At 33.2% G+C, this 72089-nt stretch overlaps 5 protein-coding genes across 8 annotated transcripts; 3 read left to right on the top strand and 2 right to left on the bottom strand.

The window, feature by feature from the left end:
• The first annotated feature begins 10416 nt into the window (after window positions 1-10416).
• On the top strand, window positions 10417-12408 carry LOC107875625 (agmatine coumaroyltransferase-2-like). Its single transcript, XM_016722411.2, has one exon. It carries the CDS (start codon window positions 10583-10585, stop codon window positions 11924-11926), a length of 1344 nt encoding a protein of 447 aa, XP_016577897.2. The 5' UTR covers window positions 10417-10582; the 3' UTR covers window positions 11927-12408.
• Window positions 12409-22299: 9891 nt separating this feature from the next.
• On the top strand, window positions 22300-27964 carry LOC107875627 (SRSF protein kinase 2). Of its 4 annotated transcripts, none has more exons than XM_047414066.1 (6): window positions 22300-22778; window positions 23853-24821; window positions 26354-26401; window positions 26485-26914; window positions 27370-27445; window positions 27539-27964. In XM_047414066.1, exons 1-4 carry the CDS (start codon window positions 22569-22571, stop codon window positions 26899-26901), a joined length of 1644 nt encoding a protein of 547 aa, XP_047270022.1. In that variant the 5' UTR covers window positions 22300-22568; the 3' UTR covers window positions 26902-26914; window positions 27370-27445; window positions 27539-27964. The 4 variants fall into 4 exon arrangements, with proteins under 4 accessions (XP_047270022.1, XP_047270021.1, XP_016577900.2 ...); XM_047414065.1 differs by having other exon boundaries at window positions 27531-27964; XM_016722414.2 differs by having other exon boundaries at window positions 27360-27445.
• Window positions 27965-29347: 1383 nt separating this feature from the next.
• On the top strand, window positions 29348-40447 carry LOC107875628 (protein saal1). Its single transcript, XM_016722416.2, has 11 exons — window positions 29348-29605; window positions 30002-30274; window positions 36291-36356; window positions 36498-36637; window positions 37068-37194; window positions 37870-38021; window positions 38358-38493; window positions 38756-38840; window positions 38940-39202; window positions 39481-39617; window positions 39854-40447. Exons 1-11 carry the CDS (start codon window positions 29540-29542, stop codon window positions 39876-39878), a joined length of 1470 nt encoding a protein of 489 aa, XP_016577902.1. The 5' UTR covers window positions 29348-29539; the 3' UTR covers window positions 39879-40447.
• A 446-nt stretch (window positions 40448-40893) lies between these two features.
• Window positions 40894-46101, bottom strand: LOC107875629 (putative phospholipid:diacylglycerol acyltransferase 2). Its single transcript, XM_016722417.2, has 6 exons — window positions 45275-46101; window positions 44299-44521; window positions 43288-43571; window positions 42505-42844; window positions 41831-42093; window positions 40894-41701 (listed from the first exon to the last, which is right to left on the bottom strand). The coding sequence occupies exons 1-6, from the start codon at window positions 45799-45801 to the stop codon at window positions 41218-41220; spliced, it is 2121 nt and encodes a 706-aa protein (XP_016577903.2). The 5' UTR covers window positions 45802-46101; the 3' UTR covers window positions 40894-41217.
• Window positions 46102-47476: 1375 nt separating this feature from the next.
• Window positions 47477-50875, bottom strand: LOC107875630 (non-structural maintenance of chromosomes element 3 homolog). Its single transcript, XM_047414063.1, has 7 exons — window positions 50570-50875; window positions 50436-50484; window positions 49358-49607; window positions 48605-48757; window positions 48382-48487; window positions 48185-48299; window positions 47477-47728 (listed from the first exon to the last, which is right to left on the bottom strand). The coding sequence occupies exons 2-7, from the start codon at window positions 50481-50483 to the stop codon at window positions 47690-47692; spliced, it is 711 nt and encodes a 236-aa protein (XP_047270019.1). The 5' UTR covers window position 50484; window positions 50570-50875; the 3' UTR covers window positions 47477-47689.
• Window positions 50876-72089: the final 21214 nt, after the last annotated feature.

The following is a 72089-nucleotide window of genomic DNA, read 5'->3' as shown; positions in this document are numbered from 1 at the left end:
ATTTTAATCTTTCACAAAAATAAAATTTTACTATATAATGTTCTTTATTTCTTTTTAACTTGATACATATTGACCCAACACATATTCTAAGAAAATATTCATTAGAAATTTATTTTATTAAATTAAAATTATTAATTTTGTACTTTAAAAATTTAAAGTTAAGTTTAAATATTAGTATTTCTATATTTGAAAAAATAATTTTAAATAAATAAAAAGTTTAATTTTCTATATATAAGTCAATTAAAATAATAAAATTGATTTACTTTAAATATTTAGTTGCAATAAATTAAGATAATTTTTTATTTTATCATGATTTATGATGCACCGATAAAAATTTGAGAGTTGAATAAAACTTTTATCTAATTTTTAAAAAGTATTTTAACTTGTTAATTATTGTAATTTATAATAATTTTTACGTAATTATCAAATAATATATTGCTCCTAGTGTCCCAATTTATATGGTTTCGATATAATTTTGAGAATCAACTAAATTTTTTATATATCTTTTAAATATTTTAAGTTGTTAATTATTATGATTTACAGTACTTTTTTTTTATCTCAATTTATGTGGCATTGCTAAAATAATGAGAGACAATAAAATTTTTATGTGTCTTTTAAATATTTTAAGTTATTAATTATTGTGATTCGTAGTAACAAATTAGTTTTAAATGTGATAGTCAATTAAATAAATAATTTTTTTTTACTTCCTATATGTAGTTATAGTTAATTAATATAAATTAATAGAATATATGAAATATTTAAACTATTATGATGTAACAATGGAATTATTATATATTGGGGCATCATATGTAATTAAGTGGAAGTGAAATTTTTTTTGGGTAATTCCATGAGAGGTGTTCGAAACCACCTCTTCTATATAATAAAAATTTATAATTTTTTCTGCTCCGATTATTGTATCAGGGGCAGCTTTTACCTAAAGCTGGTGAAGCAACAGCTTTAGGCCCCCAAATTAGGGGGGCCCATATTTTTATCATGGCTTATAGATATGAATTTAATACTTTAATAAAATATTGATTTTTTCATAATAAAAAGATAAATATAAAATCACAAGGTAAAAGATATTTTAGATTTAGCCGGTTGATTAGGAAGATGAAAAGTTGATTGGACATTTAATACGATTTTACTTTTTATCTTTTTTCTTTCTTGAAAAATGTTGGGAAGATCGAACACTTGTTTTTCTTTAGGCTGAAATACTTCCTTGTTCCTTATATATAGAACAATTTTTTTTGACCTTTTTCATTAAGAATTTCATTTATTTACTTCATAGTTTTAATTGCTCAAAAAGTATAAAATTTTATTATTTCTAACAAGAGTTGAAAAATATTGTTATGTCCTGATTTTTAAAAATATCATTTGTTATTCTTTCTCAAATTTTAAGTTCCCAATGAAGTATTTCAAAGCAGTCACAATATATCGTGGAGTTTATTCTTCAAATTTCTAACCAGGTTTCATCACTTCATATTCTAGTTTTTATTTTTAAATTTTATTTTATATTTGTTATTTTTGCTATTTGTATTGTAGGTAATTTTAATTATTCTGTTTAAAATTTAAATATGTCAACTAGAAAATATGAATCCGATCATTCAAAACTCAAAAGGAAGAGAAAATCGAAAATCTAATAGCATCTCAAAAAGGAGCTCTTGATAAATTCTTTACAAACAATAAAAAAAAAAAAAACGAAAAATATAGAAGAGGATTCTCTAAATGAACAAGTCACCAACTTTGGTGAGTTAGATGATAATAAAGTTCAAGAAGAAGAAATTGTTGAGAAATTCGATTCCGATGAAGATTCTCAAGATTTTTGTTTTTAAAAAATGAGTTAAATAGTTGCACTCCCAAAAATATTTAAAAAACTTTCAAATCGAGAAAGAATTATTAGAAGAAATTGATTACAAAATCGTCATTCATAATTTTGCATCTCAAAAAGTTAGAAAAATAGACCTCAAATAAAGAAAAATTCTTAAATAAAACATTATTTAAGGTCTCTTATTGAAGTCTCGCTTTAGGCCCCGTCAGCGTTGAGCCGCCCCTGATTACTATTATCATTTATTTAGACTCTTTTTTCAAATTGTATTGAAATGTTTTACTTAAGTCATAAGTTTATTGGGAATGACCTCTTTTATTTTGTGATGTCTACGAGATAAGAGGGTAAAATCTGTTAGTATATCATTGTATTTTAGAAGAGTTAATTACTCATATTATCATTAAACTATTGATAATATTTCACAAAAGTCATTTTTATATTTTTTATAACAAAAATGTCATCGAACTATTACTCTTTCTCTCATATTATCATTCTAACATATTAATCTACTAAACTCACTTAATTTTCGTAAGTGACATTTTAAATTCAATTTTAATGACACGTTCATTGAAATATACAACTCAATATAAAACAAAAAATGATTTTAGTATAAAGGCAATAAGCAAATTTTATTATAAAAACAATAAAATTCCCCAAAATTAAATATATTTTAAATAAAGACAAATTATACACGGTGAAAATAATTTTAATTTTTTTTTTTAAAATGAGATTTTATAGCACCCATTTTAAAAAAATTTTAAGGAGTCACTCTCTCTATTTCATATTATTTATTCACCTTTCTCTACACATCCCATAAAAAATTATAAACAAGAAAGATAATTTACTAATTTACCTTGTAATTTTTTAATACATTCTATTAGTGTCTTCATAAATACCAAAATTAATAATATAATTTTTTTTTTGGAAATCTTATTATACTATACTTTCAAATGAATTAATACAACGATGAGTAATAATTTAATTTTAGTCCTATAAATCGATAAGTAACTTAGAATATATGGGACCAAAAGATTAGTTAATACTCTCATTCTTAAATAAGTGAATAAAAGCAAAATATAAATTAAGATAATTTAATCTATATGTTTTAAAATTTTTATATTTATTTTAAAAAATTATTGAATGCATACACATTATAAAAAATTTAGAATTCATAAACTTTAAATTCCGATTCCATAAGTGAAACATGTAAAGAGAAAAGTCTATAAATAATATGAAATGGAGAGAGTATACTCTTCTTTTAAATGGTCCTATAAGATTTCAAGTATTTTTTTATTTTTTTTTAAAAACATCTCAATATGTCTAATTTTTGTTTATTTAAAAATGCATATTTTATTTTGGTGGGTTTTATTGCTTTTTATATTAGATCCATTTTTTGTTATGTACTTGGGGTGGTATAATCTAATGAATTTTCATTAAATTTAAACTTAATTAAGTGAGTTTATTAGGTTAAAATGTTAGGATGACAATATGAAAGACATAAAGTAATAGTTCAGTGACATTTTTGTCATAAAGAAAAATAAAAATGACTATTATGAGATATTGTCAATAGTTCAATGACAATATAAGAAATTAACTCTATTTTAGAAATTGCACTTAATATGATACTTTGTTATATAGGGCAAGCACATGGGACATTATATCTTCGTGTTGGTTAAGATATCTCACTAATTCATCCTTTTGGCTAGTTATGTCATATCCAATTCAAAATTGATCAATTTCCTTTTTAATACTGTAAGATAAGATTCATTTAAGATGCATGCTAAGCTTGTCCTTATGGGTTACACTTGCACCAAAAAAGAATTAGCTACATTATAAAAGAAAATATTGAAGGCATTCTGCCATCTTTTTCAAATCAAATATCTGACGGTCCAGACAATTCCAGAACATATCTATAACACGTCCTGCATCAAATTAAATTCTGTGACACGTCCCATTTATTTAAGGGGCCAGCAGCAGTGCATGAGATTCATTCGAACTCCATTAATTGAAAAATTATATTATTTTTATATAATAATTTTATTTTTTTATATATAAATATTAGAGACTGAACTCCTTCAATTAGTTTATATATGTACTACTAATTCTCTAACTGAAAATTCTAAATCCGGCCCTGACCAGCAGGAACATTAATACTAATAATCTGGTCACATTTTCATACACCTTTTTTTGGGGTAGGACACATTTTCAATTTCCAGACACAAAGACCTATAAGTATCAATTATGCATTAAATTCAAGAGAGTGTATAGTGCCACGTCTCCACTCTGTCTGTCACATCACCCTATCGATTATTTGTGCCATTTACTTCCTCCTTAAATAAAACAACGAAATTTTAACACCTACTTTAAATAAAGCAATGACTATTTTAAAATGATAGAAGTATAATTTAGGGGTGGGCAAGATCAAACTTGGCTAACCACCCATTTTTCTAAAAATGTTAGGTGCGTTTTCTTGGCAGTCTTCCCACACATTAAAGCACGTAAAACAATGACATCTAGGCTCTAGCTACCAGTTCATTTTTCTTTTCAGCTAACCAAATAGGAATTATTAAGAAAATTATATATATATATTTTTTCAAAGTTCACAGTGTCTTCTAAGATAATAACTATCAGTGAAGAGAGCATCTAAAAAATCAACTCTCTAAATCTTATACTATATGACACTTCAGAACTATTTTTCTTTTTTGATTCCCGTCGAATTCAATATTTATTTTGACATTTCGATTAATTTGAATTTCGCAAATAAAATCCACTAAAAACAATGCTCTCTCAAGATTCGAACTTGAAAGTAATTGATTAAGTGTGAAATTATCCTATTTGTTTGACATCAGAGGCGGAACCAGAATTTTAATGAAGGAGGTTTCATATTCAAAGAAAACTTAGGATTTCAACTAAGGGAGTTTCATATTCAAAGAAAATTTAGTCTAAGAGAATTCAACATCTACTATAACCACATAAAAAATAATTTTAATTATGTATAAATAATATATTTTTCGTCGAAGGGGGTTCGACCAAATCCTCGAACAGAAGGCTGGCTCCGCCCCTGTTTGTCATAACTCTAGTCGATACGCCCAACTACTATAATGTGAATATTACTAACATATAGTATAATTTTATCTAATGTATATATTACAAATAATAAACAGATTTCAGCATATATATAGAGTAAATTATGTTCCTTATTATTATTTTAGGGGATTCAAAAGAAAAAGACTTTATTTTATATCAAATAAAGTATATATTTCAACTTAATTATAATCCTGCTTATATAAATTAAACAAAATCCTCAACTTATTAGGACCTCAGTCTTACCACTTCTATGGTGCTACTAATTTCCACATATTGTTTCTGGGATTTTTAACTTTCTTTATTTACATTGAAAACACTTTGGATTATAAATCGAAGACGTGTTTATTTTTAATTTAATTATTATTTGAAATCAATTTATAACATTTCTTGTCCATTATCCAAATATTCCAATTTAACACAAGTCTTATTCCAGGCAGTACACATCTCTTTCCCTCATCTACCAAAAGTCTAATAAGTCCATCCTAAAGTGACAATTTTTTTTTGCCAAATACTGCATTATTTTCTACCCTAAATTGACAATTTTGTTTTGCCAAATACTGCATTATTTTCGTACTTAGGTAGAATCATATTTATTCTTCACTTAATTCAGCAGCTTTAATGGGTAATGTTGACACGAATTGAGCGATTTCTGTTCTCAAAGATCATTCTAGAATTCAAAGTGCATGTGGACAGTGACAGAACTAGCTCGAGACTAGGGGTTTATTCGAATTTTATTTGACGAAAAATTATATATATATATATATATATTTCAATCAATACTAACTATATATTCCGACGTAACAATATGACTTTATTATTTTTATCACATTATTAAATAATGCTTATCAAGAAATTTAGCTATGATTGTATGACAAATAATCCAAATAACGATGTAAATATTTTTGTTATCATCAATATTTTGTTTCCACAAGTATTTTTATATAGTAATTTTGTTATATTATTTCTAATTAGTTATTGTAAGTCATCTAAGACATGTCTGCTTTGTTGTTGCAATCGTGATTTTACTATGTCACTCGTAATTAATTATTATGATCATTTAATTATTGTGTCACTTGAATTGAGACTTGAGTAATTATTTTATTATTTAAAAAGAAAAAAAGAAAAAGAAAATCTTTTTGAAATGAATAAATAAATAAATTTTATCACGTCTAATTAGTTATTATAAGTCATTTAAGATATGTCTGTTTCATTGTTTCAATCGTGATTTTACTATGTCAGTCCTAATTACTCACTATTATGACCATTTAAATATTGTGTCGCTTAAATTGAGAATTGAATAATTATTTTCTAAAAAAAAAAAAATCATTTTAAAATAAATAAATAAATATTATAATTTAATTATTATTATAATATTAATTTAATATAAATATTGAGCCGGTGAATTGAACGGACTACTCATACCTAGTACTATATAGAAGTTAAAATTCACGAGACAATAAAAATTTATATGACGACGACTTTACATCGCGAAGTGATATTATTCACCGGTTAAAGTAATTAATAAAAGACCAATTTTCAGAATGGCAACAAAAAATATATAGTTTTATGATCTTTTTTTTTTTTTTTTAATTTGACAAAATGTACAATACAAATTAAAACAACTCTAATTAGTGTGAACATGTTAACTTTGTCAATATAGTTTATCTTAGATCTTAATTAATTTTCTCTACAAATTTGATGGGGTAAAAAACTACTTTCTCCGTTCCATTTTACTCGTCCCAAATTGGGATGACACAGCTATTAAGAAAAATAATAAATAACATGGTTAGTTTACCATAATACCCCTATTAAATGATATTTATATTTTAATTTAAAGAAAAAATAATTAATGCAAAGAATAAAATATGGAAAAAAAATTGTCTTGTCTTGATAAGTAAAAAAAAAAAAGTAAAATGAGACATCAAATTATAAAATTTGAGACGGATAAAATGGGATGGAGTGAGTATTAATATGTAGTCATTTTCATGAGATTTTGTAAATATTTGTGAAATTTCGTCATAACCAGAGAAAGTGCATATGCAAAATGGTCGAAAAAATCTTTAGTGTCCTTTTGCATAGTTATTTATAAACTATCGAACAGATGAAGTAAAATCTTAGTTTTCTTAATTAAATATTCTAATCTTTTAGTTTACCATAATAGCCGCCATTAAAAAAACAAATAAAGAGTTGAAAGAGTTGTTTGAGGCCATAAGTCAAGCTTTTCATCAATTATATAGAGCCCGTTTGAATATTATTGAAATTTGATCAAATTAGTTTTTTTTTTTTTGTTTTTTTTTTTAAAGGTATTTGGTAAAATAAAAACATGTTTAAAAAGGCTAAAAATTGATTAAAAAAATAAAAAAGTGAGAAGTCAATATCCCCAGATTTTTACTTTTTAGATAAAAATTCTTTTAGATTTGACCAGAATATTTATCTTTTTATCCCTTATGTTTTCCTACAATTCCAATAATATCCTAAATTTGTTAGCCTTAATATATATATTTTTTTCTTTTTTCTTTGCCGCTTCGCTTCACCTCTTTCCTCCAATTTCCTCTTCATCTTTCTTCTTTGTTTTCATCGAATCCTTCATTACATCATAGGTTTGTTCAAAAATTTTATTTTAGATTTAATAATTATAAATAATTCAACTTATTTATGGTGTTAACAATTTTAAGGACATTTAAGTCATTTTAACAATAAAAAAGTGTTGAACATCTTTTGTTTACCAAACACATCAACAATTATTTTTCAGTTTAACACTTTTATCCAAATACTTATCTACTTAATTTATGAGCACTTACTTTAAACTTTTAATCACTTAAGTTAAAAACTATTTTTTTAAGGATAAATTACTTATAACCACACCTTAAGTTTCTATTATTACTTAAAATCTCATCCAACTAAACTAATTACAAAAATCCCCTTTTACTCAAAATTGCTGCCTCTTTTCTGATACATCTAAAAAATCCACCCAAATCCTCTTATTGTGCCGCAAATCAAACCCAAAAATCAGAAAATATATCCCACGATTTTCTCAATTCAATCATTTTGAATTTCCCCTATGTTCTCGTCTTTATCTTCTATTTCAACATTCAAGTTACAACTTCTATTAACTTTCTTTTGAATTTCCACCATGTTCACATCTACTACTCAATTAGATCTAACAACTCTATTTTTCCACCATTAACTCTCTTTTTTAATTTCCACCATTTCATTATGATATGAACGACATTGATTTTCGTGAAAATAGACCGAAATATCAAAACTTTCCGAACAAAATGGCTATGATATTTAAGCAAAACTTTTAATTGTTTTCATTACAACTTTTATAAATTAATTTTCGTCCATCTGTTAAACTATTATGCATCAAAATATATTTTACTCTTCATCAATATATCAAATAAGCTAATTGTAGTTTTATATCTTAATGTAATTATATAATGCATCAGATATTTTAAAAAATAAGTTAAGTATAATGCAAACTTAATTACAGTGATGTATCTCAACCAAAATAGTTTAGTGTATCAAAAACTTAAATTAACAATACAATAGTAGATATAATATTGTTGTATTTGCATATAAAGTAATGTATCATATATTTAGCATTTAATACAATGTATCAGATAATTTTTACACATATAAAGTATTAAACAAAAAATATAATAATGTATTGGTAAACACAAATAAAGCTAATGTGTCATGAATTGTAGTTTATCATGAACTCAATGTTATTAAATGACATATTTGTTTTCATAAGTTTTTACATAATAGGAAAACTTATGATATTTGTTATCATAAGTTATTAAATGATGTATATTAGGTAATTTAAACAGTAATTTATTTAATTAAACACATTAATTGCTTAATTGTAGGGTTAATTACCGTTTCTTTCTGTTTTTAATCATAATTAAAGATTTATTAATGTATTATAAACTAATGTATCATGACGTTAACTAATGTATCATATCTGGGATTTTATGTAATTATTATAAAAATAAGGGGAGAGAGTAATTAGGTAGTACTCATAGTAATTTTGATTGTTTAGAAAAGAGAATTTACTGTATATTCATAACAATGCTAAATTAACAAAAGAAAAAATAACAGATGCTTACCTCTTAGAATACAAGCTGTAGTTATCGAGGATATCCCATCACATACGTTTAGATGTCCATCAAATATATATATATATAACAGTACGATAACATATATATCTGATATAACATATATATCTTTTCTGTACATAATTTCTGAGCTATTACACAAAATTAAATTAAGTGTACATTCAAAAGTAGCGATCGATTTTTTCCCGGAAAGGTCAAAAATACCTTACTACACATTTTTGTTCCCTTTTACAATTTATACCTTACTTCCCTTCAAATCAAGCACCAAAGAGAAGTTCCATATTATAACGGTTAGTTAATAAATAAAAGATGTTTTCCCAAGTAAAATATAAAATAAAAAGAACTTACCAAAATGTGAGGATACTAATCTTAAATTATTTTTACTCCAAGGGCACCTCATCACCTAACATTTTAAAGATGAATATTTTTTTCCAATGCCTTAAGAACCAGAATGAACTTAGTCAAGATTGAGGATTAATTCACAACATCTTGTTGATATTGTCAAGGTCTAATCTTTTTGTCCCAAGTACAGTTTTATTCAGAGAAGCATAATAATTTAGAGGTGATTTTTTCTAGAAGGAAAAAAAGGATCAAAATACGTACAAATTCATTGTCATTTAAAAATTGTGAAGTTGTCAATGACTTGTACAAGTGGCAAGAAGGTTGTTGGTGTCACATGACTATCACCTATGTTATAGTCACACAATGTTGGCAAGAGGTGATTGTATAGTTCAATAATTAAAAATTAATACTACCACTTAGATGAAAGTCAGCCCTAATTGATATAAAAGTTAATTAGCTGTGAAGCATCTTCAAGAGCTACTAATTAACTAGCTAATTAAAACAACTAATTAATCACCTCCACACTAGTTGAATGGCAGGACCACCGTACATTTCATCTATTTTCTGTTTAGAATTTTAATACATCCTAGTGTCCTACTACTTGATCCTATTGCTGATCACATTCTTAAGAAAATTTTAATTAGAGATATATTTTATTAAATTAATCTTATTCATGATGCTTTGAAACTTTAAAGTTTAAATTTGACTACTAGTACTACTACTTTATGGATTTAACTGTTGATGGACAAAAAGTAGTAGCATAATTCTCTTGATGAGCTAAAATGAACAAATAAAATGAAATATTTATATTTAATGTAGGGGAAAGTAACAGACACTAGATGTTTTCTTTTCATTTGTTCTATCCTTGAAATATTTATATTTAATACAAGGGAAAGTAATCTGGTACCTGTTGTTGATGGAAGGTGGCAGATATCTCGTAGATTTAATTGAGGTGTAAGCTGATCCGAACACCATGATTATAAAAAAAAAAAAGAGGGTCAAGTAAAATAAAATGGAAAGAGTATGTTCTCTCTGTAGCATAAGCACGTCTAACTAACCAATTGTAGGGGTAGTAGTACTGTTTATGCATATGGTTATATACTTATAAAAACCCAACTCATGCCTTTACCATAACTCGAGCTTAGCCATCCTCCTCTACTCTTGTTATCTTTTTGTCCACTTAATCAAAATCAGAAACAAAAAAACCATGAAGGTCAAAATAGAAAGTTCAAAAATCATTAAGCCATTCTATGAAGACACCCCTCCTTCTACTAATAATAGCTACATTCCCCTTAGTGTCTTTGACAAGGTCACCTACGAAGCCCAAATTGCTGTCATCTATGCCTATCGCCCTCCCACCCCACCAAACGCGGCCATTCAGTTGGGACTTCAGAAGGCGCTAGCGATTTATAGGGAGTGGGCAGGGCGATTAGGAAAGGACGAACAAGAAAATCCAGTGATTTTGCTCAACGATGAGGGCGTTCGATTTGTGGAGGCATCAGCTGATAGCACCCTCGACAAAGTGATGCCTTTTAAGCCTTCATCTTCTTTGCTTAACCTACATCCTAGCTTGAATAATGTTGTCGAATTGGTGCAAGTTCAAGTCACAAGATTCACTTGTGGCTCCTTAGTGGTGGGCTTTACCGCCCACCATACTGTCGCAGATGGTCACTCAACCAGTAACTTTTTAGTTGCATGGGGCCAATCCTGTCGAGGGCTTGACATCAATCCACTTCCTTTACATGATCGTACAATTTTCCACCCTCGAAACCCTCCCCTCATCGAGTATGAGCATAAGGGGGCAGAGTTCATGTCAAAATTAGTCAAAAAGGAAAATTCACTCAACGAAAGTAATACTCATCATGTAACGGAAGATATAGCGGTGCACAAAGTCCATTTCACGGTAGAGTTTCTAGCGAAACTCAAGGCGAAAGCGTCTTCCATGAATGGAAACAATAATAAACCTTACAGCACCTTTGAGAGCCTCGTTGCACATTTATGGAGGGCCATCACTAAAGCTCGAGGCCTAAGTGGCTTCGAGACCACTCATATAAGAATCTCAGTCAATGGTAGAACCAGGTTGAACCCCAGAGTACCCAATGAGTACTTTGGAAACTTAGTACTTTGGGCATTCCCAACAGCTAAAGTGAAGGACCTTTTGAGAGAGCCTCTTCCTTATGCAACGAAGCTCATTCATGACGCGGTTATGAAAGTAAACAACAACTATTTCAGATCGTTCATAGACTTTGCTAATCACATGAAAGCTAAGGAAGGGGAAGATCTTATCCCAACAGCAGACATGAACAAGCACATACTATGCCCTAATCTCGAAGTTGATAGTTGGTTAAGGTTTCCATTCTACGACTTAGATTTTGGAACGGGGTGTCCGTACATGTTCATGCCTTCATATTTCCCAACAGAAGGCATGATGTTTCTTCTGCCATCCTTCATTGGAGATGGAAGCATTGATGTTTTCATTCCTTTGTTTCAAGACAACTTGCCTACCTTCAAGAAGATTTGCTATTCTTTGGACTTGCTTGAGAATTACTAGCTAGAAGATCACTTCCGTGATATTCCTCGACTATGTTGGCACGGCAATCCAATGCACTAAAGTTTTCACTATGTGTAGGGTCTAAATTACAAAGGACATAATCATAAGGATCTATTGCACCAGACTTACCATGCATTTCTATTCCTCAACTATGTGATGATATGAAAATTCACCTTATCTTTTTACTAAATTTTAATCTTTTACTTATTCCTCATTGCTAAGCGCGCTATGGAGGATGGGAAATATATCAATATATGTGAGTTGTAACGTTGAATAATAGAAGAGGAGATAGAAATTTTACTTTTATGAAGAAAAAAAAAAAGAGTTTTAAAAAAACAAGTACAACTTCATTTCTGTGTAGAACATCTGTTCATGTTCTACTGATCTCTTTTTTTCTCTGTCCCCCAACTACTTCTGACCTTCTTTGTCCTTATGGAATAATTAAAAACAGGATATGGTTGATAAATTAATGGTTTGGTAAAGATGAAGCTTGTCAGTGTCTGTAATGCATAATAAATTTATTGACCTAGTTGTGGACCTTTTATATGTTGTATGGCTTGGCCATGTTACGAGTGTTGTCATTTGTCAACCTTAATTAGTGACTGGTTGCACTCTAAAAGTTTGTAATTTTGATGTTCACATGGGCGAAGCTATAATATTAGATACAAATTTGATTGGATCAAATAATTTTTACTTAGACGTTATATTTTGATTAAAAGATATATAGATGCTTTATTATGAATTACGTAATGACTAAAATGAGCTGGCTATGAGTTTGATGACAAATTCAGAACTCATATTATAAGTTTCAAGTCTTGACTTTGCCTCTGAATATATACTCATTCAGGTCCCAAATAAGCTTTCGACAAATATATTTGATAATGAAAAAATCTTTTCAAATTTACTCGTACCTTTTCAATTAGTGAAGCATAATTAATTAGCTAGTGACACAGAGAGAGTATTAGCAACAGGATAAAGACCAATTAAAGTGTTATGCAATTGTAATTAATTAATTTCTAAAGGTCTCAACTCTTTTGCTATAAGACTGTAATGTTGCTTATAATCCTTAATTTGTAGATGTAATTCACAAAGAGTAGTATTCACAGAGTTAATTGTTTGGTCTGATCAAATTTTAGAGTAGACATTCTTAAAATTAAAAATTGTCACATGTTTTGTCAGTTTGATTTCTGGTCATTTGTACATTTACGAGTAGAGGTAAAATTGCTTAGCACCACTCTTTCCACAACCTACTCATGCAATACATGGGATATGTTGTTGTATTTATTGCCATCTTAAGGGTGGATTAAATTTCTCTTAATCTAAAATGATTCCTACTACCTTATTTAATTTGCTTGCCTAAAATAAGGAAATTAAAGTATCTAATTTCTAGCAAATAATTTCTGCTCTGGCAAAATAAATATATGCTTATATTTTTTTTCTTAAGTGGTGTCGGCCCATTAAATTTTATAATTTTATGTACAAGCATGTTGTGGTAGGTTTTAATCTAAATTGTTTAATTGTGATTTAATTATGTAACATGCGTGGTCAAATTAGGCTAATGACGAGACTAGCTAGTTAAATCAAATAGTGGATTATTCGAGTCGTTGACTACTAGCTAAATTAAGATAAATATGCATGACCTTCAAGAGATATTGGCATAGATAGTCGTTATCAAAATAATAGCTAAAAATATTATTTTTTTTATATATAATACAAGTAATATTCTTTTTTTTTTTTTTTATATTTAGCTAACGAATATAATTGTTTTCATTTCTGATTGATGATTTGAAATTATAGGTGGAATAAAGTTATAGATGGGAAATTAAGAATTGGATACGGTTCTAACTACTTCAAGTTGTTCTTCAATCGTCTATTTGATGGGAAATTAAGAATTGGGTACACTTTTAACTACTTCAAGATGCTCTTCAATCATTTATTTAGTTATAATATTTTCTTGTTTGTACTTACATTATCTTGTTTGAATGAACACTGAGATTTGGGTTTGAAAATAATAGGATTTGTTGAAATTTCAAGATCTCTAATTATATATTATCTCACTCGTCGAAGTTAGGCAAATTCTATCAATGGATAAGCTAAGAAATATGAGTAAACACATCATCTCATACATCACTCTATTTAACTTTTGTTCATAATTGTGGAGACCAAAAATATATAGTGAAAATAAAACATGACTCAACCTCAACTAAATGAATTTTAATAAATGTTAAAGAATCATTTTTAGAAGGCCCAACTCTACAAGATTTTTTTTAAAAGCATGCATGATGGGTATATGTTACACCTACCTCTATAATTTGGAAAAATGTGTCATTTGATGGAGGATTTTTTGCTCATCTTGCACATGAGTGTTAATATTAGAGGATTCATTTTGTCTGCGTGATTATATTCCTATATTTCTTGAGCTAACAATTGATCATATTATAAAGTTAAAATTGAGTTTTTAATAATGGAAAAAGAAATACTCAATTAGACAACAATGAACATTACAATAAAGTTTTGAACATCGCATTAAAATTGTGACATCTTTCACTATATTGTTGCTGGGAATGGAAAGACGATTAAGATGGAAAGTGTCATGACTCAGGAGTCATGGTATATTGTTGCTGGGAATGGAAAGACGATTAAGATGGAAAGTGTCATGACTCAGGAGTCATGGTCAAGGCTATGATAGGCAGTGGCGGATCCAGGAACTTATTTCAAGGGTTCGAAAAAATAAAGATATAAATGTGTCAATACGTGAACAAAATATAATTTAAAGGTATAGCAGTACATGCGTCCTTTTTTTTTTTTTTTTTTATAGTTGTACAAGGCTATGATAGGCAGTGGCGGATCCAACAACTTATTTTAGGGGGTTCACAAAAAAAAATATATAAATGTGTGAATACGTCAACAAAATATAATTTTAAGGTATAGCAGTACATGCGTCCTTTTTTTTTTTATAGTTGTATAGGACAGCTACTATGACAGCTGTGCAAAACAGATTTTAAAAAAATAAGCCTTCGCTGGTAGTGGGAATCGAACACACAATCGAAGGCTGAAGGAGCGACTCAAGAAGCAGACATAGAACGACAACCTTGTTTTTAGGTGGTTCAAAATTAATATATATACATAGATATAGATTTTCTACGCTATATATACAACGTAATTTTTTGCCGAGGGGCTTCGGGTGAACCCCTGGATACCACGTGGATTCGCCCCTGATGATAGGCATTGTTCGCTTTAATTTAGTCCAAAGCCCTCACTATTTATTTTTTGGGCTATAATCATCGAGCCTAAAAGAGCGTGTGTCATGCAAATTTGTGATATGCCTTATAAAGTTTTTTACTTTTATCTTTTATTCTGAGGTGAAATTCGCCTAATTAAGTTGTCATGTGTGCACCTCGTTCTTCAAAATTTTGCCAACGTAAAATCCCGTCAATCCATGTCTTTGACCTGTCCTCGTTAACCCGCCCTCAGTTACGGACATCATAGCAAGATTGAGCAAACTTTGTTAAAAAATTGGAGGTTCATTCACTAGTCAAAAATGTGATTCCATATTTTCGCATTACTTGTATTTGTGCGGTTCTTATATCCACTAAATTGGAAAGATTTGGGGAGACCGATAGAATGTATGCAGATCTTACCACTACTTCGTGAAGATAGAAATATCGTTTTTGGAAGAACTCGATCGGCTCAAGTGTTGCAAGTTATATCACCCCAAATGAACAGTATTTGTTTGGTTAAAAAAGAAACATTCATTTAGAAAGTATCTTAACTACTTGATTTTACACCAAGTTTTGTTAGTTACATGGATCTCCACAGCGCAAATCACATGCACGAAGCATTTATTTTGCAATACATTATATGTCTGAATAAATTAACCAATATTTGGGTCCCTCTCATATCATCACTATCATGTGAAAATCTAAAAATGATATTTATACAATAATAGTTTTACTACTGATTATAGCTAGGGGTGTACATAGATCGGGTTGGTTCGACTTTTTATTAAAATATAATCAAATCAATAATATCGATTTTCTAAATCTATAAACCAAATCAAACCAATCTATAATCGTTTTTTTTTATTTCGATTTTAGTCGGATTCTTTTCGGTTTTTTCGATTTTTGGTTTTCTCGAATTGAAGAAAAAAAATTAAATGTTTTCACCAAAAAGTTTTTTTTTTTAAAAAAATAATGGTCATAGAGTAGTTGCAATAAAAATTAAATTGGCAAATTACTAAGACGCCTAAACTACTATCTCTCAAAGTAATATTATGTGGATACCCAAGTAGTTCAATTTCTAAGTCACTAGTCACCAGTGGCGGACCCAAAATTTTACAAAAATGGATTCAATTAGTAAATAAGAAACAATCTTGATAAAGTATCTTCGAGCACAAACAAACGTTTACTCTTTTTTCATTTGTTCTTTTTGTTAATAATATACTATCAAAATATTTTTTTTTTTTGTAAAAAAGAAAAATCTCAAAATTATTTTAATTTAAGAAAGTTGAGAAAAAAAATTAAAAAAATTACAAAGAACCTATTAACATTATCTTAACATAAAATTATAGTAGTAAATTAAGAAAGTATATATAATATCAACAAAAATAGTGGCATGTTTTAACAAACAATAATGAAAGGGAGTGCGTGCTATTCAATTATAATTATAAGAAGTTAAATGTTTTTTTGAAGTAAAATAGATTTTTATAAAATTTGAATAAGCCAAAAAAAAAAAACATTCAAGGTGAAATAGATAAAAATATATCTATATCTATAATCTATAATCTATATCTATATCTATATCTATAATTTATAATATATTAAAAGTATGACGACCCTTAGAAAAATGATTTGAACTTTTAACCTTCATTAAAAGTCTCCGCAATAGACAAAATTGTCTTTTCACCTTTTTTTAAAAAAAAAAAATTATTATTTAATCGAATTAAGGACTCCTAAAGATATATGAATAAAAATTAAATACTCCTAAAATATATGGGATAGAAATTAAGGACTTTTAAAATATATGAAAAAAAATAACCAGTAGCATATATATGGAACCCTAATAAAATAAATATACTAAATTTTGATTATTAATTTTTTTAAAAGTCAGGTGATCCAAAATAGAGATTCGGATTCTCTTTTTATTATTAGTATAATTTTTAGTTGTTTTGTTAAAATATTTTTGTCGCCAATTTTTTATAAGTAGAGATGTCACTTCCATAAAAAATGATTTTTATTTTTGTTTGTCATTTTAAACTTCTTTTTTAAGTGATTTACTGAATGGTTTTTTCTAATTAAGAGACTTAGAAAAAATCATATTTTAACTTTCTTTTAGGTATTGAAATTATAATATTTACTTTTTTTAATTCCTTTTTGGCTTAGATAATATTCACTTTTTAAATTTCTTTTTGTTTAGAGTCTTCTATATATTTAAAAAAAATATTATTGCACAATCTCATTAATATACTTTATCATTAATGTTGCTTTATATTTCTATATTTTCTTTCTTTACTAATTTTTTGTATAGTAGATCTTATTGTTTGTCTTATTACTTTCTCTTATGTTTTCCACCATAAATATATCATTCATATTCTTTATCAAAATTGCAGGTTCTTGAAGTGAATTTGTCCAGAGGTATATTTTCTAAAATTTTAGACTGATTTTAAAGTTTACAATAATAACTGATGTATTTTTGATAAACAATTATAAGCTGAGAAATTTCTTTGTGAGTTTTGTTTATAGCATTTCATATACAATTAGTGATTTGAAATTGAATTATTTACAATTTTTGACAGATTATTTTAATCGTCACATTTTGTCACGAGAAATTGGTTGATCATTCGAAATTCATGATATTTAGTAATGAAATTGGCTTATTTATAATTTTGAATAAATTATTTGAATCGTCGTATTTCGTTACGAAAAATTGATAGATCATTTTGAATTCATAATAATTAGTTATCTTATTAGTTAATAATTTTTTTTTATCGATGCTTTATTGTTAAAAAACTACGTATACTATGTTGTAAGGATTATTCATGGAATTAGGTTTTTAGGAGATTTGATTTTTATTTATTATTTGTTTGGCTTATCATTAAATTTTTTTAATCACTGATTGTAGGTATAAAGAGGCAATCAACAATTTTGAGAATTGCTCCTTTTGATTTGAGGTAAACTTGAGAATTTTTTCTTATTTTGATGTAAATTTGTATGTATATCTTATTTATTTATTTATTTATTTATTTATTAGCATTACAATTTGAAGGGTTCAGTATCTACATTGGAGCTCGACTAAATCCGAATTCAAATAAAAAAGTTTCATATTAGAGGTTAAGCGCTCTCTATCAAAAGTGACTTGAAGCTTGTTGTTCAATTCTAAGGTTTCTAGAAATTGAAGTGTAATACAATAAAGTAATAGTAACTTATATTATGATCAAGAACTATGTCTTTATTGGGTGAACCAGGAGAAAATATCAAAGATTTAATATATGAAAAAATAGAAATAGATGAAACAATAAATTTATGTGTACTGGCTCATTGTAAGTGTTTAATTATGTGTACAATTGTTTTCCAGTCACTTCACGTTTGACCTTACTCTATCTCAATTAAAGAGACGTGAAACTAAAAAACTCTCAAAAGAAAGAGTACTTATTGGCTTAATCAGTGGTCGGTGTAAAAGAAATTACACAAAAAAATGTGTTCCTATATACATACATACTCTAACACACAATTTATTTATTTTTAGCATACGAAAGAGCTACACGGATCCTAATTATTTATTCCTAATTATTTATTTTACTTTTTATTTTTAGTTCATTTCAATTTCTTTTTCTAAATACTTTATTTCTATTTTTTCATACAACATATTAAAAACTACAAGATTAAAGTATATTTTAATATATTTCACATGTCTATAATAATTAGAAGAGATATTAGAAAATGAATGGTGAATTGTCATGTTTTTCTTCATGTACATTTTTTTGTCTTAAAACTAATGCTGATTTTAAATTTTTTTTAACTTAATAATATAACGCACACACAATCATTTGTTCCTTTGATATTTAGTTATTGTTAATTAACTATATACACATGTAAAGCACGTATACCTAAACTAGTGTATATATATAGAGAGAGATGATAAATTTACTAGCATATTAAATATGATTGGTCACTTTTTTTAATCTTTGTAGCCAATGTAACCAAAAGCGAAAAGCTGTAACGTGCAAAAGATCAGCTGTAGGGATCGAACTCGAGTTGATAGGGTGAATTTGAACCCACTTGGCCACTGCTCCTTGACAAACTTCTATTTTATGTGGGTTCAAATTAAATACTTATAGGCATTTCAAAATATTCTCCCTTGGATAAATAATAAATTTTCCGACGAAGTGGGTTCAGTTGAACCCACTTAACATCATGTGGGTCCGCCCCTGCTAGTCACAGTAGCTTGTCTGAAAGTTTTTCTTCACATAAAATGTGATCATACAAAAGAACGAAGAATTAGAGACAACTTATTAAAAATTTAACTCCATAAAGTAATTAATTATAACATGATTCCATAAAAAAAAAAGAAAAACAAAAAAACCTAAATTCACAACTTGACAATTGAGAAAAGTAAGATGAAAGTAAGATAAAGAAATAACTAGAACTCTCTGGAAACTTGGAAAGTAAAATGTAAAAAGTGAAGCAATTAAAAAGTTTTAGGTTTTTATATTAATATTGGGCTTTGTATTAATTTGTTATTAATGAAAAATACTATAATTAAATGCCCAAGAATATATATCTATTTTTTGAATATACAAAAATAATAAATGTAATTAGAAAGTAGATTGTAAGTAGTGTTTTTTTACGTATAAAAATTTTAAATTATATATGTATTGCGTCGGTTCGGTTTGGGTTTAGATTGATTTTATTTTTGCTAATACCAAACCAAACCAAGAATGATCGGTTTTTTTATGCCAACACTAAACCAATCAAACCAAACCATAAAATGATTTTTTTCCTCGGTTTGATTTGATTCATCGGTTCGATTTGACTTAACGATTTGGTTTGTACATCCCTAATTATAGCAAGCATAAAGGTGGACGACGGAGCGTAAAAAATATTAGCAACATTTGAATGGCTTTATATTTTGTGATCTAGTGCTAATAAATTAGCATGTGTCAAAGTGGAAGATAATTGAGGAATATTTGTATGTGGAAGATAATTGAGGAATATTTGTATGTTTATCGAACTTATATATATATATGCAAAATACTAATATTTCTCCAAAAAAAATTAGAGACATGCAAAGACCGGAGATATCATTTGAAAAAAAAAACAAAATAAATAAAAGTTTAGGATACAAAATAAATTAAAGTCCTTTCATAACTTCAGAATTAATAATTTTGACGAGCTTAGAAGACGAACAGTGACAACAGATCGACAATGCTTACACAAAATTTTGTGTATGTGGGCCCATCTTATGCAAGATGGCAAATTGGCCTAGCAGTATTAAAATTAAAAAGAAGTGGATGTATAACTGTTGGAGTCCCACATCGGTGGGTTAAAGGGTCCCTGTCTCCTTATATGGTCTTAGGTAATCCCCCCTCGTGAGCTAACTTTTGAGGTTGAGTTAGACTCAAAATCCATTTTTTTATCATGGTATCAGAGTCGAGCCCACCCAGTTCATTGTTTTCGATGTTGGGTCCTCCGTCTTATATTGTCCACGCTCCAGACGTCCAGCCCTGGGCGTCCGGGGGTGTTGGAGTCCCACATCGGTGGGTTAAAGGGTCCCTGGTCTCCTTATATGGTCTTGGGCAATCCTCTCCTTTTGAGGTTGAGTTAGGCCCAAGACCATTAGGAAAGGAATGTCCAAGACCATATAAAGAAACTAATGACCCTTTAATCCACCGATGTGGGGACTCCAACATCCCCTCGCACGCCCAGGACTGGACATTTGGAGCGTGTACAATATAAAATGGGGGGCCCAGCATCGAAAACAAATGAATTGGGTGGGCCCGACTCTGATACCATGATAAAGAAATAGATCTTGGGCACAACTCAACCTCAAAAGTTGTCTCGTGAAGGGAGGACTGTCCATGACCATATAAGGAGACCAAGGACCCTTTGCTCCAACACCCCGCACGCCCAGGGCTGGACATCTGGAGCATGGACAATATAAGACGGGGGGCCCAACATCAGAAACAATGAACTGGGTGGACCTGTCTCTGATACCATGATAAAGAAATGGATCTTGGGCCTAACTCAACCTCAAAAGCTAGCTCATGGGGGGAGGATTGTCCAAGATCATATAAGGAGATCAAGGACCCTTTAACCCACCGATATGAAACTCCAACAATAACATAATAGATTTGTGAGGTTTGGCATCTACTAACTTTAATTTTATACAAATGCATAAAAATTGTATCCATTGGAGATTTAGTCTCAAAGGAGAAGGGCCTTCACAATGTTTTCCTGTTTAATAACATCTCACCATCTTCTTAATATAACCACAAGTCCCTTGCTTCATCAATATGCATTTCTATACCTAATATGAGCAATGTTTGACAAAGGAAAGGTTTATACATTTGCAATACGTGTGTAGTGTAAGCAATGTTATCAAAAGCCTGTGGCAATGTTATCGCTTTTGGTGATTAATAAAATGCTAATTGTCAAAAAAAAAAAAAAAAGAATGTTATCAAAAACTATCGATGCAAAATGACTTCATGAGTAAAGTCTTGAACTTCAAATAATGATGCACAAAGTAATTATTATCTCAACACTAACAATCGATTTTTTAAATCTCAACTTGAGAAGTTGATAAGATTGATACTATTCAATATTGATGTTGAAATTAATCATGCTGATTTAACTTCGGTTATTATAGTACGTATTTATTTATATATGTTTCATGTATTTGAATATTCTCTTGTTCGATTCCTTTTAACAAAGTGTGTGTTTCTCTATTTTCTCTTGAAATTCTCATGATCTAGTATTTCTTTTTGTGTTTTTCATTTTTAGAATTTACTGCAATGACCAACTATCAAAACTGATTAGAGGTGAAACTCTTATAAGAAAACCTAAGGATAAATTGCAGGAAGAGGAAAGATACATATATAGGAGCAAAATAAATTTGGTAAAAAAGTCCTATCATATACTACATGCGAAATTTCCTAATAAAAACAATGTATGATAACACTTCACATAAAACGATAATTTTTTACTTAATAATTTATGTGTTAGATCAATGTTCATAGTGTATGACTCTTCAAAAGAAAATTACGACAACTAATTTAATTAGAAGGGACTAAGAAATAAGAAATGAAACATATGTTTTATTTAATATTTATATTAATTGGTGTATAAATGGCAATAAACTTAAGAAATGCTTGCTAATTGTTGATATCAAGAATAAAAATATTAAAAGTAAAACAGACAGTGAGCAGTCGAAAAAAAAATAAAAAAAATACTCATTTGAGTCATTTTCCCTCTCCACTCAAATTAAACAGAAATTAGAAACCCTACTTTCTTCTCCTTTGCCAAAATAAAAAAAATAAAAAAATCTTCCCTCTTCTCTGTTTGTCTTTCTTCTAGAACCTTCTCTTCCATTATCATTGACCATCCATTCCATCATCAGTTTGTTCGATCTCCATATTGGATCGATAATGGCAGAAGAATCGGAGAGGAACGGCGGCGATGGAAGTGAGACGAGTGATTATACATCGGAAGACGAAGGAACGGAAGACTACAAGCGCGGTGGATATCACGCTGTACGAATCGGAGATGCATTCAAACATGGACGATATGTAGTGCAGAGCAAGCTTGGTTGGGGCCATTTTTCAACTGTTTGGCTCGCTTGGGACATCCAAAAATCTGTTAGTTTTCTTCTCCATTCTCTCAATTACTTCATATTTTGTCTATAATTAATATTGTTTAGTTATTTGTGGTTAGTCTTAACTTTGATTGTATTATCTGTGAATTTTATTTTTGGACTTGACACAATTTGGTGATTGCTGAGAGTCCTTTTTTTAGCTTACTTAGAAATGTATATGTTAGTTTAATGAAAACTCATAAGTGTCGTTAGAGAATTTTTGTTTTTGATGAAGTAAGTATATTAATTTAAAGGCATCAAGAATATGCAAGCGTTTATCAGTTAAGCTCACAAAAATAAGGATGTGTAGCTCTTATCTAAGCTAAAGAGCTAATAAAATCCAAGAAGTGTTTTAAATTATTTACAGGTTCAATTTGTACCAGCTAAAAAGTCTAACTATATCTGCCTTGGAAAAAATTACTAGAAGTGTCATTAGAGAAATGTTTGAGTACTGGAATGAAATAGGTTCAAATGAAGGGGAATGGGTATAGAGGATTCAATTAAATGACAACTGACAAGTGTTGTTAGAGATTGTTGTTTTTGATGAAGTAAGTAGGTTCGTTTAAAGGCATCAAGAAGATGCAAGCGTTAAAAGAATAGATCAGTTAAGCTTCTTCCTAATGTAAAGAGCTAACAGAATCCAAGAAATGTTATAAATTATTTACAAGGGTCAAGTTGTACCAGCTAAAAAGGATAAGTATATCTGCCTCACAAAAGATTACTAGAAGTGTCATTAGAGAAATGCTGAGTATGGGAATGAAACAGGTTTAAATGAACGGGAATGGGTATAGAGGATTCATATAGCTAATTCCTACTAAATTGTTGTAGTTGTTGTTGTTATTGTAATCTTGCATATGTTGCGTTATGCTTCACTTGAACAGGAGATCTTGAGGACGTTCATGAAAGCCTCTCATTTGTTTTGATTATAATTTTTAAAGTGTGCATCCATGAACTATAGTGGTATGTAGTTCTATGAGTTTTAGAGTATGGCTGTGAGGAAAGACGCTTAAATTTTGTTAACTTGTCAGGCTTTCGGATTGTTCAGCTAATTGCTGCTTATGTTTTTGTGCGGAAATAGAGATATGTAGCTCTGAAAGTTCAAAAGAGTGCTCAGCATTATACTGAAGCAGCAATGGACGAGATTGCAATATTAAAGCAGATTGCTGAGGGAGATCCAGATGATAAGAAGTGTGTAGTGAAGCTGTTGGATCACTTCAAGCATTCTGGTCCTAATGGGCAGCATGTTTGTATGGTATTTGAATACTTGGGAGATAATCTTTTGACACTTATCAAGTATTCAGACTACCGAGGGCTCCCTATTCACAAAGTTAAAGAAATATGCTGTCATATTTTAGTGGGTTTGGATTATTTGCATCGCCAGCTTTCCATCATACACACAGACTTAAAGCCAGAAAATGTATTGCTTCTATCAATGATTGATCCAGCTAAAGATCCTACAAAGTCAGGTACTCCTGTCGTTCTTCCTTCCAATAAAAGTAAGATTCTCTCTGAATCTGGGGCTTCTAAAGATGTGAAGAGTTTAAACGGTGACTTGACCAAAAACCAGAAAAAGAAAATTCGAAAAAAAGCTAAGCGGGTAGCTCAAAAGTGTACCGACAAGGAAGCTTCTGAGGAGACTGAACCAGATAATAAAGTTAGTGGTCCTGAAGGCTCTACTCGTGATGACAAACCTGCAGCAAACTCAGTTGAGGAACAAACTAGTGTTAAAGCCAGTGAAGATGTCTCAACAGTGGAAGGGCGCCAAAGAATTCAGAGGCATAAACGAGGCAGCCGTTCCGATAGGCGGAAGCTACTGGCTGATGTTGACCTTAAGTGCAAATTAGTTGACTTTGGTAATGCATGTTGGACGTATAAACAGTTTACAAGTGATATCCAGACTAGACAGTATAGATGTCCGGAGGTTATCCTGGGTGCTAAATATTCTACTTCAGCAGATCTTTGGTCCCTTGCTTGTATTTGCTTTGAGCTCACCACGGGTGATGTTCTTTTTGATCCTCACAGTGGTGACAATTATGATAGGGATGAGGTACAACAACTTTACTTTTGATCATTTTGATCATTTCCATTTTGACATGCACAAACAAGTTTCTTTGATAAGATTTCGGATAGTGTTTAAACCTATTTGTGGCTTAAGCTAATTGTCATGTGTTGTATGTTATGAGTATGATGTGCCTGTTGGTGGACTCTAATGTCTGGGGTATTGGTGTATCAAAAAGGCCTTATTTTTTGATTGATGGTTCCTGAAACTTATGTCAACAGTGTTGTGGTTTCGGTGAGGTAAAGAATCAAGCACACTCTAAGCAATTCCTTAGGATTACCGACAAGATCTAAGTGAGAAAATGGTTAATTTTGGAACTAAAACCATGTTTCTTCATTGAAGAAATGTTACACACCCACATGGTTTCATTAGCATGCAGGAATTCTTGTTCTTAGTGAACCCGCTGTCTTCCTTCATATATGCTCAACTTCGCTATATTAATGGAATATAATGTCAAACTGCCAGATAATGATCCATATTTGCATGTCAACCTTCTTCATTATGTTTAATAAATTCATATAGGTCGAGTCCACCTCCTCGTTCTGTCATATATTTCTTTTGAAACTTAAAGATTAGGTTCTGTACTTCTTGTATTGCTAAAAAAATGTTCTTTTTTTAGCTGTCAGTCATATAGGAAGAAAGAACAGTTAGATTTTGGGTCCCATTAACTAGTTTGGGTTTCTATACACTTCTAATGACATCTCTTATAGATTGACTTAACCTATCAATCAAAACGTTCTGGGAACCCAAACAAGATTAAAGTCTTCAGAGATCAACAGGTAAGACTCTAGGATCATGTTACATGTGCGGGGAGGATGTTGGAGCATACAACGGTCCTCATTGTTTAAGATTTAAGGGAGTTCATAATTTCTTTGGTCACTCCATCCATTGCCTTGAGTGTTTGCATTGGATGTTTAAATTATTTATCACTTAGGTCTTATTTATCATTACTCTTTAAAAGGTTTGCTAAAATTATTTTTGACATTTTCGCTTGCTTAGAAAAGTCTGACTCGTCACTCACGCAGTCACTTTGTTGGTGAAAGACGGTAAGTTGTCTTCTTTAGATAAACAAAAGTATTCATTAACCCTACTACTACTGACTTGGAAATGGCTGCATGTTGAAAGCAAGAATTCTTTCTGTGGTACCATGTTTACACGAGATTGCTTGCCTCTATTCAATGTTCTAATGCCAGACTTTGTGTTATCTTTATTGGTGGATTAGCTTCTGTCTAGTTTCATGGTAGAAACATTTTAAACAAGTCTTTAGTTTAGTGCTTTCTTTTAAGGGCCCGTTTGGACATGTTGGACTCTTTTTTTTTTTTTTTTTTTTTTTTTTTTTTTTTGGAGATGAGTTTCAAGCTTGAAAAAGTGGGTTTGACCAGTTTTGCGAGTAGATTTCAAGTGATTTTTTCTACTCGCAAAACTTTTACTTTTTTTCAAGTTTAAATGCAACTTTTTTTTTTTTTTCTATTATCACTTTTTTTTCCTAACTTAATTGTTCACTTAAATGGTCTTGACAGGATCACTTGGCCCTCATGATGGAGCTTCTGGGTCAGATGCCACGCAAGGTGTGTTTTTATGTCTGGCGAGAAGCCATTAAAGGCCGAGTAAAATAATTCCACCATAGATCTAATTTTCAATATTGCTGCAGATTGCCTTAGGTGGACGCCATTCACGAGAATTTTTTAACCGATATGGAGATCTGAGGCACATCAGGCGCTTGCAGTTCTGGACTCTCGGTAAAGTGCTTATGGAAAAATATGCTTTCCGCGAACAAGATGTGAATGAGATGGCAGACTTCCTTATACCTATTCTTGACTTTGTGCCTGAGAAAAGACCGACTGCGGCTCAATGTCTTAATCATCCATGGATTACTGGACGCCCTCAACATCTTGCTCCTTCTTCGATTAATTCTCTATCAGAAGCAACTGAAAACCATGGTTCGAAGAAAAACGGTGAGAAGGATGAAAGGGAGACGATGCAAGTTAGAGTGGGTAATATTGCAATTGATGGGGTTGCAGGGCCAGTCAAAGCTTCTCAATCTTCAAATCTTGCTAAGAAGACATAGTTGACTGATCCAGGTTGCTCTACTTAACATCTTCATTTAATCATTTTGGTCCCCCATCAACGAGATTGCAAATGAACCATGATTACTTTGATTTTTTCTGTGCTAATTTTATTTGCCTCGTCATTCTCTTAAATTGATGATCTTTAACGGCAATAGTGTTATTGGTTGAAGCATTTGACTAGAGTGTATCAGATTGGCAAACTGCAGCTCATTTGCTCTTTGTTCTCTGGAAATTCTTCACATGTCCTCACTTTTGGCTTCTTTGAAACCCAAGTCTTAAAATCTAGGCATTTTAGTTGTCCAACCATCCATGTGATGTTACATTTCTTGTCTGTGTTTTTCCTGATTCTATGTCTATGTAATATTGTTAGCGCCACTGCAGTTTTAGTTTATCAAAAATGGAAAAGGAAAAAAAAAAGGTTGATGCTCTATGTCTGCAATTGACGACTTTGTTTCAGGTGAATGTAGTGCTGTGAGCTTTCAGAAATTGAAGGAATGACTCCTCTGCTTTACTGTGGGTAGTGTCGTACGTCCCTCATAAACTGTGAGTTGAATTAAGCAAATAATAATTTTTCATTTGGTTTGATAGTCTGAGCCTGACTGATAGAATTTCTTATCTCCAACGTTAGGGGAGCAGGCAAGTTTAAGCAGGTTCCGACGTGTTGATTTGGTGAGTGAAACAGAGTCTTTTGGTTGTAGAACTTTTGGTGGAGAATTTATGAGCCACCTTTCGATTGGATTCTCATTGTTTGGCTTTTCCTTAGATGATGTACGCACGCTCTTCAGTGAAAGAGATCTTTTAATGGCAAAATTTAGTGACCTATGGTAGGATGCTATGTTGCATAACAAGAAAGTCTCTTATGCTTGGACTATCTATATGCCTTTATTCTGTACTAATTTTTGTTGACATCTGCGGTATAAACTTACTGCCCACAAATCATAGGATCTTGCTAATACAATATTGACCGCGTTTGTTGGAAAATTTCATGGCTACTATAGAGAGGTGTTATATATACATCCATATTGACGTTTGACATTTAAATCTCATTTGACATTTGGATCATTTTCAAAGTCCATATATAAATTATGTTGAATGGTGAATCACCGAGCCATTACCGGTTTTCGTATCGGCGGCCATTTCAAGCAATTTCTTAATGTGAAGAGAAAAGTTGCGTGAAAATGTTCAGTTGTTACGGTCGAGTTTAATCCATCTTACCAATCTGTAATGGGTCGTTTGGTTGGGAAAGACTAATCCTTAGATAATTATTGCCGGATTAGTTATTCCATCATGTATATAAGATAACTTATCCCATCACTATAGTCTAAATGGTGAGATAAATAATTTCGGGACATGAGAGAAAATAATCTCACATTTTATCCAAGGACTATTATTACTTATACCTCACACCAAACGGCCCCTAAGTAGCGTGTAAAATGTAATCACAAATTACGCATTAGAAGTAAAAAGCCAAAATATATAATCATTTTCAATACAAACCTCGAAGAGAAGATGAAAATATTGTTAAACTTGTTTTTAAACATGTAATTTTGCTTTCCGATAGAATTTTGTCGCGATTTTCATTTTTAGTGATTCCACTAAATACCCAAAATTGTACGATGGATTCAAAGAAAATGATCCATTTTAAGATTTTTTATTTCAACAGTATATAATAATTTGTGGCACATGATTTTTTTTATTTTCAATATATGTATATTAGTGGCACTTTTTAAAAATGATTTGTGACGTGGCGCGATGTGGCAGTGATATAGCGCTGATATGTGGGCGCGTCTAATACACTCTCCGTAGTAAAGGTGGTATTATATCTTTAGGGTTGAAATTAATTCACTAAAACTATTAATAGGGTAAATAATTATAAATTTAGTTTAAAGGTTTAAGTAAATTAAATGAACAAGTTCAGAAGTAAAAAGATGTCTTTTCTCAAAAATAAATAGTGTGGAAAAGACATCATTTCCATCTCATACTATACGAGAAAAGTTCTTATACAACATTCCAAACAAGCAATTGAGATTGGACCAAAAATGTATTTACATTTAAATGATTGAAATTGTTAGTCTAGACCTATTATAACTCTTTTTAGTGCTTGTTGGGATCTTTGGCATTATACATTTTGATACATTTAAGACATCATAAATTAAAAGTTCCTTATTATCAAAATAAATTGAAATACCTGAAGTATATATTCTTTTTAATCTAAAATAAATGAATTTTTGCGCACATCTATTAAGAAAAAGAAATTAGGACATAAATTATAATTCACATTTCATGTTTACCTTTTTAGATATTAACAAACTATTTTTAAAATTTCAGCAATATTAAAATAAAGTGAATTAAATCTCTTGCACCTGTATCATCACATTTTGAAACTCAAATGATTTATTTACTAAAAGCTTTTATTTAAAGACTTATTTTCTTTATGCATGATGAATTTCTCCAGAATTTGTTTTTGAATTACGTAATATGCCTATGTTAGATAAATTCCCTATGCTCAAAAATTTAGTACTACTGAACTAGTATAAGCCAAGTCTCTCCTAAATTCGATCATTCAAAAGGGCAAAAAAGGAAAGAGAAGATAAAAAGAGCGCGAAAACCCTAGCATTACCGTCGCTAGCTCCGGCTATGTCAATTCCACCGGAATCAGAATATCAGAGCAGTACTCATCACCCTCCTGCTCCTTCCGACGAGGTAATCAATCCCATGAAAATGCATTCATCACCTACAAATATACCAATTCCTGTTGATTCTGAGCTGTGAATTAATTAATTAGGATTCTTTTTACTTTATTTGTCCATGCAAGAGCTAATGCATCATTTTAAAACCGATCCATCAATGTCAATTTTGCTACAACGGTTATTTAAATAGTTAGTAAATCTTTGTATATAGAGAGTTTTTTCAGTAGCACATACGTGAAAAGGAAGTATTAGGCAATTGAGAGAAAAAGAAAAATATCATTACTGGTTCATAAACCTGTTACTTGTTAATTTTTTTTTATACATTACGCCTGCATTTGTTTTAGATTTTATCTTTTTTTTCCAATTTGTTTTTGATTCTTCTCTCAAGGCATTATGTTTTAATCTGCAGCTGTTTGATATAACAACCACAGTTGATCCCAGTTATATAATATCTTTGATCCGGAAACTCCTACCAGAAAATGTGAAGCATGGAGACCAGAGCTGTTGTATTGATAAGTCTGAAAATATGAAGAATGTTGAAACATTTGTTGAACAATCAGTAGATGACAAGTTGTATAGTCAAAATGAGCGTGAGGGTGTAGCAGCGGGAGAAGATGCTTGGGAAGAGTTTGGCTGCATTTTATGGGATCTAGCGGCTAGTAAAACTCACGCTGAATTCATGGTATTTAGAACTTCTACTTGTCTAGCATCTTGATCTTCTTTGGTTGGCTGGAGGAAGAAGTGGGCCGTTTCACCATTTCTTCTCTGTTTTCGATATTTATCTTAGAATTAAAGCAGAAATTTTCTGTTCAGTATTTATAGTTGCGATAAGAATTATTTTATGCTTCCTCCCAAATACGGGCGTTTTGAAGGCTTTGCAAAAGAGGCCTTCCTATTTCTTAGTTGAAGCTCTGGTTAAGCATGTAATTATACAAGATAGCAGTAAGCTTCTTGTTTATTCAACAATGGAGAAAGTACAGAGTTTGATAGTTGTTGGAGAAGAGAGGAAGGAAGAGATCTGATAGAGAAAGAAGATGAGAGAGAAGAGAATCAGCTTGTATCTTATTAGTTATCATGTACATTATCTTTATATAGACTACATTGTGAGCTGTCTAACTAACTAAACTAGCCGTTAGGATTTTCTGTAACTAACTCTTAAAGATAGGTACAACTGAAAAATGGAAACAAGTCTTCCCTGTTTTCTTTTGAGTCCTTCACCTTCTCTATATCTTCAACACTCCCCCTCAAGCTAGGAAGGTGAGAAAATGTCACAGATTCCTGGCTTGGTATTGAGATGGACTTGTTGAGCTCTGGTTAGTCCTTTAGTTAGCATATTTGCAGGTTGATCTTTAGTTGCAATGTAGTGAGTTCTGAATATTCCTTCAACAATTTTTTCCCTTATGTAAAAACAGTCAATATCAATATGTTTTGTCCTCTCATGATATATTGGATTAGTTGTTATTTGTAGGGCAGACTTGCTATCACTGAACACATCCACAGGTAGCAACACTTCACTCCCAATCTCCTTCATTAGGCCTAAAATCCATATCAGTTCAGTTGTTACTGCTGCAATACTTCTAAATTCTGCCTCAGCTGAGCTCTTGGATACAGTGGTTTGTTTCTTTGATTTCCAGGAGACTACTGATTTCCCAATCTTCATAAAGTAACCAGTCACAGACTTTCTAGTTTGAGGGCAGGATGCCCAATCTGCATCGCAGTGGGCACTCACTCTACTGTTTGAGTCACTAGACAACAATACACCCTGTCATAGTTAAGTACAACTACTTGCCAATCAACTTTTGATAAACTTCTTGGTTTTCTGGTGGATCATCAGCAGCTTGGTTTTGCTCGACATGCTCATCAAATTGTCTAGATGTCAGCTTGGTGTTGTAGTCCATAGGAGTAGCTGCAGGTTTGGCTGCTGTCAAGCCTAGTTCAGATAGTAACTTCAATCATATTTTGTCTGATGCATCAATATCCCTTTATCAGACCTTGCAAACTCTATTCCAAGGAAATATCTTAGCCAGATCCTTCATCTTGAAGTTTTGATGCATCATTGTCTTGGTCTCTTTTATTAGCTTTAGACTGTCTCCAGTGATCAACATGTCATCAACATATACTAGCACTAGAGTGATTCCTTCCGTTGTCTTTCTGATATACAAGGATGGATCATATTTGCTTTGAATAAACTGAGACCTTATCAAAACCTCTGATAGCTTGGTGTTCCATTGCGTTGGTGCTTGTTTGAGACCATATAGGGGTTTGAGTAGTCTACACACTGTATGCTCCCCCTGACTAGCAAATCCCTGAGGTAGATCCATGTACACTTCATCATCTAGATCACCATTTAGGAATGCATTGTAGACATCCATTTGTTGAACACACCAGTGTTTTTTCGCTGCAGCAGCAAGCACAGTTCTTACTGTCTTCGTCTTAAGAACAGGTGAGAATGTTTCTTTGTAATCAATCCCTTCTCTTTGTCCATATTCCTTTGCTATCAGTCTAGCCTTAAACCTCTCAACTTCTCCTGAAGCTTTGTACTTCACTTTATATATCCATCTACAACCAATAGCTTTCTTTCCTCCAGGCAAGGGAACAATTTCCCAAGTGTGATTGGAATCCAAGGCATCTATTTCATTCTTCATTGCTTTTACCCATCTTGAATCTTTGCAAGCCTCAGAGTAACTTGTAGGTTCAGCCACACATGATGTTTTCAGCACATAGTTCTTGTAGGACTGGGACAGTTTGTCATATGATACATGATTAGCAAGAGCATGAGGTACCTTCCTTGTGTTTTTGGAAACAAAATCATTCATCCATGCTGGTGATTTTCTTTATCTAGTGGACTTCCTTTGATCCTGAGATGCATAAGGTTGAGCTACAACTTCTGTTGTAGTAGGAACACTCTGCAGTTGCTGGTTTTGCTGAATAACTCCTTGGCCTCTATTTGATCTCCTTTGATACACCTTGGTTATGGGTTTTCTTGTAGTTGGCACACTTGGTTGCAGCTGCTCTTGCTGGTTAACTGAGTTAGGAACCCCTTGAGATGAGACATTTGTAGAAACCTGTAGAGTTGTCATATCATCACTTGTTACTGGATATTGATCTTCTAAAGGCAATACATGGTGGGGTGATTGAGCCTGCTTTTTGAGTTCCTTAAAAGGAAATATCTCTTCCCTGAATATCACGTCTCTACACACAGAAAAAGTGTTAGCAAACATATCATATACTACATATCTCTTATGAGTGCTAGAATACCCCATCATAATACCTATCTTTGCTCTAGTCATGAACTTATCACTTTCATTCAGTACTTTAGCATAGCAAAGACACCCCATTACTCTTAGATGATTACAATTTGGTTGTGTCATATAACTTTTCATAAGGACTCACAAAGTGAATGACTGAACTAGGCAGTCTGTTTATGATATATACTGCAGTTAGAACACAATAGCTCCAGAATCTTATTGGAATTTCAGCTTGAAATCTCACAACTCTTGTTACCTCGAGTATGTGCCTGTGTTTCCTCTCAGCACCACCATTTTGGTGAGGGGAATATGGACATGTAGTTTGATGTATTATGCCATGTTCTTGAAACATTTTCTTACATACTGAGTTGACAAACTCAGTACCATTATCAGTCCTTACTACTTTGATAGTCTTCTCAAACTGAGTTTTCACATATACAAGGAAGTGTTGTATTTGAATGCAAACATCAGACTTAAGCTTTAATAGAAATATCCAAGTAAATCTTGAGAAATCATCAACCACTGTTAGAAAGTATCTGTTTCCATTCATAGTTGGTACTTTGTAAGGTCCCCACACATCCATGTGCACAAGATCAAAACATAAATGTACTTTGACCATTAGTAGACAGAAAAGGTAACCTAGTTTGTTTAGCACTAGGACAGATACTACATTGTTTTAGTCTATCTTCTATAACTTGGACCTCCTGTGATATAACTCTGTTCAGCACATTTGTTGATGCATGTCCCAACCTTTGATGCCACAAATCTACCTCAGCTTGAGTTCTTTCCATAGCTGGTTTACTAGCTGCTTTAGTTGCTACTGTAACTTCTTTTCTTGACTGATCTCCAAGCACAGATAGTCCTCCATCAAGCTTACCAATCCCCCTCACCTTTCTAGTACAGAGATCCTGGAAAACACAGAAATGAGGAAAGAAATTCATTGAGCAATTCCACTCCGTAGTCGCTTGTGACACTGATAGAAGACTACATGTAAACTGTGGAATGTGATAGACATCTGTGATGTTATTTCCTTCTGACAAGCAACTAGTTTCCACATGAGTGACCATTGTAGTGTCACCATTTAGTAGATATACCTTTTTTGGTTTGTCCAACTTTGTAACACTCTTGTTAAGTAACAGGTTTTAGTCCCCAACCATATGGTTAGTAGCACCAGTATCTATGATCCATTTCTGAAAATCAAAAGAGGCTAAATAAGCCGAAATACCTGCACTTGTTACATTTGCAAATCACAAGGTATGTTGCCAGAGTTGTTTTTGTTGATCATTTGCAAGATTTGCTCATATTGTTCCTTAGTGAATGCAACATTTCCCATCTGACTCAGTTGCGACATCTTTTGTAGCCCAATTTTGCATAGACTTAGAATGAAGTACGCTGGCTCTCAGTTTATCTTTAGTAGCCCAATTCTGCATAGACTTAGAATGAGAGTACTGACCTGCACACTGATCATAACCATTCTGATCCATTGCACACTCATGAAGACCCACAGACACATTGTAAGCTGAGTTGGTTCCTTCATGTTTGAACTTCTTCTTGGCCTTGTAATCTTGAGGATATCCAACCAACTTCCAGCAGTTTTCCTTAGTGTGCCCCTTCAGTTTGCAGAAATCACACTGCAGGTTGAAGTTTTTCTTGAACTTCTGATTGTTGCTTCCACCTGGACCATTTCTTGCATACATGGCTATCTCAAGGTTCTTAGCATTAACTGCAGGACTCATTCCCAAGATTCCTGCCTGACTTGACACAGATTTGTGGATTTCATCACTTATGACCATTGCATAAGCTTGGTTAACATTTGGGAGAGGGGTCATAAGCAAGATTTGACTCCTTGCTTGTGTGTAGGTCTTATTTAGACCCATAAGGAACTGAAACTGTTTCAGTTTCTGCAAATGCAGTACATACTCCTTTGATTTCTCACACTCACACCCAAGTGCAGGCACAAGAGCCTCAAATTCTTCCGATAGATCCTTTAATTTTGAGAAATACACAGACATTGAGGCAGTTCCTTGAGACAATGTGGCTATCTCTTTGTGCAGATTAAAGGTTCTTGCTCCATCAACTTTGTTAAACCTTTCAGATAGCTCATTCCATACTACTTTAGCCACAGATGCATACATGATTCCACCTAGCAATTCTTTAGAAACTACATTCATGATCCAAGATAGTACAATTGCATTGACTCTTTCCAAGTGATTACCTAACTCATTTGAGAACCTCTCTTTAGAGCATGTTCCATCGACCATGCCTAACTTATTCCTCCCTAGTAAAGCTATACGCATGGATCTAAACCAAATTGAGAAATTCTCAACTCCTGTCAATTGAAAAGATATGATTTGGATGCCACTTACATCAGAGGGACTGAGAAAGAGAGGATGATTATAATCCAGTGAATTAGGAGTAGCTCTGCTGGAGTAGCTCTGCTTGTTTCAGCAACATTCACAGGAGCAATTTGATTTTCCATTGTAGTAGCTTTGTAACCTTTGATTGCAGACTTCATGATCTTGATTTAATACACTAGAATCGACCTTGCTCTACTAGTTTTCTAGTGAATAACGGCTTTGATACCGTGTAATTATACAAGATAGCAGTAAGCTTCTTGTTTATTCAACAATGGAGAAAGTAGAGAGTTTGATAGTTGTAGGAGAAGAGAGGAACGAAAAGAACTGAGAGAGAAAGAAGATGAGAGAGAAGAGAATCAGCTTGTATCTCTTATTAGTTATCATGTACATTGTCCTTAATATAGACTATATTGTGAGTTGTCTAACTAACTAAACTAGCCATTAGGATTCTCTGTAACTAACTCTTAAAGACAGTTACAACTGAAAAATGGAAACAAGTCTTCTCTGTTTTCTTTTGAGTCCTTCACCTTCTCTATATCTTCAACAAAGCATCATATTTTCCTAAGAGACTTAGCCTAGGCTTAGACGCTGGAATTCTTATGTCCTTTGAGAGTTTTTTCAAGAAAGAAGAGGAGGTTTCTTGCATGGACTACCTCACTGTCCCTGAAATGGACCCGGTGAAATTGTATTCTCCATGAAGATGTTGGGATCCAATTTTTCCTTTCCGAATGGTTGGTGCTAGGTGTACCCTGCGGTATATACAAAATGGAGAAGAGGTTCCAACAGCTTAGGAAAGGAACTTCCCATTTGGAAGATCAAGCACTAAACTTATCAACAACAACAACATATCCACTATACACTTATCTTAAGAAAAAAAGGATGAAAGTACTGATAAGTGTTCCTAGTTGTGAGACTACACTGGGTATGTTGTTGCTGTTGTATTTGTACTCAATTCCTTGTCTTTCTCTATTTGGAGTTCGGTCTCGTGCGGGGTTGGGGGATTGAATTTGCTCTTATTGGTGGGTGGATGGCCTTCCATATGCACACGTGCACTGCTCTAGTCTTTAGAGGGATGATTAAGTTCTATGTGCAGGTTGAAAACTTTGCTCTTGAAGTGCTTTTGGCGACTCTGATGGTCTCAAAATCTTCACGGATTACTGTAAGTCTTCCTTTATTCGTCTGTTAGATCCTTCCTTTTTGAAGTTTACTTATGTTAAATTTTGGTCTTCTGGTGACCACATAGAGCTCAACTTGAGAGATGGTCGAATTTATATTTGATGAAGTCATTACGTGTAAACAGGAAATTAGCCTTGGTATTATTGGGAACCTAGCTTGCCATGATGTTCCGCGAAAAAAGATCACTTCTACGAATGGTCTGATTGGAGCAGTGTTGCAACAATTGTTTCTAGATGACACACCATGTCTTTGTGAAGCATGCCGGTACAATATTACTTTATGACAAAATTAGTAATTGATTCTGCCCTAATATTTTTTATCTTGTGATGTATAACTTAAGCCACATTGCTTTTTTTTCTACCTCTTTTTGGGGGGTAGGTGACTGATGCCAACACCAATGGTAGTAATATTTATATTGCAGTGCCATCATGGAGAATAGCATTCTTATGCTTGTTACTGTTAATCTGGAATCATTGTCATGTTGTTCCTTACTGTTAAGTATTACTCTTTTTTTGATTGCAATCCACCATATCCTTGTGAAAGTCCTGTACCTTTGACTTGATGATCCCATTTCAGTATAGTAATGCACGGGAGTTATTTTTCTTTTCTGGGAACATGTGATAAGATGCATTTTAGTTTCCTTAGCCTTGGCTTTATCTCGATCAAATTTTCTTATAGTTGACATTGCCTACAGGCTGTTAACTTTATTTCTTCCAAGCGACGAAAGTGTTTTTTTGGCGGAAGCTCTGCAACCTGAACAAATTTTATCTCGTATTTTATGGATTGTAGAGAACACTTTGAACGTCCAGCTTCTTGAGAAGGTAGCATTGACTCTGGCTTCAATTTTCCATGTAGCTTTTTATTTTTCAGTGTTGGTTCACTAGCCTGCTTCCGACTTTCTTGAATCTGGGGGTCTTGCAATTTTAAAACTGGTGTATATTTTCCTTGTTGGATGAGTATATATGGAAATTGTTTGTATTTATCGCTGACTTTGACCCTATGTCAAATAAATGTCTCATTCCAATGTAGGACTTGCGAACCTGCAAATGTGGTGTGTCCTGAAAATTACTATTGATATCCAGGAAATGTGGTATACCTGAGAGTTTATTTTCTATTTTACTGTTCCTCCCAAAAGAATTTTATTTTTTAAACAAACCATGACAGGAATAGACTTCCAGATACATCTACCCATGACTGCTCTAGAAGTAAAAGAGTTGACTTTTTTATTGCAATATAAAGATTAGTTTACTGTTACCAACCATAGCAATGTCTTTGAATCAAATGCAATTCAAGGATGGTGGTATTTGGTAAGAGTATCTTTCTGATGGATAAAGTCATTAAACTCCTAATCTGTTAGTTTTGTTGAAAGAGATCTAATACCACACTTTGTCCTTCTGACATGTTCTTCTGTTATGTTTTTAAATATCTTTTGTGTTGCTTTCTATACTGTTATTGCTCAGCATTTGCATTTGATGTAAATTTTTTCTTCTCTACAGAGCATTAATCTTCTCTTAGCAATAGCAGAAAGTAAGCAGGATGTTGTTGCAATATTGCTACCACCACTGTTTAAGTTAGGCCTCCTAAGAATTCTGGTTGATCTCCTATCTGTCGAGATAAGCAAGTTAATGGAAGAAAGATCACCTGAAAGGTCTGTCCTTTCTTATCTTGGGTTGTCCTTTTCAAGGAGAAGCTGTTTAATTGTTTCTCCATTCACTGCTAATATGATTGCTAATTATTGCATACATATCTTCAGGACATTATTACTTGGCATGTTATACTTTTCTTTAATATTTTTCATGTTAAACTTTATTTGTATCATGTGCAGTCAATAGAACATAGAAACATATCGCAATTCATCATTGTTCGCAGTCATCCTCCTTCCCTCCCTCACCCCTGGCCCTCATGCTCTAATGCCCATGCATGGGGGCTTCCTTTAAATTATCATCTGTGATGAACCTTCAACTGATTTGTGATTATGTCTCAGGTGTTCTATTCTAGATTTGATTCTTCAGACTATTGAAGCACTTTCTGTCATTGATGATTATTCACAAGAAATCTGCTCAAACAAGGAACTCTTCCAGTTACTTGTTCAGTTGATCAAGCATCCGGATAAAGCTGAGGTATGATGTTAACAACTGGCAGAACCTTCTCATTTATATCCTTGCGTATTACAAATTGAGCTAAAGATCAGCGAAAGCACATTTTCCCTTTTTATGGATCTAGCAAACAACTTGGGAGAATAAAATGTGGAAGTAAACAATAAAATAGGTGGCATAGAACTTTATCTATTAAAACAAAAGAAGAAGAATCGTGGTGTAGAAACATTATAGCAATATTTGAGTTCTTAAGTAGAGGAATTTTTAATGTATGCATTGCCTGCAGTTTGCCCACTCTTGCGTTACTGCTTCAGTTTTGACAGCAAATATTCTGACTGATGCAACTTATCTGGCTTTGGAGATATCACAAGGTGAGAGTTCATAATCACATCAACATATGCTAGTCTGATTTTGTTGGCCTTAGTTTATGTTAATTTATCAAATCAGTAATGACTCCTGGATTATTTCAGACAGGCTTTTCTTACAGGGTTTAGTTGATGTGTTTCCTTTTGCTTCTGATGATATCGAAGCACGAAGTGCAATTTGGAGCATTCTTGCAAGGTTACTGGCTCGAATTCTGAAAACTGATATGAGTCCTTCAGATCTGCACCAGCATGTCTCAGTTCTTACAAGCAAGTCAGAGGTGGTTGAAGATGAACTTCTTAACTACAATGTTGATGATTCCAGCGAAGACCATAGAGGTTCCACCAAATTAATATCAAGAACATTTGCTGTATCCTTTTTCATATATATATTCAGAAATATTTTCTTCTTTGGAGATGAATGAATTTTCTTAAGTAAACCACTATCCAATGGTATGCTCACTGGTATCCACATTTCTTTTTCTAAAAGTGATGTTACCTTCTGGTAGTATTGGAATGGAAGGTAGAGCACAATAATGCATATGGAGGATTCCCATAGCGAGAACCAACTAGTTTGGGATTGGGACATAATTAATCAACTGATTTATATATTACATTCCGAATTCTGTTATCCTTTATTGATGAATAGCTAAACCGAATTGTTGAAATTTTAAGTCAATGGAGAACCCTTGATGACCACTTGAAGGAAACTCTTTCTATGGAGGGATGCTATGTCAGTGAAAGAGATGTCGATAAAATGTTGCACTACTGTTGCAAATATGCCAAGTAAGACCTATTTTTACTTTCTATCCTGTTACCATCCTATATGTTATCCAGACGTGCTTGAGAATTCTTATGCTGTTTGGAGATTTTTGACTGTTTCGTAAACCAATTTCAGAACTATCTCTTCCCTATCTTGTTTCATGGTTGTGTTACTACTTCATATGAAACGAGCAAAATGTTTGCTAAGCTGCTTTTACAATCTTCATTTCAATGTTAATGATTTACCCTGTTCCCCACAGGTCTACTGCAGGAACTCATGGATGATCCAATTATTGACAAACGATGAAGTAAGATAGTGCTCATCTATCTTTTATCTGGCAATCTTGATTCTCGGGGTAATACAGCGAAGCAGGAATCACCTCACTTCAAGATATCTCTCTGGAAGGATTTGCGGAGAATGTGTGGTTGCCTGATGTTGTAAAAGTGTCACAATATACAAGTGTTGGCTTGTTTAGTATCCTTGAAAAGCTCTTCTTTTTGGATGAGACTTTGTCCCAGCTTAGTGTTTAGCTATCCTGCCCTCTAGCTACTTGGGAGTTGTCCCTGATAAATACAGGTAGCTTAGGTAGCTCGAGAAAGTGTTCATTACAACAGTCCCATTTGGAGATTATCGCCATTCCACCCACCAATCCTTGTAGAATTGTTCCAGAGCATTGTGCAGTTTGCCTAATTCGCTTTAGTTGATTATTCTATTTGGTGGAAAGAAAAAACAAAGAGTTTGGCAGTCCAATGTTTTTCTGTAGTATGTACATGATCTTACACTTGTTTGTTTATACCTCAAGACAAAATTCTGGACTTGTTAGTGGTCTATGGAAAGAGCCAACTTTGTTCTGTGGATTGACTCTTTAGATTTTATTCATTGCCTGCCAATGACATGATTTTGACTCCAAGATTTCAATAAGGTTATGATGCATGCGACGATTTTCTTGTTGGTAGCGTGGATAAAACCTGGTTTTTTCTCATGGAACGGGCAGTTTTTTTTTTTCCATCTAGCAATCTGTAAGAAGAGGCTTTGGAACTCGAACTTTGAAATGGTACTCAAAGTAATTTCTCTCTTAGATGGAACTTGATTAGTAGAAAAAATAAAAACAAAACTATGTATCATCCAAGTGTTCCTTCAGTAGTTTACGTCTAAAGTAATACCGTTCAAAAAATTTAATTTCGGCTCTGCTTTTGTAGTTCGCAGCAAGATAAGAATTTTAAGTTTTCACGAGTGACGCCCCAGGCAAATGTTACCTTGTCCAAGGCAAATGTACTTCAAAAGAGAAATTTACCACAATGATCGTTAACGCCTGAGGAGTTTTACTCAACTTGATTAGAGAAACTGAGAATTTATCATTAGTAGATTACGTAGGTCAGAAATTAAATGCTACTGTCTGAGTTAGAAACTTAGAATCAATGTCAATGTTGCCCCATAACCACCTGATTTACCCTGATTCTTTCTTGGAGCTCTCTCAAGTCATTTGTCATAAAAAACCTATCAAGTTTGTCTCCTGAGTTGTGTCCGGCAACGCCATTAACAACACTAGCGTACTCATCTTTACTCCGACATCTTTTAAACTCTTTCCCGACCTGTACTTTGTTCTTCATCATCCATATACTCTCATAGCTGAATATCTATCTGTTCCGACATTTCTATGATACCCGAATAAATTCTATCACCACCTAACTCTGTACCTGAGGCACCAGCAGCAACTCGTAGAACATCCTCGATCAAGGCAAAGTTCCCAAGAATGTCAACATGGGTACCACTCTCTGTGCCTCTACCTTCTAGCAGACTGGATGGTGGCTTGTGCTGGTATTCTCTTACGTAAGAAGCAATGCCCGAGGGGTTGAAACGTGTCTTGCCTCGCCATCCTTTTGCGCACATGAAGCCAGCACTTAAGACTGGTACGCTATCATCGCCATCGACAAAGTATACTCCACCACTCAAGCAGCCATTATGGCTTCCGTCTGCAGAGGTATCAATTTGAAGAGGAATGCTCTTGCATCTGTCAGAAGGTGACATCTTGTAGACATACGATCTTTCCGTGGGCATTCCCACTCCATATGAACAGAAAATCTCCATCTCAGGAGCATCTGGCAACCTGAAAATGGAAGATTGGCTTCATTAGTGTATGGTTGGCTTATTGCATCAGAATTAGTAAAGTGACAGAGGTGCGTTCAATGAAGCAATAGAATGGGGGACAGTAGATTCACTACATATTCACACTTACATGGTTTCAAGTGGATTTGACCAGTACTTGTAATGACTATATTTTGGATCTTCCAAGTTCTCTGCTAATCCATGGGAGAAGTGTGCCTCAGCACGCTGCATCGCTTTTGGTGCTACAAACCTGAGGAGATGTATTAGAGTTCTTGCCGTGTAGGCTTTGTTTTCAGTCACTCTCTTGATGTTCTCTCGACTCATCTCATCATACTCTGTCAACAACTCTTCACACGATGTGCTGGAAACAGGCGCATACTCATGCACAAATTTCTGTTAATATTCAACAATGCATGCAGAGTCACTAAATGACGGACTGGAGAGCAAAAACTACTATTTATTCTGTTTAAGTTACACCACCACCCTAAAAAGAGAAAAAAGATTCAGTTCCATGCATATTTAGTGAATCAGAGGAATGAAAGAGCAACATAAGACATATTATTGTTAAGCCGTTAAACCTTTAGTCGTGATGATTCATATTAACCGACTCAAACTAGCTTCAAATTGAGGCATTGTTGTTGTTTACGGTCGAGAAATCCCCTCTAGTGTACTCAAACCAGTAATACATGTTCACAGCGATCAGCAATCGTTTTAAGTCTTATATAGTCTATTATCTTCTCTAAAATAGTGAATGACATATCTGAATGCAAATATCAGGCAGAAGGTAGAACTCGAAGCTGTTACCTTTGGATCAACAAAAGAGAGCTGTGAAGAAGGTATCTCGGACGCTGTCTTCCCAAATGATATTAATCTTCCATATTTCACCAGCTCTTTTACCTGGATACTCCTCCGAGGGTCAGTATTATTTCCGTCGTTCTCCTTTGAAAAGGAACGCAGGTATTTGTTTTTTGCTGAATAACATACATTTTCTTCTTCCGGAGACCTATTCAGGTCGCCCCAGATTGTCTCTCCTCCTTTGGGTAGCAATGAAACGACTGAGTCCCATGTTCGAAATACCCTCATAACATGTTGAAGGGTCTGAAAGCCGAAGGTCTCAGAGTCTAACAGACCAGGAGCCATGGCTCTGCAAAAGTAAAGGTGCCGAATACATTATTTGGTGGAAAGGAATTTCAGCTTTCATCAGTGCCTTCAATTTCAAAGCCAAAGAAATTAGTTTGATCGAGAAGCTCCAACATGGAATTTTGAGTTCTTAAAAAGTTATGTTTCACACAGCAGGTAAAAGATATTTAAATTTCCTTCAAATGAGAAATAGGAGGCACTATACGCAGAATAATTCCTCTGAGATCCATGAATGATAATTGCCGTCCCAATATCAAACTAGCTAACCAGTGCGTAACGAACCTATATTCAGACAACCATGCAAAAATAAACCGTGCCAATAACACTTGGCAGCAGATTAATAAAGTTATTTCTTACAAAAAATGGAACTTCTCTGGGCAGATGCTATAAATAAGAAAAAAGTAAATACACAAAAGAGGATAATGCTGGATGAAACACAAGACAAACCTGATAAACGCAACATCTTTTCCCTCAGCAGACAATATATTAGCAACAGCCTTTGGAACTCCAAGAAATGCCGGACCGATATTCATGATTGCTTTGATGTGCTTGGCACACCAACCTGGTCCACCACCCCCTCCAACAGGAGGAGATGCTTCAACCCATTTAAGGAAGTGGAGGAAATAGGTAACGCCCATCGAGTGAGGCACTACCACCACTTTCTTGTAACCATTTGTTACATACAAAAGCTCAATTTTTCTCTTTAGTCTGCTCAAAGATTGGTCTCTGATCTGCTTGTTTCCAAAATTAAAAAATAAATAAAAAATGCATCAGAATGACCTCTATCTAAATTCAGACCAGTGACAATGTTCTCAAGAAGGAGAAGCATCTCAAGAAACCTCAAATGGCGGGATTTCCTCAGAACTTTTCAATCAAATGAATGAAGAAATTAATTTTTCTTTCATTTAATATAGATACGTTCTTTTATATTTGTAACCACTAACATAAGTGGAGTGATAAACAGTGTGGATTCATAGGGCCACCCCAACTTGCTTGGGATTGAGCCATGGTCGATGTTGTTACAAGAACTGCTGCAGAAATCAATGTAGTGGAATTATAGACTAAATTCCATTGAGTACTTACATAAAGTGTATACAAGTCAAATTTAATGTGACAATGCTGCAGGAAAGAACAATTTTTCAATCAAAAAGAAAGGAAAATCCCTCAGTTTCAATTTGTTTGTCCTGTTTCAACTTGGCACTATGTTTAAGAACGTAACGAAACTTTTTATCATGTGGTTTTATTAAACTACAAGATATGTTGAATGCACCAAAATGTCCTTTAATCTTGTGTCTTTAGACATGTCATGTGGAAAGATGAAACCAGAGAGTTGCCTAAAAAGGAAGAGAGACATCTTTTGTAAATGCACTTAAAAGAAAAGTAAAACAAATAAACTGAAACGGGAGAGTAGCATTTGCTGCTAGATATCGACTATAATGACCTGAATGACTCAGATACCTCTGTATTTTGGAAGGATAGCCGCCAGTCATAAGAAGCCATGTACATATTCTTCTGTTCATATCCAATCTTTGCCAAATTTTCAATAAGAATAGCCCAAACAAAATAACCAGGAGCAAAATAATCAGCTGCAACTAATCCTGCAACTGCACGCACTCGAATCCCCGGTGGATCAAGCCCTGTTTCATTATCCAAAGATAGGTGCTCCAACCAACATAATGGCCTAGTTCAATTGAAGAAAGGTTTTCAACAGATAGTTAAACTCTCAGCAAAAATTTAAGCTTTCTGATTGAACCAAAGGTAATTCCAATTCTGCAAGGGCTAATTTCACGAATTGTCACTGAACTTTATCATTATAGTGGGTAAAATACAATTACTTAATGTGACAAAACATAACTTTGTAAATTCACTGTTATACTAATAGATAATGTCTGTCATTCTAAAGTCCAACTACGAGCTTTTTAACTGAAACAACATAGATATATGTTATGGCAGCTGGAATTACAGTGGTGCTGGCACTCCAATGAATCCTCGGATTCAGATTGTACTGATTCCAATTACCATACTCAAAGAGTCCACTATTGCTACTCCTTCTGTCCTCCCAATTTATGTGGTACTTTTTGCTTCTCGCGATTCTAACTGACTAATTTTTTTAAGCTAAACTGAACTATATCAAATTAAAATTAATACATTCAAAATATGCACAAGAAGCACCCTAAATTGCAATTCTTTCTTGCTACGAGAAGTGTCACATAAATTGATACAACCAGAAGTGTTTTTTGTGTGTGTGTGAGTGAAAAATGGGATACAGGATTATAAGGTGGGGAATTGAACAGTACCCTCACTGAAAGTTCAGGTAACGAACCAACTGAGCTACTAAAACTTCCATCCATAAAAGTATTATTTTTACAGTTAAATGTGGATAAAGTTGAGTGATCATACGTGAAATTAACGTGGTCTACAAACAAACACAAACCTCTTGAATATTTCAGCAAAGCTAAAGCCCCAAAGTCTCTTACGAAATAATCCTTTAGAACAAGGCTTGCCCTCCCAAAGTTCAAGACCACCAGTTACAATCCCAGGCACCAAAACAACAGGATGATGAGCATTTAACCCTTCATTTTTTAGCCTACTTCCAGGTGATATAGGCACTTTAACTCCTGGCAAGAAATTGCATAGAAATAAAAGCAGCCACCAAGTTGTGCACAAGTATCCAATTATCCAAAAACAGTTATCTATACACCTCCATTCCTTAGGCTGCTGCCTCTTTATTTTCTTGTATTTTAGCTTCTTGCTAACCTCTTCATAAGCAGAAACAGCATTTTCTTGATTTTTATCAACATGGGGTTTGGTGGATTCATATGAACAACTCTTTACTGGTTCAAGAAACTGAAGAATTGAACCAAAGATTCTAACTTTACAATCTATGTAGTTAAAAATAGCACTCAAATTCACTTGAAATGCTCTACTAACCTCAGCTTTCAAGAAATGGAAAAAACCCATCAATCAAGAATGTTAAATTGAGGAGTGCCAGTAACAATTTGGACTTAAATTCTAGCAAAAATTAGTTACACAATGAAACACGTAAGGGTAAAATTTGTAGCTTCATTCTAATCCTTTTGTCTTGTAAGTGTTTTAACATTTTCTTGTGTGATGAAATCGAGGGTTTCTCTAACAAAGACACCTGTCCTTGCCCTTTGTGTTGCATGCAAAATTGTCTTTATCCATCACAGTCATCAACACTTCTTTGTCCACAAGTTTCTTCAGTTTAAGTTAAGTTGAGACACCACGGAAGTTGTGGAGAGAAAAAAAAATTATCCTCATATTATTTATTTATTGAAAAAAATGCATAAAATAAGTATTAAATTATAAAAAAATAATAATAATTTTATCAAATTATATTTTATAGAATATGTATTTATATTTTTGTAGCAACAGTTTGCAAAGCGATCATAAAGGCAGGAAAAATTATATGTATTTATATTTTTGTAGCAACAGTTTATAAAAATACAAAATATAACTTGTTATATTATGTAATTATGAACTGTTGTTATTAATTAAGGAAATAAGTATGCTATTTTTGAATTTTGCACTTATTTATTTACTTACTTTCTGAAAATTGATAATAGCGGAAGAAAAAACACTATAGCTGCTGCGTCTATGTTGTTGTCCCCTTTATACACGTACAGGTTGTTTGGTAGGTTGGGTTGAATAAGTTTTATCAGTTATGTTAACGTTAGTAATGCATGTATTAATTATTTTATACAGTTGTGTTGACATTAACTTTTATTATACTAGTTGGTTTGGTATATTATCATTGGATAGTATTTTACTTTTTTTGTCTTCGTGTCTTTGGTTTAGTGGTAAGAGCGCAATTTATAGGAGACTAAATTTCTTGATTATCAAAAAGAATATTACTCCTTTTGACCTCTTATGATTTTGATGGTATTTTCTCCTTTTCGAATCTTGTCAATAAGTAATATTGCTAGTCGTATTGTTAATTTGAATGTGGACAATATCTAAGGATGCACACGCATGCATTTGAGACTATGCTTGAGACAAATATGAAGAGATTGTTGGCATTAGATATTTGAGATGTACAAACACTAAATACTTGGTACAACACTTCCATTAGCTCACACTACTATACACAATTTGCAACATAACTACTTCTGCCTGTGAAATTGGATTCCCTTCTGTTCATTCATCATCTTTCAGAACAAAATTAAAATCACCTATATTATCTAAGGTTGCTGTATAGTACTTGCGCCAGCAGTGGGCAAGAGAGTTCGCATGCCATCGTCGAAATAGAGTTAATGAGCTTAGCTTACACATGGTAAACTGAACATTAACTCTATTTGGTGTGTGTTTCTTCAGCTTAGTAAATGCTGCTCAAGTCCATTTTCTGCAGAAATTTGGCTTTACCTTTTGGAGATTGTTTCAGTTAACCATAGTTCATTCTTAAGAGCATGCTAGTTGCCAGTTTTTAAATTGCCTTACAGTTGTTACATGCAGTGGGATCCTCTGAGCTTGGGACATGTAACAAGCGACATGATCTATAGAAGGACAATGATCTGAATTGCTAGTTCTTTGTTCGCACACGAGCTGCTAAATTAAAGATGGATGCATGATACATTGTCAAATATTATCCAAAAGAAGACCAATTAAAGATTTTTGCTAGATGGGGCTCTATATTAATACTTCTATAAACAGAAATTGAGTAGAATGCCAGACAAAAAGGATGATCAGATAAATAACATCAATTCAGCGCCTAAATAATCTAATGGCTGTATTTCACAAAAATCGACCAAGAACTTCAAAGAGCAATCTCATTGAGTTAGGAACTATGGCCAAAAATACTTGTGAAGAATCCCAATCAGCAGTAAACAAACTAATCAGTGTCCACCGAGGCAATATCTTTGTTCACAATCTGCAATGGGATAGTTCAAGGATTAGTTAGCAGGCCATTTGGATTTTTGGAGTTAACTAAATGGCAGGTTTGTCAAATTGCAGCAAGCATCGAGTATCAATGTAAATTAGACACGCTTACTATATTGTAGGATTGGTTGCTACCGTTATCATCCAGCTTCCCAAATCGAGAGAAACACACATATATGTTATTGATGCAAAGATTGTAGTACGTTAGAAATCTAGAGGATACATTACATGCAACAAATAAATGACAGCCACACAAATCTACTCAAATAACAATTCAGGAACATAGGGAAGCAGCAAAAGTGTATTAACAAAATGATTCACACTTCATAATCCAGGTGAATGCAACTCTCTTCAACTCGTATTACCCTTGAACAAGACTGAAATAGAGCCATTCAAGAGATAGTTGCATACTAAAAGAATAAGATGCAACAAAAAGTCTGAATTGCACCTTTGATATATGCTGTTTCATTCCATCATCCACTGGCCCATCTAGTGCCCTCTCAGCAAGTTCATAAAAAGTTGCATTACCTTCTGGACCATTAACTTTTTCTTTGTGCAAGTATCTGTGGATATACAAAAATCAGAACACCAGAAAGCAGAACTATGTGACATGGACGTGGACTCCTCTAGTTTGTTGGTTCTAACCTTTGTTGAACAATTGCTTCCAACGCTAGTTTGACATTTCCATGAACAGGATGACTTTCATCAGTTTCAGACAATCCCAGCCGTCTCAAATGAGGCCAAAGATTTTCTTCAACACATTGATAGCAGCAATATTAAGCTTCATTCCTCTCATTAGATATTAGGAAGGACACAGAATAAATAGGAATGGTGAAATGTTCGAGCACAAATGAAATTCCAAATATACCTTCATTAATTTTGCCTCCAGCAAGACGAACAATGCTAGTAACGACAAAAGCAAGAGCTGTGACATGTGACTTCTTTTTATCCTCCACACATGCCGTGTATACATCTGCGGGTAGCTGACTTCTAAGAATATATGACTTTGCATCAGCTGCCACTGTCCATCATGAAAAAGTCCATGTTGGAAATACACAGCCTATGTTTCTGAATAGATTAATAACACAAAAACAGTTTGCAGCTTAAACTAAAGAATTCCATTTTGCAGCCTCTATAATGAATACTACTTACTAATACCCACCTTATACATCACAGTTCCGGCTTTAGTTTGTTCTTGAAGATTATAGCTTACTACAAGTAGCAAACGTCCACACTTTATCTAGGGATTTTCAGATGGAAAATCCAAGTGCCGCTCATAAAAAATTCCTCCCCCAACCCCAACAATCGCAGATTGATTTCCTGTTTCATTTCAAACAAAGAAATGGATTTCCACAGCCTCACCGGGAGAGAATTGCAAGCTCTCTGCGAGAAGAACAAAATCCCAGCTAACACCACCAATGTCACCATGGTTGATTCCACGAGATACCTGCCACCTCCCACCAACAACAGGTACCAGGCAACTCTATCCACCAATGCTAGGGTAGATGAAAAGAAATCACCTAATGTTTTATCACAGCCGACATATTTCAGAGTTTTAATTGCTCGATCCAACTTAAACTTGAAGTAAAATGCCCAAAAGAAGAGTTAGTAAAAAGAAAACCTTGTTGGGATGAGCGAGAGTTTTGAGTAGCAGAAGAGCGGGTTCTTTGAAGTTCCCTCACTTCAAAGCCAAAAATGGAGGAAAGTTTCGATTTCGCCTCATTTATGACAAAAGCAGGAAGATTTCTTTGACGATAATTCTTGCCAGTGATCAACTGTGTTAGCTCCTCCCTCTTAATTGGGCAACCTGAACTCTGTTCAGTCTTAAATAATACATAGCGAACCACCTCTGCTACAAGCTTGTCTTTTTCCTGTTAAGCAAAAACAAGGTAAAGTAAGTAAGAAGAAAATACCAACAACAACAAAAACACCCCGTGAAATCCCACAGGTCTAAGGAGGGTAGGGTGTATACAAACCTTACCACTACCTCGTGGAAGTAGAAAGGTTTTTTCTAAAGGACCTTCGGTTCAAGTGCAACAAATCCACATAAAAGAGGAAAAAGAATAGAAAACCCAAATTGTGGAAATTTTGAATTGAAAGGATGCGATATACAACATACCCAAAGTAGTCCCACAGAGTGAGGTCTGGGGAGCGTATTGTATGCAAACCTTACCTCTACTTCAAAGGAAGAGAGGCGGTTTTCGATAGATATTCGGCTCAGAATAAAAACATTCTAGAAAAATAAGTAATGGAAGTACAAGTAACAATAGATGGTAACAAAAACAACATACAGTATCAGAACAGTAAAGGGTGTGACATACAACAACAACAACATACTCAGTATAGTCTCACAAAGTGATGTTTGGGGAGGGTAGTACGCGGACTTTAACTCTACCTCAAAGGTAGAGGTAGAGAGGCGGATTCTGATTGATGTTCAGCTCGAGACAAAAACAATGTAGAAAGAGAAGTAACGAAAATACAAGAAACAATAGACGGTAAAAAAACACAACATGGAGTATCAGAAAAGTAAAGTAAAAGATTGTGATATATTACCCCAAAAAAGACTTCTACTCAAGACAAAAACAATCTAGAAAAAAAGAAGTAATAAGTACAAGTAACTATATACATTGACAAAAACAATATACATTGACAAAAACAACAAATAGTATCCGAACAGTAAAGTAAAGGATGTGATATACCTCTACGGAAATACCAAATTGAGAAAAATCTTCTGCAGAACTAGACATTCTATAATCAAAAAAATTAGCAATAAATTGAGTAGAATTGACTTTCTGAAATTGGGGGTTTTCGGGGGTAGATATCAAATTCACACCTTTTTGCCTTTTCAATGATTCTTCGATAGTTCAATTTCAAAAGGAAAAAAGATGGAACGAACTTTGAAGTGAACTCTGAGGGTTTTATAGTTGGCGGGTCCGGATTGAGATCCGCTTTTATTTTCCTTTTCCCGCCATTTGACTAGACGGGGTGGATTATGGATTGTACAATTGAGCGGGTCGGGCCAACTTTGGCCGGTTAAATGGGTCAAGACAAAAAACGCTTCCAGGTTCTGTTCGGTTAAAATTTGCTTCCATCAAAATGAATGGGATGATGAATCGTAATCTAACCTGTTGAATTTTTATTAAGTTTTAATTATTCATTTTTTTTCTACAACTTCTTCTTACTTAATACAAAATTATCTTTATTATAATTATATGAAATATGAAACAAAATATCTTTAAGGTCTCATTTATTTACATTTAATGGGGGTTTAGCTCTAAATTAAAGATTCAAATCTGAAAAATTCAAATTTTAAGTTATTAAGTGTACTTATTTTAATTAAGATTTAACCACTTAATTGGTTTGAGTAGTTTGTAATCATTAAGATTTTAAATAATATCTTGATAATTGATCAACAATCTATCCACGGTCATTACTCACCATCCTGGATGCCTCTTCATTCACAACTTTTACCATATTGTTAAAAATCACACCGCCATCAACTATTTTTGTTATCACAACTAATGCTAACAATCATCGTCAATATCAGTTATTCGGTATTATATTTACCACCTCTAACATTATTGAAATTATATTCATTGTCACTACCACTGTCATCGCGGACGCACTTACCACCAACATTATCAACCATTGTAATAGTTGGATCAATCTCAACTACCAACTAACTTTACCATCACGGTTAGCATCATCGCCAATTATCAACTAACTCTATCGTCACAACTACCATCGTCCTCAGTTACCACCATCAGTGTTTTAAAAGGTTGGGGTGTAAGATCTAAATTTTACTTAGCACGAGGCAAGGAGTAAGCTTCGAGGCGATGGATGTAAGCCCCATGAATCTTTAAATTTTAATTTATAATATAGTTAAATAGTGTTATAAATAATAAATTAATAATTAAAAATATGATTAAGGAGACTCGTAGAAAATAAAATTGTAGTATAGTTTTGCAAGTATAAATAAAGAAATGATATAAAAGTTACTATCAGATGCAAATCAACTCTAATATTTAACTTTCAAATGATAAAAAAATCACATTTTTATAAAATATATTGCTATCTTACATGCAATCTATGTCCTTAGAGGAAAACAATCAACAAGCTTTATCGGTACTCTCACGATAATTTTGAATTAGCAAAACACGATACTTTACTTTCACATAACGATTATTTTGAGACATGACAATAATAAACTATGACAATTTTGAGACGTATGATAATAATATCAAAATCAAAGATAAGTGAAGATGTAAAATTCAACCAAGTATTTTAAAAAGAAATATCAAGTGATATTCAACTTCACAATACTCCCAATTGTAAATACGCAACACAATGACTTGTTATTTGAATTATTTCGAGTCTTCTCATATTGTAGATGAAAAATACTATTAAGCGTTATTTCTTTATTAGAAAATTAGAAGGATTAACGGTGTTAAATTAGGATTTGCCACGTAATTTGCCTAAGATATGTTAGGCGACCCCGAGCATTGGGCGTTACACAAGCTTGGGACGTATGGTCAGGGGCTTAAGGCGTAAGCCTTCCAGAACTAAGTCTCACACTCGTGCCTCGAGGTGTTTTGCCAATGTCTTGTCTCAGGGCGAGCCTCAAAACTATCTTTTCAAATACTGATCGTCACATATTTTTAGCCGCCACCGCCACCATTGTTACCTCCACCATCACTATCAGTCACTACAATCATTACGGTCAATTCCTACTACCAATCACCTCCAACATCAAAACTAGCACGGCTATTAACTGCCATCAATGCATCGTCAATCACCACCTATGCTTCACCCATCATCACCAGCACCGTCAATTACTAATGTCAACCAACTTCACCATCACGATAGTCACTACGACACCAACTCCCCTCCATCATCATCGCGACAATCGCTACCACATTCACTAGTCCCAATCACCAACCATTACCAGGAACACAACCATTTACAATATCACTAGCAAATGTAACTTTTTTAATCAATATTAAAATTATATTTTTATAATAGCTGATTATTATTTTCAGATTATATATTTATAAATAAAAAATTAGGCATATTTTAGATATTGAAACAAATATTTTTAATCATTCTATTTTTTAAAAAATGAAATATAATCTTAATCATTCAATAATTATTTAAATTCAAACATTCCATCTCAATGAGAATAAATAATGCCTAAAAGGGAAGAAGGAATTAGGAGCCAATGAGCAAGAAAAATCTCTCCAGCTGGTTGATGCGTGGAGGAGAGTGGAAATTCTATTAATAATATATGTCCTGTAAAATAAAACTAGTACTCCATAGTCCATACTTAAATTTAGTATTTTTTTTTTTTCATCCAGTGTTTGGTGTTTGCATCACACATTGCAAAACTCATCAAGGAGTCAGCGCTCCTAACAGAATTTTTTCCATATTCAGGATCGAATCTTCGACCTCTAATTAAGGATAGAGTTGCCCTATCCTGTGCACCACAACCCTTGTTACTAAAATTTAGTGTTAAAGTAGCTCAATGAATGGATATTTGAGATAACAATTCACATTATAAATTTTTAAATACACAATCTTTTAAATATCCTCTTATTCAATAACAATAACAATAGCAAAAACAACAAATAATACGTGAACAGTAAAGAATGTAATATACATCTACGGAAATACAAAATTGAGAAAAATCTTCTCCAGAACTAGACCTAAAAAAATTAGCAATAAATTGAGTAGAATCGAATTTCTGAAATTGAGTTTTTGGGGGAGATATCAAATCCACAATTTTTTGCCTTTTCAATGATTCTTCGGTAGTTCAATTTCAAAAGGAAAAAAAAAAAAAAGGAACAAACTACGAGGTGAACTCTGAGGACTCGTTTGATAGACTATATTAAATAAAATAGTTTATGAATTAAAATTTAGTTTAGTTCGTATAATATTTAGTTGCTCAATTTAAATTTAATCTCATCTAATATATGGATAGCTAATACACCACAGAATGTATTATCTTGTACCTAAGAAATCATGGGATTACTTATCTATGGCTTAATAATACATGAATAAGAGAATTAAATGACTTAACTATCCCTCAATTATTTTTATTAATTTTTTTTTGTTCCATTTTAAATCTAATCACTATAAATTTGGTTGTTATGTTACATTTAATTTGTCATCTTTTTTTTTTTAATTTGTGTATGCGGATCGAGTGCTTAAATATCATTTTCTTCCTTATTTTCTTCATATGTTGATTGGTAGCTTCGAATGTGAACTACATTTATGCTATTTTGTAATAATTGAATTTACAGACGGATTAATTTAAATACAGAAAATTATTGTCAAATAAATATATAATTTAAAAATCTAAAATTATATTATCAACAGTTCGTGATGTTCTTACATAGTGTGGTTTACATTTTTAAAAGATTATTACTATACAATATGACAATTGTTTGTTGTTTTAATTTTTTCTTGATCAAATAACTCATTCTTTTAAAAAAGAATATATAAATGATCAACTAAGCGGAATGAAAATTATTGTTCATATTTTAGCTTTTTTATAAGATCGCGCAAATGGTGAGTAATTTGACTGGTTAAATGAAGTAGAAGATCCTACGAAAATTTAAGGGTGTAGTTGTAAAAATGATTTTGTAGCGTTTTGAATTAAAACACAATTCATGATATATCTAGTTTTTAATACAATGGTCCAAACATTTGATAAAAAAATAATCCTTGCATTACTAATCTCTGCATTGCTAATCTCAGTCATGTTAATCCATGAGTAACTTCTCTTTCTACCAAACGACCCCTTAGGGTTTTATAGTTCGCTGGTCCAAATTGAGATCCGATTTTATTTTCCTTTTCCTTTTCTTCTTTCCCGTCGTTTCACTAGTTGTGGTGGATTATGGATTGCACTATGAGTGGCAATTGGGCGGGTCGGATCAACTTTCGACGGGTTAAATGGGTCAAGACAACAAATGCGTTAAGATTCTGTCCGGTTAAAATTTGCTTCGATTAAAATGAACCAAAATATTAAAATTTGTTTCGATGAAGTTGATTGGATAAGGAATTGTAATCTATCCTGTTGAATTTTTATCAAGTTTGAATTTTTTTTATACTCCTTCCGTCCTAATTTATGTAACATATTTTTCTTTTTTCGTCCAATTTAAAAAGGAATGACATATTTATTTAATAACATTATTCTCATGTTATTTTCATAGGGCCACACTTAATAATAAAAGACAATTAAAAAGTAAACATTAAAGTGACTTTAAGAGGGACAATTTTCTAAATTTTACAAAGTCATCATATATTTTTTAAACTCTGTGTTCGATCAAAAGGCAACACATAAAATAAAATGAAGGAAGTATGTATTATTTTTACTTGATAAAAAAAATTGTCTTTGTTATAATCATATAACATATGAAATATATCTATGACCAAATATTTTTAAGATCTCATTTATTTACACTTAATGGGGGGCTAGCTCTGAACTAGAGATTTGGATCTTAAATTGTTTGAGTGCATTTATTTTCATTAAGATTTAACCACTTAATTGTTTTCAAAAGTTTGTAATCATTGAGATTTAAAACAAAGTCTTGATTTCATTAAGAAAGTACTGAGAGGTATTCTTGTGTGAACAATATTCATCAACAACCCGTTCATAGTCACTGATCACCTTCCGAGCCACCTCTTCAATCACAACTTTCAACATTACTGTCAAAAGCCACGCCATCACCAACTACCGTTGTCATCACAACTAACACTAGCAATCATCATCAATATCAGTAATTCGACATCACACTTAGCACCTCTATCATTATAATTTTATTCATTGTCATTATCATTGTCATCACCGTCACAATTACCACCACCACTATTAGTCACTCCCACGGTTGGACAAATTTCAACTACCAACTAGCTTTGCCATGACAACTAGCATTCTCGCCAACTATCAACTAACTGTATCATCATAACTATCATCGTCCTCAGTTACCATCAGTCCACCATAAATTTTTCAGCCGTCACCGCTATCATTGCCACAACTACCTCCACCTCTAGAATCTGAGTAAATTCCCTAAATAGTCATCCATGTTAGGAAATTTGCCTTATAATATCACTTTTGTTTCTTTTAAGACCATAATATCACCCACCTATTACTATTTTCCTCAAAATATACTTGACATAATATCAACATCATTCTTTCTCCTAATAGGATGCCATGTCACATTTTTCTTTTTTAATAATAAGTTTTTTAACTTTTTAAACCACCAATCTTTTACCCGAGAAGAATATTACAAATAGGCATATTTTTCTGCCCGAAAAAAGTTTTCTAGGGTTCTGAGGAAACTTCTAACATGGAATCCTCTGGTTCTTTGAGGAAATTGTGGGTTCTTCGACGAATAAATTAATGAATTTGCAGAATGGATTGTATCCCTAGCCTCTGTATACCTTTGATGTCGACCAAAGAGATCGTCACGAGGTAAAATTCAATCTTTGAAGTTTAAATTGTGAAATAATTTGAATACTCAATGTGGTATTGGGTAATTTTCTTAAAATTTTTTTAAAAAATTTGCTTCTTTTTGAATGGGATATTTTGTTGTTTGAATATGTGTTATATGTTTGTGTCTATAGTCTGTATAGAACATGGGAAGCAACTACTCTTAAGGGGTTATTTGGTTGAGAATAACTAGAATAAGTTATTCAGGAATAACTAATCCAACGATTAGTTGTTCCACCATAGGTGATAACTAATTCCATCACTTAAATAATTTCGGGATTAAGTAATGCCTTCATCCAAACGTAGGATAAGTAATCCTGCATTTTATTCCAAAACTATTACACCTTATACCTCTAATGTCTATAAATTTCTTGCATCTCTATGTGCTGAAAAATTTTGTTGACGCTTCTTCAAATCAATCTCCAGATCAGTCAAAGAACAAACTGAAAATGATGATTTGTGGAATTATTCTAAATTTTATCATCTAAAAATTTGGGTAGATTCACAAATGGATTTGAACTTAACAAAGCAATCAACTACAACTCACGTAATGAATTCTTGATTTGTTTTTTTTTCCAGTTAATTTATTGCAAAGTTATGATTTTTTTTCCATTAGTTTCATTGCTTAATTGTATTTTTTCCTCTGTTGTTAGCTCAGGGAGGTGTACATGTTGAATCTGTTGATTGACCTTCTTTTACAGCAAAGAAAGGGAGCCATTCTGAAAGAGAAGTCATGAAGAATTATGTAGTTTTGTTGAAGAAGAAGATGAGAAACTTTAGTAAAATATAAGGATTATGCATTAGTTTCTTTTGTTAGTTATGTGAAACACTTATTTAGACATGTTATGTGTCTTCTTTTGCTAAAATCTCTGTGGTCATGTTATGGTGTGGTACAGTGTGATGTTGCCACTTGCCTATAAAACATTATTTAGCTGTAAATTATAGCAAGTTATGACACTTTTTTGAAGTATTGATGCTAAAATTTGTTATTTTGACGGACAAATTTGTTTGTGCATATAGTTTGGTAAGGCAGTGAAGAAAATTTGTTATTATGTTTTGTCTTCCTGATTAGCTCTAAGGAACTGTTGGTCTACGGTCTTTTGTCTTGAGCCGGGGGTCTATTGGAAACAGCCTCTCTACTCCTCCGGGGGTATATTTTACCCTCCTTAGACCCCACTATGTGGGGATATACTGGGTTTGTTGTTGTTGTTGTTGTTGTATTTTGATAAGAAAAGGCTAAATTTTTGTATGAAGAGAAGTTGACATTCATGCAAATACTCGTGAATGAAATCGAGAATAAAGATTTTCGCTATGAAATTGAAGTAACTAGATTCTCGTACAAAAAATAATGTATTGGACTACTGAAAGTATAACATGTATACTTATTCACCGTTGCAGCTTCGAAATCTTCAAAAATTAGGTAAATGTTTTGATTGAATATGTAAAAGAAGTTGCTTATTCAAAAATTAGGTAAATGTTTTGATTGAATATGTAAAAGAAGTTGCTGCTTATAGAGACATAAACACTCTTTTATGGAGTCCGAAGCTAAAAGGGCTATTATTTTTTATTAAAAATACCAAAACGGACAATTAATTTAAAAAAAATACCAAAACGGACAAATCGTTACGGATCCAGCGACTTATAAGTCATCGGGCCTACAACAATTAATAAATCACTGGGTCAACAACGACTTACATGTCGCTGACAGTGAGGCGACTTGCTGCCAGGATTACTGTTCCCATGTGAATTTAAAAAGTGTGCATCCTTGAATCAAAAAGTGTGTGCATCCTTGATTATATTCGTGCAGTCTTTGAAAAGTAAAAAGATTCCTCCACTATTAATATAATCCATGCCGTCTTTGAAATGTTTGTGCTGTATTTTTTTTTTTAAAGTATTGTTTGCACGTGAATAAATATCTGTTTGCATCTAAATTCCGTCTATATATTCGGTTAGAAGTAATTCATATGTTCATACGAAAATTTTTTAAACTGAAAAAAGTTTACAAATATTTAATCAAAATACAAGTTAAGGCATCAATTATAAGGTATGTTAATATATAGTTTTTACGTTATTTTTATTGTGAAGTATAAAAATATTACATCGAGTTCTTAAACTTAAATTTTATATTCTTTAAATAATCTTTATTTGTAGACACGTGATTTTCTTATCCTCCCTGAATTTTAACTTGTCCATCAATATTAAATATTTATATTTATATTTAATCATATATTATTTTAATTTTTATTTCTATTTCTATTTTTATTTTAATTTTAAATAATATAAATTAAAAATATATATGTTTTCTTATATAAATTTTAATAAATAAATAATAGTTTTAATATTATTTTATTATATTTATTTTTGTCTATTTATAAATTGTTATTATATTTTATTAAATATAAAATTAATTAATTATTACTATTGTTATTATTATTTTATTTATTTATTTATTTATTTATTTATTTATTATTACTGATATTTTCTCTATATATAATAATTAATTAAAAAAATAAGAGGGATTTTTTGAAATTAAATTTTTTTTTTCTTTCCCCCTATCCTTTATCTGATAATGACTAACTATTTCCCCCTTTAAAGTAACCATTTCCCCCCAAAAGTCCCTATATATAAGGACTTCTCAACCAGTTAAAGAAGAGAAGAAAAACAACGTATTTTGACACTATCAGAACTAGATACTAAAAAAAGCAGAGAAAACACAAAGTAAATAAAGAGATCAGAAAAAAATTGAAGTTTAAGAGTTTCCATTTGAGATTTCCGGTAGCAATTACTTCTTGCTTCTTATTCCGTTCGAATCATCACAGGTTCTTACTCAAACTTGAACAATCTTATGTATAAATTTCATTGTATAAAAGCATGAATGAAAAAATGCTTAAATGATTTTATGACTTATTATTATGTGAGTGTTTGTTACTGTTAGTTTGTTATTGTTAATAGTGAAAAGCATTTATTTCTATCTGTATGTAAAAAAAAAATAGAGTAAAAATTACTCACATGATAAATTATTTATATTTATACCCAATTATATGAATCTATTTTTTTTTTATTTTTTTTATGTGTACATATACATACAATTTTTCTACAGACCAGGCATTCTTATGTTTCATTTCAGTCACAAAATATACAACATCCATATAAATTATCATTCATGCATGTACAATGCACACACAGACGTACAAACTTGAGTAAAAAAAAATCAGTAAAAATAAGATAAGGGAGAATTAGAAAATAGTAGGAAAATAATGAAACAAAAAGAAGAGTGGTTTAAATTATTTTCGCTGAATTATTTCACTGGAATTGTATCATTTCCGACGACTAAATGGATCTGAATCGTCAAAAATTCAATCAACATAGGCGAACTCCGACGCTGTCTTTTTCATCCTCGTCGGAACGACAATTTTCAAATCTAGCCGTAATTCCCCCATTGTCAACCAAACGGTCGGCGAAGTACGACCCCTCGCCGCCATCCTTTCCCTTCCTCCTCCTTCCCCATCGTGACCAGTCACCAAGGCTGAGGAACCGCGCCTGTCATCCTTCTCCCTTATCCCCCGCGATGGCACCCCCCTTTTCTGTCGCAAGTGCCTTCTCCGATCGATCCTTTACCAGATCTGCACCCCAGCGCTGGCGACCCATCGCCTTTCCTAAACCCACCAACGCCGCACCACTGCCGCTGGAACCACCCTCTTTCTCTATACCAATTCGGCGAACCATGTCCATCGCTGAACCCAACACTGTCAGTTTTTGTGTACATCAATACTCTCAAATCCAAAATCTGATGAAAACTATTTTAACTTGTTTATATTTTTGTTATTTTGTGAATGCAAATCTCTCTGTACATATCAAACATATGACATTAATTTATAATATTTTTGATATATATATATATATATATATATATATATTTTAAATAATTATTTTGTTATGCAAAAAAAAATTAATGATAATTTAATTAAATATGATTTTAATTGGTTGAAATAAAATAGATAAGATAATATCATTAATAGTTTACAAGCGTAGAATCAATTTTTTTTTAAAAAAATGATAAATAAATTTTAGACATGTTTTTTTTTTTTTAAATATTTGTCTTAATTAAGAATTCGGTGTACGCATCTTTTCGAGACATTTTAAAAATTCAAGGATGCAACAATGCATTTTAGTAAATATTTTTCTAAAATTAATTTTCACACAGTTTATTTAATATAAGATAATATACAAATTTTCGATATGATGAAAATGAGAGAATTTAGGCCTCAACATAGTTTATTAAAATAATTTAAGATAATTTAATAGAAGCGACCGTGCTAGAACCACGGGACTCAAGGGGTGCCTCACACCTTTTCCTCGGTCAACAGAATTCCTTACCCAGTCTTATGTTTTTGCAGACCAATAAAGAGTCATTTCCTTTTGATTAGGGATTCAATAAGGTGACTTGGAACACCATAACTCAATTCCAAGTGGCGACTCTGAAAATGATAAAAAATAATACCTATTCAATACCGTCACTTTAATTGGAAAAACCCTTCGACTCCGATCCCCTCGGCCGAAAAAGGGGTGTGACATCTCTGGCGACTCTGCTGGGGAGTAATAAGAATTCGAGCTTTTTATATTGACTTATACTTGCTTTAATTATTATTGATATTGTGTTTGTTGGCCTTATGTGCTAATTGTCGCTTATTTACTGCTTTGATATTATTTGAACTGTATTATATATTGTCTTCTCTCGTGTACCCCCTCTTAGTCTCTGAAATAGGATAGAGGCCATGCAACATATGCATCCCACTTTCTTTTTGAGATAACCGGAGTGTCAAGACACCTGGTGAAGGATATAGTCACACATGTTAGGTGGGGTTCGGATCGACAACGAAGGCGGTGTTGCCCTGCTACCGACCAAGTTGTCCCTCCCCAACTCGAGTGTCCGCTCGGGTAAGCCAGTCTAGACATCTATCCCTATTAGGTTTAAACTTAGAAAAACTGAAAACTCAGCATCTGGTTATCCCTATTAGGTACCGCTTTATTTGCATCATATGCATTTGACTTAGCGGGACTTGGCACAGGGGCCGGGTCTGTCTAGGACAGGTGACCTAATTTATAAAGACCAACATGTGCATCCTACGTGATCTTTGACATTTGCTTGGAAGACTATTTATTTGTTGACCGGTTTTAGGCAATTTTAAAATACGAGAGATTAATTTATTCTCAAATTTAGTTAATCATTTTTGAAAGAAAAATTTTATTTTTAAAATATAGAATTTTTTAAATATACAACAACATAGTTTTTACAATTTTCATGAACTACGAGAGTCTGATTCTCACTTTTTATGAGATACATAGGAAGTCCTACCTAGGATACGACCTTTTATTTGAAAAATAATAATAATATATTTATTCACAGCTTTATCGAAGGATATTTTTAGAAAAAAATGATAAAAATAATAATAAGAAGAAGAAGAAAAATGATTGTTTTCATGAATATTATTATCTTTGTTTTACTTTTTATTCTTATTTTCAAAATTAATTTTAACATAAAAATCATAATAGCCTGAACCTTTAGGGGTCGTGAGCTGAATTTTTGCAAAGTAATAAACTATGTAAACATATATTTTAACTGTTCTTAACCTTTAGGGGTTGTGAGGTTGGAATTTTTATACAACTTCATAAAACAATCATCCTTCTTTTTCTTTATTTTTAAGTCATTTTATTTTTATTCTTTTAAATATATTTAGGAGTATTGTCTTCAAACATATAATTTAAATCTGTCTAGAGGTCTGTTATTGCAAAATTTTAGAAGAGTCAATTTAAATAAATGATTTTTCTAAAAATATTATCCTTCATATTTCTCTCACTTTGATAAAATTGTTCTTTACAACTAAGTCTCAATAATGATCGCATTAGGTCTCACGAGTCAAGATTAAATTCTTTCAAAATTAATAAATCAAGTTTTGCCTAAGTCTAGACATTTATTAATCTCACGTCCTTATTAATAGGTATAAAAGATCTCCTCCAGTTCGTGGAAAGTGTCAAAAAAGAAAGAGGGATGGGAGTGTACCACTTCAGGTTATTGATGAAATCCCTCTGCAACTTTGGTTATGGTGGAATGCAATAGATACATTCGATTATGACGAGATACATAAGTATTTGGGTTTTTTGATGAGTATCATGAGAATCAACCCTAATAGGGAGGTGATTGTTGTATTATTGAATTTCTGGGACCCGAAGAATAATGTATTCCACTTTTCAGATTTTGAGTTGACATCTACTTTAGAAGAGATAGCAAGCTATGTTGGATATAGGGATATGCATTGGAAGAAACTTATAGCCCTAAGACTTATTTCAATAAACAGATTTTGCAAGCTCATGAACATACAAAATGTGAAAGAAGAATCAATGAAAAAAAGTTGGGTTTCCTTGCAATTTTTGTATGACAGATACGGAAGGCAAGAGGGGTTTGAAAAGTACGGTAAACAACTTTGTAACAAGGGGAGTTTTGAGGTTTGGAAAATTAATAGACGATTTGCATTCATGGTAGCCTTTTTAGGCATTATGGTCTTCCCGAGAAGAGAAGAAAAAATTAATATTCGTTTAGCGGGAGTGGTACAGATACTGATTAAGAAAGATTACGCTATGGTACCAATGATCCTAGCTGATATTTACCGTGCTCTGACTGTTTGTCAGAAAGGAAAGAGTTTTTTTGAAGGATGTAATATCTTGTTACAGATGTGGATTGTGGAGCATCTTTATTAACATCCTACATTGACAAAGTTCGATCCTGAGCGATTTAATCGCATCAATGATTACGAGGAAAGGATGGAGAAATATAAATTTCCAAAAGAAATTAGAGATTGGGTTAAGCTTTTTCATTCTTTGACAGCAGATAAAATCACTTGAAATCTCTATTGTTTCCCTTGGAGGCAAGTCATATATAGTTCTGTCATTCGCACATTCTTGTTATTAATGGGTATTAGAGGTGTTCAACCGTATGTTTCATTGAGGGTTCTACGTCAACTAGGCAGGCGTCAAATAATATTCATAACGGAAAACATGACTGAGTTCATATTTGAGGTCAGACCAGAGATTCCACTTCTAGAAGATTTGGCCCAGCAGATTTGGGAGGGTTGCCGTATTATGGGGATTGAAACGATGGTCATAGAGCGTGAGAAAAGAGAAGTGCACCCAGATTACCGTGAATGGTTTGAAGAACAGTCAAGTACACCAGTCAGACCAGAAAGATCGGTTAAGGGACCTATAAATCAGGAAGCTGCAATCAGGATAGAAATTGAAAGAGCCATGTGAGAACATCATGAAGCCAACCAAGTTTTGAGAGCAGAATTAGAGCATGCCAGGGCAAAAATAGTCGAACAACAAAGGGAATTTGCTGAAGAGAAAGCTAAGTCAGCAGATATTGAGGTTGCACTTCGGGGACAAATCAAGTTTGCTACCACTAGGGGGTCACACGTTGCAGAACTTGTCGTATCTCGCCGATAACAACTTCAAGAAGTTGAAAAGAATATGCAAGAAGAATTTGATCTAGAGAGATCTCAGTGGATTCATGAAAGAGGAATATTGCAAGAACAATTGGAGGTTGCTTCTGCTCGTGAACAACGTGCAAGAGAGATGGTTAATTTTCGAGATCGACAGGCCCAGGAATGGGATCAAGCTTTCAGTTCCCTTTGGGGGAAGGTCCGCCGTGTAGCACAGGATACTGCCAGAATGGGTTTGGATTATCAGCAGTTGGATTGCGAGGACTTTTTGGCAAAAGTACTAGCTTTCGCACAGCGACTCACTACTTCATTGGAGGACATATATTTGAGTTTGGGAGGACATATTAAATCGAAATCTCCTTGAATGGATCGTTGTTTTTCTTTGTCATAGTTTTTCATTTTCAGTTTTAAAACTTCTTGTTTAGATATTATGTCTTTTAGTTTTCATATGTCAGTTAGTAGGTTTTATTTTAGGAGTTTAGTCAGTTATTTTATTGTATTTATATTATAGAATGTAATGAAGTTGACTGTTTATTTCTATATATATTACATATATTTTACTTCACTTACTTTATTTATTTTCTTCACTAATAATAAAAAAAAGACAAAACAATTTTGTTAAATTCCTCCCAAACTACGCAAGATCTGATTCATGTCCTGGCATGATACGTAGGCAACCTGCCAAAAGGTTCGATCATAACTTTTGAAAATATGCTTAGAAAAGCTGGGATAAAACACAAAGCTTCCATGATAAGTTGGGAAATGCATATAGAAACATGACATATAACGTGGCATTATAATGTGTAAAATATATAACACTCACCCGTTTGCTACTTGGTTACAGAAAGATAAAGTAATTGGTGGTTGGTTTGTGGTTTAAACTAGCATCACATTCGTATAACACTAGATACAAGGGTAAAAGAAGAATAACCCGCAGAAAAGGTATAGGGTCTGATAGTGAAGAAGAGCAGAATCAATTGATTTTGCAGGAAGTGGCATCAATGAAAGAAATAAAGTCATTAAAACAACAGATGACGGAGATGTACCAACTTTTACCTTCGTGAATCCCTGGACTTTCAACTTCAAATGATCCAAATCAAACTAGTGATCCATTTTACCCACCAGGATTTGGCCCATTTGCTAATATGTTTGGAGTTACTGGTACTTCTACCATGCGCCCACCAAATCCATCTATCACAAATAACCCACTTTTTACTTCTGTAGCGCCAGCTACTACGGGTACTCAACCGACAGTACCGAAGAATATGGGAAAACCAAATCATGATACGTTATATCCTCCTAAAGTGACTTTCAAATCCCAAAATCCACCTTATCATGTTCATCAACATGATACACCTATTGTGACTGAAAAGATTGCTAAGAATGAGGAATATGAGAAAATGGCTAGAAAAGTTAGAAGCCTGGAACAGAGTATGAGAAATATACAAGGAGTAGGTGGACCAAAAAGTGTTTCATACAAGGATTTATGTATGTTTCCTGATGTCCATTTGCCGATAGGGCTCAAAATACCAAAAATTGACAAATATGAAGGACACGGTGATCTTGTAGCTTATTTGAAAAAGTTTTGCAATCAATTAAGGGGAGCAGAAGGAAAACAAGAATTATTGATGGCGTTCTTTGGAGAAAGTCTTACAGGGATAACTTCTGAATGGTTCATTGACCAAGACATTTCCCGTTGGCATATGTGGGACGACATGGCTTGAGATTTTGTTCAACAATTTCAGTATAACATTGAGATAGTGCCAGATCGTACTAAGCTTGCCAACATGAAAAAAAATGACCGAAAGTTTTTGAGAATATGCCGTCAGATGGAGAGAGCAGGCTTCAAGATTTAGACCATCGATAAAAGAATCTGAAATGATTGATATTTTTCTGCAAGCACAAGAACCTGATTATTTCCATCATTTGCTCTTTACTATCGGAAGCACATTTGCCGAAGTTATCAAAGTTGGAGAGATGGTAGAAAACGAAATCAAATCAGGAAAGATCATCAGCCAGGCCGCTTTGAAAGCAACAACACAGGCAATTCAAAGTGGTGCCGGAAGTTTTGGGGGAAAGAAAATAAAAGAGGATGTAACAACTGTTGTAACAGGTCCACGATAAAATTGGAGAGGTGCACATCAACCATACGTACAGGATCCATTATATTTCGTTCCATCCCCCCAATATCCTATTTAAAATACACAACCATATGCTCGGGCTCCTTCTTACCCATGTGGCGTGCATCAGCAATCCAAAATCATCCAATCGCCCCGCAAGTTCAAAGAGGCCCTCCGAGGTCTAATTTTTGGCCTAGAGCAAAATTCAAAAGGGATAACATGGTAAAAGATAATTTCACTCCTATTGGAATATCTTACACTAGTTTATTTCATAGGCTAAGAAAAATGAATGTTCTAAACTCAATTGAGAGAAGGATCCCGAATTCTCCTCCGAAGAAGTTGGACTATTCTAGAAGATGTGAGCACTGTTCTGATGCCCCATGGCACGACACAAAGAAATGTTGGTATCTGAAAAGAGCCATTCAAGAGTTGATTAATACCCAACAGATTATGGTAGAAAGTCCAGGCACTTCAAATGTCAATCAAAATCCACTGCCAGATCATAATGAAACAAACATGCTCGAAGTAATACTCAGTGGTGAAGATGCTATGATTTTCTTTAAGCCGATCATTAAAATTAAAACTGATTCGGAAAAATCAGCAAATGTTGTGGATTTGACGAAAGAAAAGCCTGCAGAAGTGGAGGTGGTGATAGCAAAACCTGAATCATCAAATGATTCCTTGGTGATGGGGAAAGAGATTTCAGAAAATATTGGGTCAAGTCAAATAAAGCCGTAACTCATTATTCCCAGAAGATCCAATAAGCCTCTTTTAATCATAAAAGGAGTTTCCGTAGCTCTTATTGTTATTAAACTAGTGTCACAGCTGCCTATGGTTGATACAAAGGCAGTCCCTTGGAATTATGATCACGTTGTGGTAATGTACAAGGGGAAAGATATGACTGGAGATGTAGATGAAGTGGGGGGGATTAACTCAATCTGGAAGATATTATGCTCCAGTAGAGTTAGGAAAGAATAAACAAGGCGGTGAAGAACGAATGACGTTCAAGAAAGCTGTTACTGATGAAAAAGCTGAAGAATTTTTAAAGAAAATGAAATTGCTAGAATATTCTGTTATAGAACAGTTGAAGAAGACACCAGCACAGATTTCTTTATTGTCTTTATTGATACATTTAGAGGAACACCGCAAGGCTATAATGAAGATTCTTAACGAAGCATGTGTTCCCAGTGAGATTAAAGTAAATCGACTGAAAAAAGTTTTTGAAAGGATCATTGAAGCAAATAAGATTACTTTCTCAGACGATGAATTTCCTTTGGAAGGTACTGGACATAATTAGGGTCTCTACATTACTGTAAAATATGAGCACTCTGTCGTCACTCGAGTGTTAATTGATGGAGGATCGGGTGCTAACATTTGTCCTATGTCAACTTTACAAAAGTTGAATGTTAATGTGGAGAGAATTCAACCTAACAATGTGTGCGTCAAAGGTTTTGACGGATAAAAAACTGATGCCATTAGTGAAATAGAACTCATATTGACAATTGGGCCTGTGGATTTTGCTATGGATTTTCAAGTGTTGAACATTGATGCTTCATATGATATGTTATTGGGAAGGCCATGAATTCATAGGGCTAAAGCAGTCGCATCAACGTTGCATCAAATGGTCAAATTCGAATGTGACAGGCAAGAGATAGTTGTTCATGGTGAAGGAGACTTATCCATGTATAAAGACTACTTTGTTTCCTCCATCGAAGCAGATACTGCAAATGTGTTAATTCATCAAGCTTCTAAGGTAGTGGTTGTTGAGCATATCCTTGAAGGGAATCTCATCGCAAGACCACAATTGTCCTCTGCATCTGTAATGGTAGTGAATGAAATATTGAAGCATGGTTTTGAACCAGGAAAAGGTCTAAGGATGTTTTTGCAAGACATAGTTCATCCGGTAAACCTCTATGAGAACTTTGGTACTTTTGGTTTGGGATACGAGCCTACTACTGAAGATATAAAGAAGGTTAAAAAGCGTAAGAAAGAGTCATGGTCACTTACCAAGCCGATACCGCCACTTCATGAGTCATTTATCAAATTCAGTGATGTCGGATCCTCCAAGTTACATGTTGCAGAATCAATGAATGATGATGGTACAGAGTTGATTGACCTTTTTCAGAATATGTTTATTGAAGCTGATACGGTTGAAATCAGGGAAGGTACCAGCAATGCAGCTGTGCAGTTTGTTGGCCCTGATGTCCAACTTAACAATTGGGAGGCCACTCCTCTCCCTATTATGAAGGAGTCTTGGTAGTTTATTTGTTTTTCTTACAATCTTAGTAGCTTGTTTTCTATATGTAATTTGAATAATGTTAGGATTGTAATTCATACCTTTACCTTGGTATTTTAGGTTAAAACTATTTCTAGTTTTGTTTTTAATAAAGTGCAGTCTCCTTTTGTTTTATTTTGGGTCTGATATTTATTTATTTATTTATTTATTTATTTTCTATCATACAGTTCTTTCTATGCCGATTCTAATGATATGACATGCATGAAGAATTTTCAACCAGATTTCAAAACTCAATCTAATTTTGAAATAATGAATAAGGAGGTTGAATACAATGAAGAGGAAATATTTGAGGATACAAGCAAAGATTTCAAACAGTTTGAGAATAAGACAAATCCCAATTTGGAAGAAACTGAGACGATCAATTTAGGAGATCATGAAAATATTAGGGAGACTAAGATAAGTGTACATGTTCAACCACAACAAAAGAAAGCTATAATTGAAGCTTTTCATGAGTATAAAGACATCTTTGCATGGTCTTATGATGATTGATGATAGGCGAAATTACGCGCCTATATCAATATATTTTGCCCATATTTTAGCCTAGTTTCGAGAACTAATTATCTATTTCGTACACTTTTAGTCCTTTTTCCTGTAAATGAGCTAACAAATGTGATTAGGAAAGTTTCAGGTATAAATGATGCAAAATACAGCAATTTATGGCTTACTTGACGCAAAAGAAAGCTCACAAACGAGATGGAAAGGAGCTGGACGCATAAAGGACTAAATCTGCTGCATGGAAAATCTGTCCCGGGCTAAAACAGCATTTCTGAAGACTTTGGGACTTACAGACACAAAGCTGGATTTTTGCCATAATACATTAACCTAGTGCAATTAGGTTATGTGTTTCATCATTCTATTTGGATTATAATTTTGTAACCTTACCCTAGTACAATTGGGTCAAGGATTTCATTAGTATATTAGGATTTGGTTATTTATTTTATTAGTTTAGTAGGAGTAGGATAGGAGTATTATAAATACCCTATCATGTTAGAGATTTTAAAAAAAGGGGGAGACATTCTGACAATTCATTCATCTCCTTACAATTAAGACATCTTCCTACAACCCATTCTCAATTCTTCATTCTTCTACTCTTAAATTCCACAACAAGAGAATCGTTACTTGCTACGGAATCACTAAAACCACACGCCAAACACCTACTATTCACGCCATCCACCATGCAAAACGTGATATCCTTCGCATTCATGGGTAACTAAATCTCTTAGTTGGGGTTATGGAAGCCGAATGAGTTACTATCTATAGCTATGAGTTTGTGAGTTCAAGACAAGTATATTGCTTATATCATTATTCTCTTCATCTTAAATCTACATTCTTTGCGGTTCAAACACAAGAACACGCCATTCTAACATCTAACCTGTTCGAGAGAAAGGTTATTTGTCTAGAAAAGAAGACGCATAGACCAACGCCAGTCTAACATCTGACTTGTTCGAGAGAAAAGTTATTTGTCTGGAAAAGAGATAATGTCAAGGTAGTAGGACACCCTTTCCTATTAAAAAGCTAGTGCCGTACCTGGACTAACTTCTTGGAGAATTCGTACCGTTAGTCACGCTTTAAGCTCGAGAGAGTTAAAGTGAAATAGTCCTTGTTTAGGTCGAGAGACGCTTGGATTTACCATCGACTACAATTCTCTATAAGCAATTACATGTCAAGACTCTACACACTCATAGCCAATAGAGACGTATACCTCAGAAGGTGGACATAACCCCAACGCCTCAATTCTCATTGTTTACAACACACGTGACAATCTCTCTTTATTTTGCTATTTTCAGTTCTTACATTCTTGTTTTGGTTACATACTACAATCCCCCCTTTCCTACGAGACTTGCACTAAAAGTCTAGTAATTTCTCTTGCTTGTTGGCCAAGCTATTCTCTGTGGGATCGATACCCAACCCAGGTTGGGTTCTATATTTGCTAACGACCGCTTTACACTCCCACGAGAGCTGTAGATTGAGCGTTATCAATGATATACCCGGTTTGAGCACTGATTTGGTAGTTCACAAATTGCCAATTGATCCTGCTTTTCCTCCTATCAAGCAGACGCTAAGAAAGCTCAAAACTGACATGAGTGTAAAAATTAAAGAGGAAATCACGAAGCAACTTGAGGATAAAGTCATTCGAGTAGCCCAGTATCCTACTTGGTTGGCGAATATTGTCCCTATTCCAAAGAAGGACAGCAAAGTTCGGATGTGTGTTGATTATCGTGATCTAAATAAGGCGAGTCCGAAAGATAATTTTCCACTTCCCAATATCTATATTTTATTGGACAATTGTGACAAACATGATCTTGCGTCTTTTGTGGATTATTATATGGGGTATCACCAGATCATTATGGATCCAGAAAATGCGGAAAAGACATCATTTACTACACCATGGGGGACATATTGTTATCGAGTCATGCCTTTTGGACTAAAGAATGCTGGGGCAACTTACATGAGGGCAATGACCACATTGTTTCATGACATGATGCACAAAGAGATTGAAGTTTATGTAGACGACGTGATCATAAGTCGAGAGAGCAATCTGATTATGTCAAAGATTTGAGAAAATTCTTTGAAAGGCTTCAGAGGTATGATCTCAAACTTAACCCAACAAAATGTGTATTTGGAGTTCCTTCAGGAAAACTCTTGGGTTTTATAGTCAGTCGACGTGGTATTGAATTAGATCCTTCAAAAATAAAATCTATACAAGATTTACCTCCACCCAAAAATAAAACAGAGGTGATGAGTTTACTTGAAAGGTTGAATTATATCAGTAGATTCATTGCTCAGCTTACGACAACTTGCGAGCCAATATTCAAGTTGTTTAAGAAGAATGTTAAAGTTGAATGGACTGAAGAATGTCAAGAGGCATTTGACAGAATTAAGAGAAACTTGTCGAATTCGCCTATTTTGGCTCCTCCAGAGTCAGGCCGACCCTTGATATTATACATGTCTATTTTAGATAATTTTTTTGGCTGTGTATTGGGTCAACATGATGTCACAGACAAAAAAGAACAAGCCATCCACCACCTCAGCAAAAAGTTTACCACTTATGAGGCTAAGTACACTCTTCTTGAGAAGACGTGCTGCGCCTTAACTTGGGTAGCCCAAAAGCTGAAACATTACATGTCATCTTATACTACTTACCTCATCTCTCGTATGGATCCTTTAAAGTATATTTTTTAGAAGCCTATGCCTACAAGCAGACTCACGAAATGACAGATGTTGCTCACAGAGTTTGATATTGTTTATGTGACACGAATTGCAATGAAAGCTCAAGCCTTGGCGGATCATTTGACTGAAAATCCTATTGATGAGAAGTATGAGCCATTAAAGACTTATTTTCCAGATGAAAAGGTATTGTATGTTAATGAGTTTGTTTCTGACGATTGCCATTCGGGCTGGAAATTGTTCTTTAATGGAGCTACTAATATAAAAGGAGTAGGGAGAGGAGCGGTTCTTATTTCTGAATCAGGATAATATTATCCTATAACAACCCAACTTTGATTATTTCTGAATCAGGATAATATTATCCTATAACAGCCCAACTTCGATTCTAATGTACCAATAATATGGCAGAATATAAAGCTTGCATCCTGGGATTGAGATTAGCCATTGACATGGGGGTCCAAGAATTATTGGTATTAGGAGATTCAGATTTATTAGTCCACCAAATCCAAGGAGATTAGGAGACTCGTAATTCGAAACTCCTACCATATAGAAGTTGTTTGCAAGATATTTGTCAACGATTTGTATTAGTGAAGTTCAAACACATTTCCAGAGCTCATAATGAGATTGTTGATGCTTTGGAAACCTTATCTTCGATGCTTCATCATCCCGATAAAACTTATATTGACCCTTTACATATACAGATTCATTATCAACATGCATATTGCAATGTGGTTGAAGAAGAATTTGATGGAGAACCGTGGTTCTATGATATCAAAGAATATATT

This window comes from Capsicum annuum, chromosome 6 (assembly GCF_002878395.1).
Source record: "Capsicum annuum cultivar UCD-10X-F1 chromosome 6, UCD10Xv1.1, whole genome shotgun sequence".
Lineage (NCBI taxonomy): Eukaryota > Viridiplantae > Streptophyta > Magnoliopsida > Solanales > Solanaceae > Capsicum > Capsicum annuum.
Note: the sequence above shows the minus strand (reverse complement) of the source record. Positions and strands in the feature narration are given on the sequence as shown.

Bases quoted from the DNA above. Each gene is read 5' to 3' on its own strand.
- LOC107875625 (XM_016722411.2), top strand. From the start codon at position 10,583: ATGAAGGTCAAAATAGAAAGTTCAAAAATCATTAAGCCATTCTATGAA.
- LOC107875628 (XM_016722416.2), top strand. From the start codon at position 29,540: ATGTCAATTCCACCGGAATCAGAATATCAGAGCAGTACTCATCACCCT. The intron at 29,606-30,001 runs GTAATCAATCCC...TTTAATCTGCAG, and splicing joins CTCCTGCTCCTTCCGACGAG to CTGTTTGATATAACAACCAC. The intron at 39,203-39,480 runs GTATCCTTTTTC...ATTGATGAATAG, and splicing joins TAATATCAAGAACATTTGCT to CTAAACCGAATTGTTGAAAT.
- LOC107875629 (XM_016722417.2), bottom strand. From the start codon at position 45,801: ATGGGTTTTTTCCATTTCTTGAAAGCTGAGGTTAGTAGAGCATTTCAA. The intron at 44,522-45,274 runs GTTTGTGTTTGT...CAATTGAACTAG, and splicing joins TTTGCTGAAATATTCAAGAG to GCCATTATGTTGGTTGGAGC. The intron at 43,572-44,298 runs GTATCTGAGTCA...GGAAACAAGCAG, and splicing joins TATCCTTCCAAAATACAGAG to ATCAGAGACCAATCTTTGAG.
- LOC107875627 (XM_047414066.1), top strand. From the start codon at position 22,569: ATGGCAGAAGAATCGGAGAGGAACGGCGGCGATGGAAGTGAGACGAGT. The intron at 22,779-23,852 runs GTTAGTTTTCTT...GTGCGGAAATAG, and splicing joins CTTGGGACATCCAAAAATCT to AGATATGTAGCTCTGAAAGT. The intron at 26,402-26,484 runs GTGTGTTTTTAT...ATATTGCTGCAG, and splicing joins TGGGTCAGATGCCACGCAAG to ATTGCCTTAGGTGGACGCCA.
- LOC107875630 (XM_047414063.1), bottom strand. From the start codon at position 50,483: ATGTCTAGTTCTGCAGAAGATTTTTCTCAATTTGGTATTTCCGTAGAG. The intron at 48,758-49,357 runs GTTTTCTTTTTA...CATGATGGACAG, and splicing joins CTCTCGCTCATCCCAACAAG to TGGCAGCTGATGCAAAGTCA. The intron at 48,488-48,604 runs GTATATTTGGAA...AATGTGTTGAAG, and splicing joins TGGAGGCAAAATTAATGAAG to AAAATCTTTGGCCTCATTTG.